The sequence below is a fragment of the Euphorbia lathyris genome, chromosome 5 (genome assembly GCF_963576675.1).
Source record: "Euphorbia lathyris chromosome 5, ddEupLath1.1, whole genome shotgun sequence".
NCBI lineage: Eukaryota > Viridiplantae > Streptophyta > Magnoliopsida > Malpighiales > Euphorbiaceae > Euphorbia > Euphorbia lathyris.
The window spans coordinates 69419759-69491847 of record NC_088914.1 but is presented as its reverse complement, the minus strand read 5'-3'; the positions used below and the strand labels follow the sequence as shown (position 1 = coordinate 69491847).

General features: G+C 37.7%; 2 protein-coding genes and 1 pseudogene across 2 annotated transcripts; 1 reads left to right on the top strand and 2 right to left on the bottom strand.

Moving 5' to 3' along the window:
- Positions 1 to 3178: 3178 nt before the first annotated feature.
- Positions 3179 to 8388, top strand: LOC136229120 (formin-like protein 6). Its single transcript, XM_066017697.1, has 4 exons — positions 3179 to 4880; positions 4994 to 5193; positions 6583 to 6824; positions 6954 to 8388. Exons 1-4 carry the CDS (start codon positions 3364 to 3366, stop codon positions 7755 to 7757), a joined length of 2763 nt encoding a protein of 920 aa, XP_065873769.1. The 5' UTR covers positions 3179 to 3363; the 3' UTR covers positions 7758 to 8388.
- Positions 8389 to 14970: 6582 nt separating this feature from the next.
- LOC136230973 (BTB/POZ and TAZ domain-containing protein 4) lies at positions 14971 to 17717 on the bottom strand. The gene is made up of 6 exons (XM_066020196.1): positions 17428 to 17717; positions 17055 to 17337; positions 16130 to 16260; positions 15736 to 16042; positions 15333 to 15646; positions 14971 to 15249 (listed from the first exon to the last, which is right to left on the bottom strand). The coding sequence occupies exons 2-6, from the start codon at positions 17304 to 17306 to the stop codon at positions 15120 to 15122; spliced, it is 1134 nt and encodes a 377-aa protein (XP_065876268.1). The 5' UTR covers positions 17307 to 17337; positions 17428 to 17717; the 3' UTR covers positions 14971 to 15119.
- Positions 17718 to 38740: 21023 nt separating this feature from the next.
- On the bottom strand, positions 38741 to 58981 carry LOC136231169 (uncharacterized protein At2g23090-like; annotated as a pseudogene).
- Positions 58982 to 72089: the final 13108 nt, after the last annotated feature.

The window sequence follows — 72089 nt, the reverse complement described above, 5'->3', positions numbered from 1 at the left end:
AATTCAACCAAAAAATACACAACACATATCAACACTTTTCTCTCAAATATTTTGGCCTATTCATTCTTTTTCCAGCTTAAATTCGTTCATTTTTCACTCCAAATTCATCCCCAAATTCGATCTTTCAAGCTTACAATTCAATTCCAATCACTAATCCTTTGTTCTTATAATCAATCCTAGTCACAATCCTTCCAATTTCAAGCTTTTGTTCATCATTCCAAATATTATTTTCCAGCAGCCCCTATATTTGAGTTTCATCAGTAAAATCATTCTTCCAAGTTCTTAATTCGATACAAATTGCTCTTTTTCCGATCAAACACAAATCCGACCACTTTTCCTACTCAAATTCACGCCTAAAACTCACTTTCCTAGCCGAAATATCATTTTTGCCACATCAATTTCCGAATTCGCCTACACTCACGTTTAATCAATTAGCTCACTATACACGCATTCACTCAAGTCAAGCATCGGTCTCAGGATAACGACATCAGGCAAACACGACGTTTCAACGAATATTAATTTCAGTTAATTCATTTCAATTTTAATTTCAGTCATTATTGTTTTTGACATTTGTGAATATTAACTTTTCTATTGTCTTAGTTGTAACTATTTCTATTCGGTTGATTGTAACCCAAAACTCTCATTTTAAAGTGAATATAAAAGAAAAAATTCAAAAACTCTTGTGTTTGCTTTACTATTCTCATACTTTTAATCATCGAAAACTATTGGTCCAATTCTAGTTAAAATTGTACTAACGGAAACTAGGAACTCATGGAAACATTTTCACAATCCTTGCTTTTCCCGTACAATTGTTTGATTATTAGTCATTTTCTATTAGATATAGGCGCATATCTATAAAAAACTGTTTTCTTAAACGTAGGTTGAGAACCTAATTCTCTAGCACGCCCGCATTTCCCCACACGAGTCAAGGTTGTAAAGGGAATATTTTTTATTCTCAAAAATATCGCCAACAGTTCTGGTTAATTGAATTAAATTATTCAAAAGTCCAAACGCTTACTTCGTCCATATTACGAGTCTAAATTCAGTTGTCTATACCGGAGACTGTAGATATTGACAACATCACATTAAACAGACCCAGATTCCTGAACCTTAAAGCTAGTTATGACATGTAATAAAGGAATTGTGTACTAAGTACCTTAGAAGGATAAGTCGGTTTAATTGTCTTAAGCTTATGCAACTCAGATTAGGTTACTGATTATATTGTTCATCAGATTGAATTTCATGTTATCATACCACCCAATGTAGGACGAATTACCTCCCATCCGTTCTAGCTACTCCGTCCATTTTATTCTAGGGGTTTATATTGTTGCATTGGATCAATTTAAGAGTAGAATAATTTAGAAACAAAACCCAAATTCAACTTCTATCGCCCAAATAATGACCAAACACTTAATAGTCTGGTACTTGCGGTATAAATCATGTTGATTCGATACATGGACTTTCTAGACTTATTACTTGATAACGATATAGTACACTTATCCTTTAGTGAACCTTTGAGCGTCAGCTCAGGACGCATCAAGCCCTAGTAGAAATCACAACAACCTATAAAAATAGGGTTTTATAGAATTTTTAAGGTATACCAAAAAACTCTAACCTTCATTCTTTTTCTTTATTTCTATCAAGGGGAAACTAACTTAGACATTAAAGTACTTACGTTGGGTAGCTAGAACCTCCATTGTTGTAGGAATCTACTCAAATTGTGTGGAAGATCGAGATTCTTATTATTAGAAAATTTACACAAGTTTATAAAGATTAATAATAATATTAGTGATCATATTACTATTAACAGGCATATTATCATTACTCTTAGTAAACTTAAAACCAAACGAAAACTATGTTTCTCATGACCCTAGTCAACTATATGACATGGTTGTCAGAAAAGCTACACTTAGGTTCTATCTTCTTATTGTTATAGTATCGAGCCTTGGCCAAATTCATAAAAGATTCAACCACTTGATTGCTTGTGTTCTATTTTTGTTGTTCCATATTAAAGAAAAAACAATTGTGATATTTGGTAAAAGTTTCATCATAAAGATTCGCGATCTTGCACAGAAATAATTTTGATTTAAACCTTTAAATCTAATGACAGAATCTTCACATGTAGAAACATTAACCTTATATAACAGTTTAACACATTTACAAACAAGTATAGAGTTATAAACATAAGATGACCTATAATTGACCAACTCTTCCCATGTTGTCATGTTCTTAGTGTAATAGTCCATAAAACTCAAGATCCATGTGTAAAAGAATATAACTCCATTTGCAATTCTAAAATCTTAAATGAATCACCTTGAGTAAAACGTTTTTTTAGATTATGTCTAACATTATAAGAAGTATCAAACTAGTTTATGCATTGACATTGTGCAATAGCAAGGGTAGACCTGGATATCCAGGAAAATATCATAGTTTTCCACTTCTCCCAAGATACTCTATTCTAATCCGTGAGAGAAGTAATTGCCAAAGAACCATCATGAAAAGAAATTTTGTTCTCAACAAATAAAGCTTTCTGAACTATTTAATCGAATGATTTTCGATGAAGACTAACTTGATGATTTTTGCTGAGAATGGAGATTCAATTGATGATTTTATTTAATTCGGAGATATAATTAATGATCTTGATAATTTAAGATTTTAATTGATTTTAAAAATTTTAATTTGATATGGATGGTAGCCCACAAAATACACATTTGAGCTTTTCTAAAAAAAATTAAAGACGTATTTATACTTACCCCTTAAAAATTTAAAGTAAGAGTCTAAAACTGATGAAAATTGTAAAGAATAAAGCATTAAATAATGTCGTTGCGAATAAAAACATAAATGTAAAACTATTACTTAACGGCTCCATTCTCCAATGGGAAGGAAAAGAGGATTATCAGAAATGTGCCTGCTTTCCTCTCCTCGATCCAACCAAATAATTCCAAATGACTAAATTACCCATCCATCATCTCCTTACTTACTTCCAATACCATGACCATTATCGTCCATTTCATCTAAAACAACCTATAGAAGGAACTTGATTCTCACTGCCAACGTGTCATTCCCACCTCACTGTTAAAAGAAATGAATAAATAAATAAATAAATTACAATAAAGTGAAAAAGAGAAAATAAAATAAAATGCGGCTTGCTGATGACGTCAGCAAATAGAGAGCATCCAGATCTTGCAGCCAAAAGAAGGTTCCCATCTTCCACGCATACTGTGTTTTTCTTTCCTTTCCTTCTCTCTCTCTCTCTTTCTTTTCCATAACCCAAACAAAACTCTCACAGGCTCAAGACATGAATTTAGGGAAAGATAAACTACAGAAGAAGAACGGAATAAGATTAATCCACCGAAATTCAGTATGAAAACTCTTAGTATTCATCGACATTTTAATCCGTTTTTGTTTCTGCTACTATTGCTGATTTCATCATCGTCTTCTTCTGTATCTGAGCCTGTAATTCGAATTCAATCTGATCCCCAAATTCAGAGAAGGATTCTTCACCAGCCGCTTTTCCCAACCAATTCAGCCCCGCCGCCGGAACTAGACTCCTCGCCTCCTCCACCTGAGAATCAGGATTTTCCTAATCCGGACCAGCCTTTCTTCCCTGAAGTTCCAGCTGGGCCAAAACCGGATCAAAGTCAACCACCCCCAGCAACATCTGCAAATGGGAGTATACCAATCCCAGCGGCGACACAACCGGAAAAACCAGCGAAGAAAGTGGCGATTGGAATCTCAGTTGGAATTGTTACTCTCGGTATGCTATCTGGCCTTGCATTCTTCTTATACCGACACAGGGTGAAGCATCCAAGTGATTCTCAGAAACTTGTTGGTGGCGATTCTCAAAGATTTGCGGATGAATCTGTGGTTCCTTCGTCGAGTGTTCTTTATATGGGGACTGTGCAACCAAGTAGAACTTCTGGTGAAGTTAATGGTACAATTGCGGAAGCTAATTCTTCACCTTATCGAAAATTGAATTCAATTAAGAGATCTGAGCGATATAGGCCTAGTCCTGATTTGCAGCCTCTTCCACCATTGCCGAGGCCTCCTTCTCAGCGTGAGAATGATAATCAACATTCTCCATCTTCTAATTCTGTTTCCTCGTCGGACGAGGAGAGCCACGGGACTGCTTTTTATACTCCGCAAGGCTCTACTATTAGTGCTGAGGATGGATATTACACACCGGCGGCAGTTTCGGGTTTGCGCCCTGTTAGTAATGGCTCTTGGTCTAAGTCTGCTAATGGTCAATCTGTTCCTCATTCTAAAAGGACCTCTCCTAGGTCAAGATTGTCTTCTGTTTCTTCGCCTGAAATGAAGCATGTTATCATTCCCTCAATAAAGCAGCCACTACCTCCACCTGCGCCACCTCCCCCTCCTCCTCCACATCAAGCTCCGGCGCAACAAGAAAGAGCTGAGAATATTGAGCCGACGAACTCATATTTTCCCAAAAGGACCAAATTCGCTGCGCCTCCACCACCGCCAAATATGGTACTTCTTCGATCAATTAACAATCAGCAATCAAGTAAAATGAGAACTCCACCTCCCGCACCACCGCCTCCTCCTCCGCCATTTCCGCCTCCGGCAATACAAACGCCAGGAAAAACAGGGTCGTCGGGAAATGCTAAAAACAGTGTTTCCTCGACGCCGACCTCCGTGTCGTCGAAGCAACAGGCGGCAACGCCAAGTCCCAGAGCCATTTCCAAGACTGAAACAGAAAGAAGTATTGAAGGAGTCAATGGTGGGGTGAATTCTTCTGAGAAAACTGATGCAGAGGAACAAGACGGAGGAAAAGCCAAGTTAAAGCCTCTGCACTGGGACAAAGTGAGGGCAACTTCTGATCGAGCCACGGTGTGGGACCAACTCAGATCCAGCTCGTTTCAGTACGTTAACTTAGTAGTATTCTGACATGACGAAAATTAATAATTTTACCCATTATAGTAATTTATGAATTTCTTCATCATTTTGATCCATTTTGTCACTTTCTCTTTGGCAGATTGAATGAAGACATGATGGAGAGTCTTTTTGGCTGCAATTCAACAAACCCGGTGCCAAAAGAACCTATACGAAGATCGGTTCTACCTCCTCTTGAGCCGGAAAACAGAGTTCTGGATCCTAAGAAATCACAGAATATAGCTATCTTGTTAAGAGCATTGAATGTGACTAAAGACGAGGTGTCTGAAGCTCTTTTAGATGGTAAGTGATAGACTAATTTCTTTCCATTATCAGCAATTATAATTTTGCAGACTGCAACTTTTATAGATTAATTAAGGGATTAATTTAGAAGTTATCATTACCCTTAATTGAGAAAGATCTAAGCAGTATTAAACTGCTCAAATTCATTGTTTTAGTTTCTTTGAAGATGATTGCTACCACTAAACAATTAATAATTTCTGAAGGACTCCAGAGATATATTTGGGTAAGCCTTAAATTGAATCTGCAAAAAGAAATGGTTGTCCTGGATATAAGAATTTAGTGTAACTCTTTTGTCTTCATTTCTCAAGCTCACTTGCATAAGGTTATTCAATTGAATTATTAGTCTCTCTTAAAGATGTCACATCAGGATGCCAAAAATTTTAGACTTTCAACCAATTTGATTCATTTCTTTGTACTGAAGACATGTCCATCAATTTGACAAAATAGGGATTGGTACAAATCATTAATTAATGCCACATTTGCTTTTGGCATCTAGCTTTTTGTTTGAAAAATACAAACTAATCTTCTAGATCAGTACGGTTGTGGTTTTACTAAATTGATTAACCTTCTCTCAGTTTAATAAATCTATTTATCATTTCACAGTTTCATTTATCCTTTGTGGAGCAAATAGTATTATTGGTCCAATATTTTCCCACTCTAGTACAAGTTTCACTGCTTTCATTCCCCAAGCTGTTTGATGGAATTTGTTCAGGAACCGGATTATACCTGCATTGGGTTCTTTCTTTCAATTTGATGCAGAGAAGGGAAATAAACATTGGGGGGAGAAAGGTGGGAATAGCCAATAAGAATATTTGTTTGTTTATGTGGAAAAAATTGAGAGAAAATAGTGGAAAACATGAAAATATCAATTAAGAAGCTGTAGCCTATGTTTGCTATCCTTCTCTAGAAATATCACCTGTATGTGTATCACAGTTCCTTTCCTTTTCTCCTAATTTTTTTTCAATTTTCGATCAAGCCGTCAAAGCCATTTGATAAAGCAAATTGCTGCACTTCTCTGCTTCCTATCTGTGAAACGCATTATTAACCTAAGCCTCTAACACCTTAGTACCAGTTGGCAACTGATAAGCTATCCAACCCGCCATTTTAGTCTGCCTAAATCATAGCTTTTTCTTCTTATATTTGCACACAGATGCTGCAGCTTATATAAGTTATAGAAGTTATGCCTGTAATTTGATCCCAAGGAACATAATTCAATAATTGAAATGCCACTATCTATGCATATTAGACTTCAACAACTCAATTGCTAACGGCCAAGATCCCAGCAGCAACACATGCATGTTGACTAATATATATATATCTAATTCCCTGTGAGCTGTGTACTTCATTTTTCCTATATAACATGTCATGTCTGTTTGGCTGCAATTACAGGAAATCCAGAAAGCTTGGGTGCTGAGCTTTTGGAAACTCTTGTTAAGATGGCTCCAACAAAAGAGGAAGAAATAAAACTTCGAGAATACAGTGGTGACGCTTCGAAACTAGGGTCTGCAGAACGATTTCTGAAGGCAGTACTTGACATTCCATTTGCATTTAGGAGAGTTGAAGCCATGCTTTACAGAGCCAATTTTGATACAGAAATCAAATATTTGAGAAAATCTTTTCAAACATTAGAGGTAACTTGGCTAGAAGTTTTGCCTGGTTGATTCTGCTTTAAAAAATTACTATACTCTTACTTTTAATGTTAGGATGTCTGCTAACATTGTTTCTGGGAAACTGAAAGTTCAAATCCTAACATCTATCAGGTTGCAAGCGATGAACTTAAGAACAGCCGGTTATTCCTAAAACTACTTGAAGCTGTTCTCAGAACAGGGAATCGAATGAATGTTGGCACCAATCGAGGTGATGCTAGAGCATTTAAACTTGATACACTCTTAAAACTTGTAGATATAAAGGGAACAGATGGGAAGACAACATTGCTCCACTTTGTGGTCCAGGAAATCATTAGATCAGAAGGTCCGAATCCGAATGCTGATCCTACAATCGAGAATTCTCAGGTTACTACGTACCCAAAGTTCAAGGAAGATGATTTCAGAAAGAAAGGATTGCAGGTTGTGTCTGGACTGAGTAGAGATCTCAGTAATGTGAAAAAGGCAGCAGGAATGGATTCTGATGTTTTAAGTAGCTACGTCTCAAAGCTTGAACTAGGCCTTCAGAAAGTCAGATCAGTTCTGCAATACGAAAAACCAGAAACAGAGGGAAATTTTTTTCACTCAATGAAACTGTTTCTAAGAGAGGCTGATGAAGAAATCTCAAGAATCAAGGCTGATGAGAAAAAGGCGTTATTGCTCGTGAAGGAGGTCACAGAGTACTTCCATGGAGATACAGCAAAGGAGGAAGCCCACCCTTTCAGAATCTTCATGATTGTAAGAGATTTCCTTAACGTATTGGATCATGTATGCAAGGAAGTTGGAAATATGCAGGATAAAACCATGGTCGGGGCTGCTAGGTCCTTCCGGATTTCTGCCTCTGCTTCACTTCCAGTTCTCAACAGATACAATGTGCGACAAGATAGCAGCAGTTCAGATGATGATAGTTGTTCTCCATGAAATCATGTCTATACAAAACATACCAAGTTTCTCTACGGAAGTAGTATCATCAGATTCATTTGATCCGTCTTTCTTTTCGTTAAAGCAAGTTGAACAGTGAGAGAATGGAGAAGAAAGAGCAACCCGGGCATCGGACTTTTGTCGTCAAGGAAACTCAGTTCATGTAGAGAGGAGAAGCAATTAATAGTTTACCAGAGAACTACAGAAGGAAGTATACATTTTGTATGAGAATTATTACAATTTAGATGCCATATACTATTGTAAGAAATATAACAAGTAGAAATATTATTGGAAGATTTTATTCGGCAAAGGAAGATTCGTCGGCCTTCAGACCCGAAAATGAGGCACTCAAGATTTTTGTCTGGGCAGCGTAAAGAGGGGGAAGAAATGAAGCATTCTAGTGTCGACTCCAGCTGATATGATATAAGATAAAATAGGATTGTTCATTTTCGGACCAGATTCCATTGAATTACTGCCTTATGCATTTATTTGATATCTATAATAAATAATATGTAGCTGTTTCTCTAAAATAAATTACTGAACACTCATTTGACCATAAAATAGTTTGAAATTTCGTGGGAATTTTCCTCAAAATAATGTATTTGAGGGGAAAATTTATCCGGTTTAATTTTATTTTTTCCAGACATTATGTTGTATGAAACTGGTTTTAAAATACAGATTTCCAATGATCCAAGTATACTGAATCCAATCACTACATCTGAACAAATGAAAATGAGAATATAATGCATTGTTTTAGAATACTAATATCAGCAAGTAAATCAGGTGAGGGTTTGGGCGGAGATAAGGGGGCTTAGGCCGCCCTCTTGCCACTAGAATCACCCTTATTATACATGGCAGTCTTTGTTCCCGAAATATTGGTCGGCCCTCCGTCAGAATCACTCCTACCACCACCACCACGGATGTTTCAGACTCTCTTTGAAACATGGGGGTTGGTGAAGGGCCTACGAGTTCACCAACAGCTCCACCGTTAGTATGATATTGTCCACTTTGTACCAAGCCCGCACGGATTTGTTTTTGGGCTCTTTTCCAAAAGGCCTCATACTAATGTAGTTGGTGAACTTCTTTATAAACCATGTAACTCTCTTGTATCTTTCCGATGTGAGACTTGGGATGTATACCCAACAGTTGGGGTGCAAGATAGAGAAGAATTTTTTATAAATATATAAGTGTAAAATTAGCTACTTCATCAGAGCAGTTCTGTATTCACTCTCATACCTGATACTTGGAGCCTCCAAGTTGGAGGGGGAGCTAACCCGAAAAATATATTTGGACATTGAGAGTCTAAAACCATGAGGTTTTGGCATTGAAAGGGCCAAAAATAATAAAAGCAGCCCAACCAATAATCAAATTATAGTATTAAATTAAAAATCAATTCTCAATCCATCAATCAATTAATATTGTGAATTCAACTCTAATATATCAAACTTTGAATCAATCAAGCAATTAAATTTCCATCAATTAATATTGTAAATTTCAACTCTAATATATCAAACTTTGAATCAATCAATTAATAAAATTGCTAAAAAACTACGAAATAACTTGCTCGATTTGAATAGTTCTGTTTGGTTTCTAGATAGTTAATGGTTAAAACGAACATTCCACAAAATTGTGCACCACAAATAACAACTAATAAATAGACCAGTGATCCCATAGAAAGACATCACGATCCCTTGTGTCGGTTTGAACATTCTTACAACCATGAAAATAAATGACATTTTTATATTTTCAGATGTTAATAACAGGTAGTTAATTATTAACTTTATTTATGGGAGGTTTGGGGATCAGACAAGCCAGGGACAACAATAAGGTGTTGCTAATGAAGCTTCTGTGGAAAATGTGGCAATCCCCGTCTGCTCTTTGGGTGCGCTTATTATGCGAGAAGTATAGAAAGGATAGGATTTTTGGGGGGCCAAAAGAGAGGGTTCTTAATTGTTCTTTCTTATGGAAAGGAGTTAATGCTGTGTTTTCAGAATTTTGCTCTGGGATTGGTTGGTCTATGGGAAATGGCAGATCTATTAGGTTTTGGAATGACGTCTGGCTTAGGAAGAAGCCTTTATTAGAGATTTGTACTTCTCTGCCGCATCTGGAGATTCGTAATTGGAATATTGCAGATGTTGTTGATTCAGAGGGCAATTGGGTTTGGTCAAGATTTGAGGCTTACCTTAGTCTGGAAACGCTCTTAAGAATTCGGGGAGTTAAAGTTAGTAGTAAGGAGGAAAATAAGAATAATCACTGTTGGTCCCTTACCAACAACGGTGCATATTCTTGTAAATCGGCGTTTGAGGCTTTTAATCTGAATTTGAATTCTCCCCCTTCAATTGTCTGGAAGAATATTTGGGCTTTAAAAGTTCCTTTTCGTATGAGAAGCTTCCTGTGGCTTGGCGCTAAGAATAGATTGCTGACAAATGTGGAAAGAAAAAGACGCCATTTAGTGGACTCTGATACTTGTAGCAGATGCAGAGCTCAGGCGGAAACCACCTGACATGTTCTAAGAGATTGTGCTAAAAGTAAAAATGTGTGGAGGCAAGCTCTTCCGGTCCATTTGATTTCAGATTTCTTTGCCCATTCTGACCAAGATTGGTTTGTTGATGGTGTTAGTGGCTTGTTATTACCTGAGCTGGAGCATGGTGCTATCCTCTTTGCCGTCGTCTGTCACCAGCTCTGGCAGTGGAGGAAATCTGAAATCTTTGGAGATGGAGCTATTGTCAGTCCTAATTTACTTGTTTTCTTTTCTAAAAAATCAATTCTATTATTGATAGTTTCAAAGTGGATATTTTATCCACTGCTATCCAAAGAAAGAGTGTTCATCTATTTGGATGGAGTAGACCTGGGGAATGGTTAGTTAAGTTAAATACTGACGGCTCTTGTCTTAGTGATGGCAGAATTGCAGCTGGAGGTGCTTTGAGGGATGCCGGTGGTGCTTGGGTGTCTGGCTTCGCTCAGAACCTGCTGGGTTTGGGATCTTCCTTCACTGCCGAGCTCTGGGGGATCTTCTCTGGACTTAGGATCGCCAGAAATCTAGGCTTGAAAAGACTTTTCGTGGAATCAGACAACCTCGAAGCGGTCAAAATGATCTCTGAGAACAATGCTATAAGTCTTGGGTGCCAAAACTTAGTTAAAAAGATCAAAAGATTGACACCTCTTTCGATATCATCAGCTTTGGCCACATTTTCAGAAAGCAAAATCGTGTGGCAAACCGCCTGGCTGCTAAAGGCCATATGAGGACCTTGGGAGTAACAACTTTCTCTTCTCCTCCGGACTTCGTTTCTTCCTTACTTTCGGATGATCAAGTGGGGGTTAGCTTTCCTAGGCTAATCCCGGACTAGTTTTTGGGGCTTTTGTTTGTTTTTTCTTTCTTTATTCTACGAAAAAAAATAATATTATGAGATATTTAGTTGTAGTTAACATATATTTTTTGTAAGTCTTTTTATTTTATTCCGATCAATTATCCATTGATGATATATTGATGATATATTTGTAGACCATGCCAAAACCAATAAGTTATTTCAGGAAAAAAAAAACACCCAAGGATACAAGCAGTTGCTAGCTACCAATGGAGCTATAAATTGCACCTGTGCCTATTTGGGAGACCGTTTGTGATTCGAACCGATCATAAGAATATCAAGGAGTTGATGCAACAAGTAATTCAAACATGCATTGAATGTAAAATTATTAGAAAAACCCAGTTCTTCATGTCAAATGGAGGACCTCGCATACATATTTTGACACGTGTAATATGGACTCGCACATATTACAAGAGGCTCCACTATTTTAATTATTACGTGGAGTCACAATACACATGTCCAAATGTGAATTGGGGTTCTCCGAGTGACATGGTAGATCTGGTGTTTAATATAAAAACTCCCATGGAATAACTTTATGTGCAGAAGCTTCTCGAATTCGACTTTATCATTGAATACAAGGCGTATGCCCTGTTGTGATTCCACGAAGATGAAGCGGACGACTTGGCTACTTTTATGGCCCTTAATATCCCAATAGCAGGGATGCTCGATGATTTGTGTCAAAAGAATCAGGGGTGGCTCAAGGGGGAGGCCGTATAGGCGGCCGCTAAGGCCTCCCGTCTAGGAGGGTCTCTGATAAAAAAAAGTTTTAATTTTTTTTTTATAAAATTCAAAACGAATTTCAATTATAATACAATAATTAATGAGATTTCAATTGTTGGAAAATTACCTCTGTATAATTATTATATCATGTATGAATTTAATAGTAATCATATATAGAAAAGCAAAAATACACTTCACTAAATGTACTAAAAAATCAACAACAATAACACAAATTGTCTCTTTTTTTTTGTTAGTGATCGTCTCTTAAAAACAATAACAAATTAAGGGGCTTCAAAATTTATTTCACAACTTTTTCTCTTAACAATAATAGGGATGTGTTACAAATTTAGCCATAGGGTTACTGGGGGAAAGCAAATTTAGCATCTACATACAAAATAGTACAATTTTAAGCTTAAGATTCGCCAAATGATAGTATTTCAACGTCATAAACGTTGGATGAGTTCTTTCGGTAACAGAAAAGACTTATTGGGTAATCAGAATGCTAGAGATCGAACGATAGCCAAAACATAAAATTGCAAATGAAACAAAAACTTATTTTTCATTAATGAGGCTTGGAATTGATTTTTTTTTTACACATAAAGGTTAAATCAATTTTCACCCAATAACAGTAGGGGTACATTTATATATAATCTAACAATAATATTTTGATTTTCAATTGTTTCTTTTAAGAATTAATTATATTTTTTATATATTAAATTTTATTTTATGAAAAAATGGAGTATGGAAGCTATTTAGGGCCTCTGAAATATTGGAGCCGCCCCTGGGGAAAATCTGGATTTAGACGAGCTTCGAGAGATCAATGAGAAACTTTTACAAGGGAAGCTAGTCCATGGGTTCCACCAACGTGATGGATTGTTATGCTTCCGAAATTGATATTTTATTGGGGAACAATCTCAATTAAAATAAGTTCTTTCCGGGAATTCCACATTACTCCGGTCATTGCGGTGTGGAGAAGATGATGGTGAGTTTGTTAGCTCTTTTTTATTGCCAGGTCTACGGTTATCTGTCGAGACTTTTGTATAATAATGCTTGGTGTGTCAACAAGCTAAATATTCAACACAAGCTCCAGGCGGATTGTTACAACTATTGTCTACCCCTATGGGAGTTTGAGAGGATTCCACTATGGATTTCATTACGGGTTTACCTCTGAGAAATGGTCATTTTTTAATTTTGGCGGTGGTGGATCGTTTGACAAAATACGCTCATTTTGGTTCCTTTCCTTCACTCTCATTTTGGTTCCCTTCCTCCCACTTACACAGTAGTTAAGGTGGTTGAGTTGTTCGTATAGATTATTGTCAAGCATCAAAGGTTTCCAAAGTTGATAGTGTCAAATCAAGATTCTGTTTTACTCAACAAGTTTTGGAAACAATTAAGTGGGACGCAACTAAAGCAAAATAGTTCATACCATCCACAAATGTACATGAAGTCCGAGCTCGTCAATAGGGGCTTGGAACAGTATATGCAAGCTATGGTCCTTGATCGTACGGAGTATTGGACCTCAGTGTTGGGATGGGTGGCATATTGCTACAATTTTGATTATCACAGTAGTATCAAGATGTCTCCATATTAGGCCCTGTATGGGAAGACGCCTCTTTTGATATTTCACAGGTCTTCCAAAATCGCAGCTGTAACAGAAGTTTTGGAAGAGCATGATGGATTATTGGTACGTTTTAAGGCCACCTTAACTGCGTCTCACAATCAAATGGAAATGATGGAAAATCGAAAAAGAAGGAAAGTGGAATTTGTTGTGGGGGATAAGGCGCTGGTTAAGTTACGATCATATCATCAGATCATTGTGGAATTTTGCTTTGTTGTGGAAATGACTAGCAAATTGAAAGCTAAAGCATAAAGCAAACAGAGAAAACACCAAAATTTAACGAGGTTCGGCCAATATTACCTACGTCACCGGACACTACCGAATAATATTTTAAATGAGCAAATATTACAGTAGAGAAAGAAAGAGAAATCAACTAAATCTTAGAATTAGAAGAGACTTGTTGTGGGATGCTTTAAGCTTAAAGCCCAAAACCTAATATATGGTATTAGAAAAGCTTTACTAAGTTATATTTTTCCGATGCGGGATAACAACATATATACATCTCATTTTCCTCATTTTCCCTCTTGGCTTCCAATGTGGAATTCCTAAAAGAGAACCAATTTTTCTACACGATTTGTCCAATAAGTTAGTCAGGAGATTTTAAGGGCGATTTACAGTCATTGAAATCTAATTAAATTGGTTGGGTATTGGTTATAAATACCAAGTCAAGCCTATGTTCACATTTCACATACTTACACAAAAGTTTGTCTTTCTTTTTCCTCCTTCCAACGGGTTAGGTTTTGTGTTTTTTTTTTGTTATTTTCTTTCTAATCAGTATTCATATATTTTCCGGATCTCTATTTGCCTGAATTGTATCTGCTCCCAATTATTCTTTTATTTATACCTTTTTCGGATTTAGCAAGAACGGAAACGATTTATTTTATACATGGATCAATAAATCTATGTGGTTGCAACAAAAGAAAGGACTCTGATCCGAATATTCGAAAGGGCTTGAATGATGAAGATTGGATTGCAGTTGCTCTTCTACGGATTTGGATTTTCAAGAAATATATGGTTCATTGTTTTTTTTGTGTTTTTTATACCTTTTATGGTTTCTTCTTGCTCTTTGTAGTCGTCTTTGTCTCTTTGTGAATTTTGTAAGGTTTTATTCCTTATCGTTTTCTTATTGTATTTGGACTTTTTTCATCTAATGAATATAAAAGCGTTTAAAAAAAAAAAAAAAATCATCGCATGTCACTTCTTTTGTTTTCAATATCTAAATTCGCATGTCACTTGTTGCATAATCCATAGAGGCTAAATTGCATTAAGATTAGTGTGTACTTTTTGCTTTTACCGAATTAGATGATAATATGGTAATATGTACTCAATAATTCCACCAATTCCTATTATTTGGTCAAACAAAAAATAATTGGAAATGAAAATCACATTTTTTTTTTTTTTTTATAGTGAGAATCAATTATTTATCCTTCTCTCTTTTGTTGTATTTCGTTTTTATTTTCCTTACATGAAACTTTCTTCCATTTCTTATATAACTATTGGATATATGAGATTTAATTAATAAAATCTTTTATCAAATATTACAAGAATTAGTTACTCTGATCTATGTTTGTAATCTCGGGTAGAAAGACACAACAATTTTGCAGACAAAATCGTTCCTATGCAACATATATCATACACATTCGGAACATTTTGTGCATGTTAGCAGCAAATGTCTGATACAAAAAATGGTGACCCTCCTATCCTTTTCGTTCTAACCATCTTCTTCACTAGTATTCTCCACTTAATTTCATCTTTCTTGCTTTGCTTTCTCAACTTGTTCTTGAAATTCCTGCATATTATTACAACATCTTTATAAAACCGTCTAATGTTATCGCTATACCAGCGAATCAAAACAAAGGTAGACGTATGTACCTGCAAAGAGGAACTCTGCACACATTGGAATCGAGGCAAAGACGAGAATGTAGCTCTAATAGCTGCCACATTCTCTTGCAATGGATGCATCCCCCGGGTATTCTGAGTTTGCAACCAGCGAAGTGTCGGACGAGCTGTTCTATTCCTTTACATGCTGCATACGTGCACGGTGTTTCATTTCCACTGAAGTCTCTATCGTATGGTCCAATTGTCTTACATCCGTCTCTACATATATGAACAAGTGCCTCCATTGCTTCGTATAATTGCAAATATATTTTCCCCTCTTTTACCCTTCTCGTCCACTCCTTTTGCCTCTGTAAAATTAATCAAACCCTCAATTTACTAATCATGAAAATTAGTATTAAAATTTACCAATTTGAATATGATCAAACTCTCAACCTACATTGTCTTCATCAAGAATAGATTCCAGAAGTTGTTTTTTAAGCATAGGATGGCTCTCCTTCATGGCTTTCCATCCTTCGGTGACCGAAATATTCTCGAAGTCTCGAAGGATCATCCGGTGACAAATGAAGCTAAGACGAGGTGCATCACATAGTAATGCAAGCTGGAAGATGTCTACTACGTTTTCAGTTGTAAGAAAACCTTGTACTAATCTTTGAACACATAGTTTCTTCAGTTCTACTACCACAAATACATGCGAAAGTACGAGCAATGGCAACACAAATTCTTCTACTTCTTCCTTCTCGTAACTGCTCAAAACAAAACCTTTTCCGTTACCAAAAAATTACTCAAATTTTACAAACTAATGTCAATTATAACAGAGAAAAGAACAGTACCAGGAAGAGTACAAGAATCGAATGAAAACTCGAACAGCGTCATGTGGAACACCACGAATGAAGATCGATCGTCTACCTCGATGTTTCTTGGCTTGCTTTAACATACCTCGCATCACCGGAGAAGCCATGCCCTGTAGATAATCCATAATTAACTTGTAAGCAACTCAACTTTTTTATAATCTAGTCTAATACTGAATTAATCACAAATAATCCACATTTTCATTGCTAAGCATATCTCATTTTCAACTGGAATATCTGTAAGTTTTCTTGCTAAGAAATTGAGCCCCTACCCCCAAAAAATTCAAATAAAAACCATGTGATTTCAGCAATTTTATACTTTAATAATTGTGGAATTTGCTGTGATAATATGGCACTTGTGATTTTTTAATAGCAAAAGAAGGTTTTTTTTTTTTTTTTTTGTAACAATAACATTTTGTTTTAATCACTCTTATTTGTATAAATATTCTATTTCTACGATAATAAGATAAATTAATCACTTCCAATGAATTTTATTTTAGCTATTATCTAAGTTTTAAATTTTGTGAGCTATTTTTTTTTCTAAATGATTTAGAGGTCTTCAACTTCAATAATAATACCAAAAACGTTCACCAACTAAATATCCCCCAATTAATGTGTTATCAATGATTTTTTTTTTTTTTTTTTACTAAAATTGAAAAGCATAAGTAATATTACGTGACAAAAAAAATTCACAATTCTCAAAATATCAAACTGCAAAATGACAAAGTAAGAAAAAAAAAAATCTACCTAAAAACTCTAATTCTTTGTCAATTCATATTGAAACACAGCTTATAGAAATTATTTTAAGTACTATATTACTGTTAAAGCTACTGTAACTCAAATAATGTAAAAGAAAATCAATCTTTTCGAAAATGACAAAAAAAAGAAAAGGGTAGAAAAGTCTTACGAGGATATTAGAATGAGCAAAGATGGATCCGCCATTGTCTGTGTTAATCACAACATCGGCTCTGTATCCTTCATCGAACAATTTTTCCCACATATCTTTTGTAGCCGTAGAAACAGAGCTCTGCCCTCTCGATTCTGACCGCCGTGCACGGTGGCTGTTGATCACCGGACCTGGTAATGGAGGTGGAACCGGCGGCAAGTTCATCGCATGATCTACGCATTTCTTCTCGCATATCTCTTCCAATTTTCCCATAATATATCAATAGATTCCAAATAATCACCCTCTGCAAATCAAAAATCAGAAATGAAAAATCAAAACCTATAGATCAGGGAAAGAAATGATGAAATTGAAGAAAAAGGAGAGAAATGAATGCCTGTGTTGTAAGTTGTAATTGATCTTGATGAAAAGAAAAATTAGGGATTGAGTTGTTCTTATAGGTGATTAAGGAGGTGAAACAAGAATTAGGATAAGGATGATTGGGTGAAATAACAGAAAGAAAAGATAAGAACAGAGAAGCAAATAGAGAAAGGGATCTGTCTTCTCTTCTCACACAAAGAAAAAAAACGGAATTATCTTTGTAGAGAAGAAGATCTCCTTCTCGCTTCCTCTTTCTTCTCTCTCTCTCTATCTGTCTTGGAAAGGAAAGGAAAACGGAATGGGAAATTCTGTTAATGTGTAGTGGTATTTATATATAAAATGAAGTGGCAATAAAATCTGATCATCTTTAGTGACTGTATTATGTTGATCTGACTCAGTGACACATATTTATCGTTCATGTCTTAATCCTCTCCTCTCACGCGCTTTCCCGCTCTTTCTTTTCTTTTTTTTTTTTATATTATTATAAACAACTCTCTAAATATTAGTATAATACGTTCGCACATCACTACAAAACTTTCACACTGTCTTCTTAAATTTGTTAACTCGTATGATTAGAGGTGGCAATTATCGTATTTGTATCGTATCAATTTTGATTTAGTGTCAAAATGAATCAATTCTAAGTTAAAAATTTTCGTATCAATGTCGTGTTAATCAAATCGGGTTAGTGTCGATTTCATATCGTGTTTTTAGGTCACATGTAATTTTTACTATGCACGTCTATTAACAGTGACTTAATAGTGTAGGATGATATGATACTTTTTAAATATTTTATGTTATTGTTGGATTAATATGTTAACCGTTATCATCCAAGATTCCAATACTATCATGTTGGAGATATCATGTAATGTGATTATAACAATATATAGACATGTTCATAGACTGAACCGGACCAGGCCAAACCGGGATCCACATATAACTACCTTGTCCAAGCCCAATCCAGTACACATCATATTCACATCGAGCTCGGGCCGGAATGGGCCAGGCTAAGGGAGCTAATTTCTAAGTCCGGCCCAACCCGTCCAACTAATATATTTATATTTAAAAAATTAAAAACAAACTTAAGCCTTCATTCACTGTAACAAGATAGAATATCTTGTTCAATAACTAATGTTAGCCAGACTGACATTACAATTGAAAAGAAAAAATTAGCATTGGAACGAGATTGCTTGGATAATGATCCCTTGTGTTGTGAGAATAAGTTCCTAATGTGGTGGGGGGGGGGAGGGGTAAAGGAACTATTTGAATTTTTTTTTATAGATTTTGACTTGGTAAATTTTTTTTCTCGCAAGGTTCAATAGCATAGATACTGGGTACGGTCAGAGGCAGCTTTAGTTACTCAATAACTAAAGTGTGTCTGATATTGGTTCAGAAGATAGCACCTAGAAGTCTATTTCTGAACACATCACTTTATCTACCACTCAGCATACTAAGTTAGATAAACACATAGCAAAGATAAAAGCAAGCAAATATAAGAGATAAGGGTTAGAGGATACTACACAGCAGATTTATCCTGGTTCAGCCTCCTACCTACATCCAGTCCCTGGAATTCCTTTTCCGAGCTTTAATTCACTACTGAGCTCTTTCTAGTAGAGCACAAACCCTTACAATAGTTAATGAGCTGTTACAGAGTACCGTCCTCTATATACCTACACTTAGAACTATCAAATTCTGACTGCTGAATACCGAGCAACTCAGAGCCCCCTAACTAACCATATTGATTGATAGAGTTTTCTTCTAAACTAAGAACACTTTGATTGATCTAGTCCATTGTTTACACAGAAGATAAGAGTTTGTGTAATATTGCTTTTCTTTGTTTTTTTGCTGGAACTTCAAGAATGAATTTGCTCAGAGCTTTTGCATGTGAAAATCAAGTTCCAATGAAGCAAATGACAGGCCTTTTATAGTGATACTTCAAGGCATCAGTCATTTCGAAATTTAAAAATAACCGTTGGAGGGAAACGACTCTTCTGTCCCTTTCGTCCTCAACAGCCAGTATCACGGCCAATCACAACGATGTCTTCTCTGTCGTTCTGGTTCTTAGCCAGCAACGCTTTAGTGCTTTATGCAGAAGCTTCATATTGTCTCTCCATTTTTGGCAAAGTCCTCAGATCAACACATCGACAACTTGTCTGTTGCCTCTGAAACTTTCCGCAAATGGATGGCGTTTGTCTGCAAGTTACTAAGTCAACTTTTGCTTATCTGCTTATCTGTTTGGCCTTTGAAAGTCAGCAACTTTATAGTGAAGGCAATGTTCTCTTCTAGATCTTTCTTCTTGCCGGGCTGAGTCAATTCACAAGCCTTGGATCCATTTGACCTTTTTCTTCATTTCCTTGGGCTTTTGACTTTAGCTCTTGGGCTTTGGCTTTAATTTAACTTTCTTTACACTTATAATTTTAATTCAACCAAAAACACTCAACAAACACATTAGTATAACATAAATCAAAGCTTTAAAATGGAATGGGAAATTCTGTTAATGTGTATTGGTATTTATATATAAAACGCAGTGGCAATAAAATCTGATCATCTTTAGTGAGTTAATGGTGACTGTATTATGTTGATCTGACTCAGCGACACATATTTATCGTTCATGTCTTAATCCTCTCCTCTCACGCGCTTTCCCGCTCTTTTTTTATATACAACTCTCTAAACATTACAATATGTTATCAAAACCGTTTAAAATTTAATCTTCATAACTCCAGTGGTTAGGGATGACAATTATTGTATTCGTGTCATGTCAATTTCAGGTTTGTATTAAAATAAGTCAATCCTAAGTCAAAAACTTTCGTGTTAATACTGTGTTATAACCTAATTGGATTAGTGCCGATTTCATATCGTGTTTTTTTAGGCCACGTGTAATTTTATTATACATGTATATTAATATTGACTTAGCTGTGTAGGATGATGTGATACACTTTTAAATATTTTATGTTATTGTTGGATTAATATGTTAACAGTTATCATAAAAAAGATCCACTAATATCATGTTGGTGATATGATGTAATGTGATTATAACAATATATAGACATGTTCATGGGCTGGGTCGAGCTGGATCGGGTTCAGGTCGGACCAAACCGTGTTTGACAATTAACTGCTGAATGCTTCATTGGAGAAGCCTAATAGATTTCTCTAACCTCTAAGGGACGCGTAATGAACTCGGATCTAATCATTAAGTAAAATCAACAGATTTAGACTTACTTCTTGTAGCGCAGATCCGTTGAATATCAGCTGAAGTAATTGATATTGGCTCTGTATCACGGATCTAGGAGGTTAACACACCAAAGAAGTAACTAACCTTGATTCACAAACTAAGAACGAACCTCAAAGACAAAGGGGAGAGAGGGAGAGAGGGGCGCATAGGAGAGAGAGAAAGAAAGAGAGAAAGTCTCTTTTCTATTATGTCGACTTAACTTGTGATAGGATTTTAGCCTCACTAGCTATCTATTTATAGCTAGGTTAAACCCTGATCCTAACCCTAATCCTAATCAAACTAGGTTACAGACGGATCATAAATGGATTAGTAAATGGGCCAAAGACCGTTTACTCCACTTATCCCTATATCTCTCACTCGCATGTAACAAAAACATATTCCATCACTTTGTCTTGTTCATACTCGCAAATAATTCGTGCGACCGACATAGAATCGAGAACTCAAACGTTGTATACTCGTTTGAGATATACAACCTCTCAAATTACGTGTGTAATTAAGAAATAGTATGTTGTATCCTAGACTTTATATCACATCCACTGTAATTATCATTATCTCAATAATTCATCTATATTCACAAGCATGCACATATGCACAACTATCCGGATTTGCGAAATATAAGACTGCTATATGTGAACTTGATAAAGTCTTTCCCTCTTACTACATTCCTTCGATAATAATTCATTTTACTTGCCCATTTGGCCCCTGTCTGAGCTGAATTAGTATCCAAATCTTGAGGGCATCCTTCCAAAGTAGCCAAAATGAATTACACTTCTTGAACTAGTTAAGGGTATCAAGGATACGTTTTGAGAAAAAACTTGTTTTTCACTTAAAGAGTCTCACGCTATGAAAAAGTGAGATTGTACTTTTTCCATCTCTTGGTCACAAAGCACATGTCTATTTTTCGCATGGAAGTCATTTGTTCCCAATTTCCATTCAATGGTGTAACAATGTTTTTTCCCAACAAGCTCTCCAGTACAAAGAGATGTGAAAAACATGTGCTATGGTGTTCTAATCCTTCCATCTGAAGAAAACACATGTCTATGCTCAAAACAACACCATAAGAAGGTTTTAGTTTTGATGTGTCATACCATCTAACTTTAGTCTATCTCATTATAGGACTACCTTCGGCTATCTTAGACAGAAGATTCCATCCAAGCAACTCTAATTGAAATTTGAGATTATAAATAATCTTTTATATACATATGTTATCCACTCATATGTATATTTCTACCCTCCATGCTAATGAACCTAGATCTATTGTTACTACAAGATGACGTTAATTATTGAGCAAGTTCCCGTTTATTGAAAAATTTGCCTCATCCTGATCTTTGTCATGACAATTAACAAAATGAGGGTAAGCGCTCGTGTGAGTGAGCTGCTACTTTGTCTGACATGCTCAATTGCAAACATTAATATATAATAGGGAAAAGTATAAAAATAAAACTCGTGGTTACACCTGTTTTCGAACAACACTCATGTGGCTTAAAAGTTTGCAAAATGGTACCGTGTACTTCATTCCGTTAGCAAACACATACCAAATTGACTAACGGTGTTAAAAGTCAAAGGAAAAAGAGTTAATTTGGTCCTTATATTTATTTATTTTATAAATTAACTTCCTTTATTACCTAATTATCACACAAAAAAATCCAAAATAAAAAATAAAAATCAATTACACCATCTTCTTCATCTCTTTTTTATTTTTTTATTTTTTTTCTACTAAATGATTATTTTTATACTTTATATGAAGCAACCACAATGTTTATTTTTATACTTTATGATTAATTTCTACAATTGATTTAGCTATTTTTGGATAGACATAAATTGAATTGTAATCGCATCTCATTAATAAAATTGACTCTTCATCAAAATCTTTGTGTCAATTTCGTACTTTATGTTTGGTAGCTATTATCGTTCAAGTAAATCTTCTATAGCGGCACTAGGAATCCAAGAGGCAGATTTTTTCAGGCCTTGTATCCATCGTCAGTCGCTTCGTTTAGAAATCAAGTTAGGCGCATATTCATTTCGTAATAATCTAATTTAATTGGGAGTTATCTTCCTGACACGTTCACACTCAAATTCACACGTGACAAAATTGAGAATTAGCCATATTTCAAAAATATCGATAACAGTAATCCATGAATTTAATTCTAAAAATACATAAATAAATGTATAAAAATGCAACCTATGTTTATACTTAGGTGGTGTTTGGTTGCTCATTTTCATGCTCATTTTTGCCTTTTCACTTCAAAAGGAAGAGTTTTAGATGTTTGGTTAGTGACGTCCTGTTTGTCTTTTAGATCTGAAAAACGGCATTAGATGTTTGGTTAGTGATCTCCTGTTTGCCTTTTACACCCGAAAGCAGTCTTTTACAAAAGCAGAGAATCTCTGTTTTTGGAAAAATAGTTTTTTCCAACAGCAAATAACAAACCGTAACAGCAATAGCAAACAGCAACAGTAAACTGTAAAAGGAAACAGCAAACCATAACAGCAAACAATAGATAAAACAAACGGGCAGTTATAGTTTTTCGTTACGTTTTTCTTGTTGAAAATTTTATAAATTATTTCATTGAAAAGTTAATTTAAAAGAAATATATCATTATTAAATCCATAATTAGAAAATCGATTTAGTGAGAATAGACAGTCGAATCATCTGCAAATAATGATTACACGTTTTTCTCTCAAAAAAAAAATATAAAATCATTTCAATATATTATTATATGTTTAATTGAATTATGAAACTTAGGTAGCCTCTAGATCAATTATATTCTGAAATTAATTCATCCCAACTCAATAATCTATTAAATGATTTACAAATACTAGACACTCCATATTTTTACTAAAAGATTTCAACTTAGAAATTGAGTTGAATTAATTATTTTGACAAAAAAAAAAGAAAAAAAAAAAAGAAATCGGAGTGAATTTGACAAAATAGAATGAATTAAATATTGATATAAGATACATGTGAATAATGTCTGATATATATAGTACGTACACGTGGACGTTCGGCTGAAAAGTTTGAAAAAATAAGAATCCAGCTAACTTATAGGCTGTCAATATTTGTCGCACAGTGGGAAATAAATATAGCCATCGCTCATTTCATTTTCTTAATTTTGTTGGTAGGTACATTAAATACATGATTGCATAGTACCATCACGTACTCAATTTCGTCTTTTTGCTGAAGATGATAGGTAAGCCCCCTTATATATCTTTCATATTTATTTTTTAATAAAAATAAAAATGATGTTTGAATTACAAATATATCCTTTTTGTCACCAACCAAATAAAAATCAAACTCCAAATGCTTAGAACGATTATAAAAAATAAAGTTTAGAAATATGTAGCGTGAAGATGATCACACCAAACTGTTGGAGTTCAGGTATTATTAATTCCAATTTCTTTCATAACCATACAAAGCCGTATTATTTCGGAAGTGATAGAGGCCAATGCATGAGATTCGGCTTCAGTAGAGGAGTGAATCATGTGTTGCTTCTTTGGAAGCCAATGTATAAGATTAGGACCAACAACAATAGCATATTCGAAGTTGATTTTATGTCATCGAGATCCCTTCCCAAATCGACATCAGCAAAACCATGAATAACGAAGTTAGAACTACACCAAAATTGAATACCATAAGTAGAAACTGAGTGCAGATAATGAAGAGTGCGTTTCACAGCTGCCCAATGCTTAAAATAGACTCTGATTTTCAAGGTCGAAATGCCATTAGTTTCATGCATAAAATCCTTCACTGGAAGATCTTGAACATACTTATACTAGTGTAAGAGGAGAGAACTATTGGTCCAATAAGCTTGAAGACTAAAAATTAAGGTTGGGCACAGTTCGGGGATTCAAAAATCTCCAGGATTGGATTGAACTTCGGGGATTCCTAAAAATGAATCTCCAGGATTGGATTGAAAATCTCGGTCCGGTCCAATTCGGAGATTCGGGGATTCGGTTCCGATCAGTACAGTTATTTGACGAGTTAAATAATAAAATACATATACTTTTACCAAAAATAAATTAAAAACATAATTTACAAATAATAAATATATAAAATTCTTAATAAAAATAAATAAATAACATGTATTTATAATGCCAAATATTAATTTCAACCTAAATAAAGTAATTGGTGAACCGAATTGCTAAAGAACAAATGAGAACTTAGTTTCAAGATTAACAATTTTAATATCTTAACAAATGCAAAACTTAAGAAATGCACAACTTAAACTAAACAGTAACAAATTAAAGTACAATAGCAGAAAAACTTGACCAGCTTCTAACGAGTTAAAATTCAATAACAGAAATCAAAATTTGACTAAAATCAAACACTACCAAATTAACTGATCTATTTTGATTGTCATATGTACACAAATTTTAGGATTTAACCACCAATTAAAAGAATTATTAGGAGAAACAATACCTGAAATTCAAATTGCAAACAATTAGATTTCACTTTAGAAAGAAAATTGAAGAGATGATGTCAGAACTAGGATTCTGGTGAACTAGAATCTTAGAATAGGAAGAAAAAAGAATGAGAATAGAGAGAATAGAGCGAAGAATATAGAGGAAGAAAAAAAGATTTCATCAACCAATTGTATAATCAATTAGTATCAGCTGATTCTCTTAAATAGGAAACGGGACAAGAAAAGTATAGTTAGCCTAACAAATCATCACCTTAATAATTCTAACATACCTTAAATAAGAATAGGAAATATAACATACCTTAAATCACTCTAATAATTCCAACCTACCTTAAATAAAAATAGGAATTACAACGCTTCATTAAATAGGAAAAAATAAAACTTCACAAAAATATAAATTTAATATGATAAATCTTCAGTTCTTTCAATCCAGTTCGGTCCAGTCCAATCCAATTCAGTTATCGGTCCAGTTTTGGATAATTTCGGTTCAGTTCTGTTCAGTTCTTTCATAAAAAGTCAACAGTCCAGTTTGACCAAGTTCTTTAAAAAAAGTCAATAGTTCTGTCCAATTCTGCATCTTTTTATTCGGATATTCGGTCCAATCCAGTTTCTCCAAGATCCGCATCCAATTCTACTAAAAACTAGTCGAAAACCCGTGCTATGCACGGAGTATGAAACTTTTATATAATTTAGATAAATAAATAAATTGACATATTTACTTTTAAATAATTTTATATCATGCTATGAAAAAAATTTATATTATGTATATTTGAAATTAATATATATTTTTTATTGATAATTCAAATTAAATTAATTTTAAAAATAATTGACTACTTTTTTTTATAGAATTTGAACTAAAGATGAATGATTTATTTATTTTTATAAAATTCAATGATTTGTACTTTTTAGGAATTTTAATACATTTTCATATTCTAAATATTCTGTGAAACAATAATAATAAAATAGCAGATTAATTAAGAAATATATTAGAATATAATAAAAAATAAAAAATTGAATTGAATTAAACTATAATTAAAATTAAATATTATATTTACGATACAAAAGAATTACAATATAGGTTAAACAAAAATTGAATTAAACTACAATTAAAATTAAATATTATATCTACGATACAAAAGAATTACAATCTATGTTAAAATGGAAGCAACATCAATATATTATTCTATAAACTATTACAATCAATACTTTTCTAATGTTGCATATGAAGAAACTTTAGCGTATAAAGAAGAGAGTGAAAAAAAATTTTGCCCATTAATTAAATATTTTATTTTTTCTTAATGAAGTATTAAGTCCATAAATTAATTTTAATTAAATAGAATTAAATCGCAATTGTAACCACTCAGTACAAAAAAAACGTTTTATAATTAATATGTGAAATTAATTATATTAATTAGAATCATTATGCTCAACATTTGAGAATTTGAAGAGATTCAAATAATAATATTTTCTTAATTAATATTTTTCAATAATTTGTCCTATGAACATATTTCATTTTCATCTGTTAAAAACTCTTGAAATACTAACAATTTTGTACGAACCATAATATAATAGTTAAAAATTATATAAGCCAATGTTGCAAAAGCAATTATCTCAATATCCATAATTAATGTACATTTTTAGGATTTTGAGCATCAAAATTTATTTTTATTTACCTTGATTTTGAATTCGTATCTAGCATAATCCACATTCTTCAAGAATAAACATCTTATCAAGCGTATTAGACGCTTACAATCTTCTTGTCTAGAAATTTGGGAAAAAATAACTTCTTGATAATAATAATAATAATAATAATATAACATAATTTATATTTAAATAAACTTCATTGTAAGTATAATATTTCAATATCTCTTTAATATTTTATTTAATATGTCTCAAACTTCAATGAACAACTATCGTGTGAAACTTTATATCTATTTTTACCAAAATGCATAAAAATAAAAAATACAATCCATATCAATTAGTTAAACTCAAACTAAAAAAATGAGTGGATTTCAACATGTTCCGAATTAGAAAAATTGATCTAACTTCAATTAAAACTAAAAATTGAGTTCATAAAAAGCCGAAAATCTAAATTTTAGTTAGAGTTAACAATCAAAACGATAACACCTAGGAACATATACTAAAAAAGAATGCAAATATACAAAATCTTTATTTTAGTCATTTTGAAAAAAAAGACAAATAAAAAAGAAAACATGGATAAGGTAGCGAGAGGTATGGAACCTGGGTAACGACAGAAATGGAATTTCATCTCTGAAAAATGAAACTATAACAACTATTGTTTAATAAAAAGAAAACAACAACACAATTGACAACAAAAATAACTACAACATATGGAAAAAAAAATCGAATAATTACCTTGAGAAACATAAGAATTTCTTGTAATTTTTGACACTTTTGTGTTTTCCGGTTTTAGTTGTTCATGCATCTTCTATTTCTGTCGGATTTCTTCAATTGAAGCTATCAGTTTGGAAAGAAAAAGACAAATAAAAAAGAAAACATGGATAAGATAGCGAGAGGTATAGAACCTGGGTAACAACAGAAATGAATCTGAAAGGTGAAACTATAACAACTATTGTTTAATAAAAATAAAACAACAACATAATTGAGAACAAAATAACTACACCATATGAAAAAAAATCGAATATTTACCTTCAGAAATATAATACTATCTATCGTGACCAATGAATATAATGGTGGAATACTATCTATCATGCTTTATATAGAAGTTTATTTGTGACTTTTGGATTTCTTTTGCTTTGTGTTTTTTCATCTTCCCGTAACTCTTGCTTTCTTTTATTATTTTAATTAATAGGCTAGTAATTATTTTTTTTTTGGTAAGAAGGGAAGAAAAAAACAAACAAACAAAAACCTAACCCGGGATCAGTCTAGGAAGACTGACCCCAATCCTATCCTCAAGAAGAGAAGGTAACAGAAAAGAAGGAGGAACGGAAAGGGTAGAAACACCTAACATCCCCCCATGCCCAGCAGCTGCCAAGCGATCCGCCACGCGATTTTGCTCCCTATAAATATGGGAGAAGGTAAGAGAATCGAAGGCAGGACGAAGCCTCAAGATGACTTTAATGAGATTCTGACTCTTAAGACAAACAACATGTCTATCCGAAATCTGGTTGATAGCCTCCAAATTGTCAGACTCCACCGAAAGTCTTTTAACACCCATGCGAATGGCGAGTTTAATGCCAAACAAGATCCCCCAAAGCTCCGCAGTAATTATTTAATATATTATAAATATAAATTTGTTATTTTTAATTAATTAAATATTTATTTTTAATTAGTTAAATATTTTTAATCTGATTTTTTACTACGTTGACAACTCATCAAAAAGACCTCTAAAACAATTCTTCTCATTTCTCTCTGCTTCCGTAATTATATATAGTATAGATACAAGAAAGGCGTCCAAGATCATCGATAACAAAGCATGACTATAAATAAGCCAGTAGCCTTGAAATAATTTAAGAATTATTTCTGTTAATAAGAATGTCATCAACCTAAAGTAAACAAAAAGATGATTATACTCTTGATCTAAGATAATATAAAGTGAGGAATCAGCCTCTGAGGAATCAAATTTAAATTTCAAAAGTGGATCAGTAAGGAAGCGTTGTTTAATTCCTTTAAGGGACTTGCACAATCGATAAACATGATCAGGATAACTTAGAAGTTCTTCCATATAAACAACTTCATCTAGAGTGTCATGAATAAAGATATTTGACAAGTCTAAATTATTGACAAACTAACCATTTGAAACCGCTAAACTCACATGTAAGTGAATTGCAGTTGGCTTTATGACCGGGCTGTAAGTTTTTTTTTCAAAATCAGGCTAGGAGCCTATAGCAATCAAACATGCTTTATGAGGATCAATATAACTAGGGGTGTGCATCGATTCAAAACCGAACCGAATACCGAAATTATTAAAATAATTCATATCGACACCAAACCGAATAATATATAAAACCGAAATATAACCGAACCGAAATATTCGGCGCGATTCGGTTTTAAACCGAACAAACCGAATTTAATTAAAAAATACAAACAATAAATAAAAATCACTATATTTCATCATTAAATTTACCTCAATAATAAAAAAATTTGAAATACTTTCAAAATATATCTATATTAGTTTATTATCTCAACAACAATAAACAAAACTAAACTTATAAAATTCAAATATATAGGTGTATATATAAAGATAATATAAAATATATGTAATTTGGTGTGGTGCGGTTCGGTTATTTTACAATTTTTTATAAAAGAATAAAAAAACCAAAGTGTTAAAAAACCAAACTGAAAAACCGAATTCAATCGGTTCAGTACGCGGTTTACACCGCAGCAATACACACCCCTAACCTATATATAACCATCCGGATGAAGTTTTATATGAAGCACTGATTTATATCCAATAATATTAGAAGTGAAATAAGGTGGAATCCCAAGTTCCATTTTGAATCAAGGCATTGTATTTGGAATTCATAGCCTCACGCTGGTGATGAGGCAGATCAGGCAGATTAGGTTGTGGATGGGCATTTGATTTCAAAAGTGTTGTTGTGGATGGGTCGTCCAACTGCGGACGAACAGAAGGTTTTGGTCATGGTTTTGTGCATTGGGCGTCTAGTCTTGGACTGAAAGATTGATGGGGTAGCTGTAAGTTTTTACCTTATGAGGAAATATACCAAAATGTGCTGTATCAGGAATTTGAGGATGCAGGCAACAAAATCCCCATCAGTGCAAACTTGAGAAATTCCCATTTTTAGCCATACGACACTCATCTCCAACGTACGACACTCATTCTTCATTGTACAACCATACAAAAATCCAGAAATTCAAATCTCAAAAAGTAACTGGTCTACTACTAACTTACTGAAAGGCACCTAAATGGTAGCTTGACTCGATATAATGGAAAATCATGTGTTAGGCGGCAACCGCATGGGCTTCGACTAAATTATCGTATGATCCTTCCAAGGTAGTCACATTAGATTATACTTTCAAAATAAGTTAAGTGTTGAGGTCGTACCTTTTCCATCTCATGGTCGCTATGCACACATCGCATGAAATTATGTGTTACATGTTATATCATTTCCTTTTGAAAGGAACGCATGTCTCATTTACAACATACATAAGCTTCAATTTAGATGTGCTCAAACATTTAACCTTTGTCCACTCCAGTTAAGGACCATTTCCAGCTATAACGGAAATATTGACTAACGTGTATTATGACATTAATGAACCTCAACTTCCTCTATTTCACTTAAGTTAGGGTTAAAATTGCATAGTTTTACACGTGGAATCTAAATATATTTTTTTTATAATAACTATAGAGCTAATTTTGTATCTTGTTCCTTCTAATATTAAATGTCGAGAGTTAAAATTGAGGCAATGTTATTTATTGATAAAATTTCAGAAATCAGATTAAATTGTGTTGCACATCATTCAAATTAAATGTTAGACATTCCACATTGCTAAATGAGAAAGCTATATGGCTCCTTAAATATGTGAGACAATCCTCAATTTGGGGTGAGTTTGGCCTTTGTTTATATTAAAAAATATATATTTATGAGCATGATAAATTAGAGATAATAAAGATTATTCTTAACTTTAAATAAGTCTAAGTTTTTAATCCAATTGATTAGCTGATTTCATATTTTGCAAGTTGCAGCATACAACGATTCTTAAAGAAAATATATGATAATAATAAATTATTAAATTAAGGTTTTTATATCTAACCTTCCTAGTCTTGGTATGGTAGCTGTGGGAAAATTGGGTGGATGTATTTGCATGGAAATTCAGATGGCTCAGTTAGATGAAATTGATTAATTCATGTGATTAACTGCTTTGACAATTGACCCAACTGTTTAATTTATTTTCTCTCTTTTATAGGCTATTCATTAATTCTACTATCTACATTATATAGATTGTACCTGAATTCACAATACAAACTGAATTTAGTCTAAAACATGATTGATGCGAGAGGATCTTCAGAGTAAGCTTTAGGTTGATCTGTCGGACAGCGGATCGCCTGAGATACAATAGAAAAAATATCAAATGAGAGAGAACCCCACACTTTTGTGACTAAGTTAGCAAAATACTTAGAGGAGAGGAAGGAGAATGTTGAACTTTAGGTTTCATCAACGGTGTACTTTATATGTCCTCTCATCTTATTCTATTTATAAGATCCAAATGAGTAGTTTGGTGACTATTATTAATTTCTATGTCATAGCTAGTATCAGAGAAACATGTAAAGGCGTAGAGAGGAATGTATCTTGTAGCGGGCGCACCAAGATTGGGGCTTTCTAACAGCTAGCCATATGCTACGGTAATGACATCTTTATGAGTTCGCGTACTTCTTCTGTTGGTCCATGTGGTACGTTGTTACAACTTCCTCAAGCACACACCCATTAGTCCACCTGTCTAATACGATAAATTGCATGTTGTGAGATGTGGTCCTTTCCGGTCAGCCCAAGTCCTTTAGGGATTTGTTAAGCTTGAGTTTCGAGCTATTAAAATAAAAATGACTTAATTTGGAGGTTCAGCGTTGGCCGAAGTAAATTTTTTAACCAATGTGGGATGTTGTCATATTTACTGATGTTGGAAGCATCCTTTAGCGCCTAATGTCTACTTTCTTTTTTGGGGTAGTTAAGGGGTTCAGAAATCATATTCTAGGCGTGATGTCTATTGGCAAGGCACGTGATCCTTTTCACGTGTCCTTTTGAAAGACTATCTCCTACTAAAATGATGTCACATGTTAGGAAGTGTGCTGATGTTTATTAAAGGTGGAAGTGGAGAGTTTTGGAGGTTATCGAGCATCCTACCAGTAATGGTGTTTTTTAAAATCACCATTTCATTTCCCTAAGTGAAACATGCTATAAAAAGGGAAGGGCTTTTCGAGTTAACATTTTTATGCTTATGATGAGTTCTCAGTTTTCTTGCTAGACTTTCATCAAAACTTGTCCAACCAGTAAGTTTCTTTCTCTCTTTCCTACTTGTTTTCTTAGTTGTATGAAAGTTCTTCGCAAACTTCAAGCATCCGTACCTACCGAAAGGGACTCCATGTGTCTGGTTGCGACAGTGGATAAAACGGCCATTTCAAATACATTGGAATAAGAAGATAGTAATAAAAACAAAATCATCAAACATAATTCATTAGATTTCATTGCTTCATATTTCATTGATTGACATTTTCGGATTTTGAATATCTCGTGTAATTAAAAGCATCAAGATCATCATCTTAGTTGGGGAAAAGGGTGATGGAATTTATAGATCGAGTAACTCTCTTTACGTGGTTAATTTCCTTAAGCATTGTTCCACAGGGGTTTCTTGGTTGCTTACATTGGAGTGGCTTGTTGGCTTATAAAATTGGGATTTATGACTTTAAAATGCGTCTGCATGTATTAGATTCTCACCTTACTTATAAGCCTCAATCACTCTCTCTCCATTTCCGATGTGTGATTCAGTTTATTCTTACCCCATTGTCATCCCTTAGAGTCGCTCCTTGCTCAGCCTTCTACCCCGGTGCCACCCATTCTGAATCGGGTTGTTACAGGCAACCAACTTTCGCCTGGTTTGTCCCCGAACCACACATTATATTTGGAGAATCTGTTGAAACACCTTTTCACATGATTTTGATTTGACAAAATTATTTAAGTTAATCCCAGGATTAAGACAATTAAATTTAAATGCTTTGGTTTAATTGTACTAATGTGTTTGTTCAATGTTGAGTATATTAACTAACGAGAAAATGAACTTAAAGTAAGACAGAACGAAGTCAGCATAAGCCACAAAAGCTGGGTGAAATACAAACTCAGCATTATAAAAGAAAAGTCTTCTACAGAATAATGCTTGAAGGCGAAGCCGACCAAAGAAGCTGAGTAGAACGTATCTCAGCCGCGTCAAAGGAAATCTTAAAGGGAAAGCCGAACAATCAAGCTGAGTGTTCGTCAGGACAGCGCCAATGATCCGTTAACTAAAAGACAAGGCCCGATAAAGGTCTGCACCAATTCAGAAGCTCGGAATTACACCAAGAGACCTTTTCGAGACGCATGGACCGTCTGGCGTTTGGCAAGAAGACAAACCTGGCGCTAGAAGACGAAACCTGACGCTAGAAGATGAAACTGGAAAGCCTAACGCCTGCTAAATTCAGACGACAGGATTGGCCTGCGATTCTGAATGCTGACCAATGAATGACGTAAGAAGACCGTTTGAATTCAACGGATATGTCCGAATTCAAATCATTGAAGCTTCAGACTTTGCTATAAAAGGACAAGTTCATCACTTGGATCGTTTGCCGAATTACAAAAGAGAAAAGACAAGCAAGATCTTCACTAAGTTAAAAGATCCAAAAGAGAAGCTGTATGATTAGAAAAAGCAAGTTCTTACACCCAAATCCAATCTCAGTATAAAGTTGTTGCCGCCCGTTTGCATAGTAAAATTGAGTCATAATTTAGTCCATTTTGTTGTTTTTGTTATCACTTTGGTGTCATTTTGTGTTAATTTCACTTTATTTCGTAATTTCACGCACCATCGCGTAATTTTAATTTAATTCACGAGTTTTCAATTAATTTCTTACACCCTCACACACCCTCATGAGATTGACAATTTACCCAAATAAGTTACAGGGCAAGAACGAGGGAACGTGACAAGAAAAGGCAACAAAATGGTGGTTTTTGGTCAGTCAGGGCCTAACGCAACAGATTCGCGAAACAAGCGTTGCAACAGGCTGAGGTAGGGAGCTGTGCCCTGCTCGAAGGCATGTCTCGGCGAGACACACCTATGTCTCGGCGAGACCTCCTGAAATTGGCCTAAAAGGCCAATTTCAGGGGCATGTCTCGACGAGACACTCCCCTGTCTCGGCGAGACCTGCCACAGCCCGCAACTTGCACCGGGCGGCTCCTCCTTTCAATGCAAGCCCATATCCTTCAACCATTTGACTTCTAAAGGCCATTAAATGTATTATTTCAGTAATTTGGAGGCTTTCAATCATCAAAATCAGAATCATACCTTGATTGGAGCAAGATTTGGCCTATAAATAGAAGAGATTTGAAGAAGAAAGTTACACCTTTTTGCATCCTTGAGCTTAGAAACTCCATTGTTGTTGTAGCCAAGCTTTGGGCATTTGTCATTTCTCTTGTTTTAGTTACCTTTTGTAGTTCTTAAGTACAATTTCTTATTTCAAAGCCATTTCCTTTTAGTTTTGTAAGTTGATTTCACATTTTAATCAAAGTTTGTTCATCTTTCATTTCTTTATCTTCTACTTTCAATGAGTTTCACTTCATTTCACTTTATTTCAAGTTTTGTTTCCCCAATGACCATGAACTAATTCTTCCCTACTAGGGATGAGGGGAATCTTTCTAATGTTTTGAGTCAAGTTAGAAGTCAATTAGATAAACACCCGAAAGGAATTCGATTTCAAAGAACTAAGAACGTAAGCTTAATCCACATTTCAGTTAATCGCTTTTTACTCACCATAGTAACAAGAGGTTAATGGAAAACTACATTCTTAGACTCGATAGCAAGTCGATGTGGTTTCTAGCATTACATTGCTAGGATTTCTCATTGAGCTTAACGCTTTCTTGTCGTATTTAAGTAACCATTGGCCCGGTTAAGTGAATATGAGTGAAGAAATAGAACGAGGTGGTCTAAGGTCTTAGCACCGAGTTTCTTTTAGAAATCACCATCTTTAAAATCACGAACTTCTCCTCGGTTTCTTATTTCAATTGATTTCATTGGCTCAAACTTAGGAAGTGAACCCGATTCCCTAGTGTTTTACCTCATTGCTTTAACAACAAAAGTTTTTTTTCGTAGTTATAAACAACTCAAATCTCTTTATTTCAATCGTTTAGACTTCATAAACTTGTGGACAACTAATGATTGTGCGGAATCCCTGTGGGATCGATCTTTATACATGAGTATACTGTATTACTTGGTACGATAGAGTGCACATGCTCTTAAAAAAGCACGTATACGTTTTATACGCATCAAAAGTCTAGAGTGAATTTGTATTCATCTAAAGTGTTCTTCGTTTAGAGAGAACAATCTTGTATAAATTGTAAAGGTTGAGAGAGTGAAGCTGAGTACTCGGTTTTAGTACTCAGTGGTAGAGAAAATCTGAGTGTTCGGTTATAGCGCTAAGTAGGATTGAGTAGACGAATAGAGGACGGTACTCTTGCATACTCAATTGCTTTGTAAACGGTTTGTGCTCTACCTTTAAAGAGCTCAGTAGTGGATTGAAAAAGCCCGAAAGGATTCTGGGGACTGGACGTAGGCGGTGAGACCGAACCAGGATAAGACTGCTGAGTAATCTCTAACCCTTTCTCTTGATATATATATGTATGTGTTGCTTGCTTAAATTACTCAGTATATAATTTGTATAAGCCGACGCTGAGTAATCAGAGTGCTGAGTTGGAAGCTGACCTAAAGTGTTATTTCCCAACTTGCAAATTGAAACAGCTCTAGTCAGTGTCTGATTAAAGCTGTCTCACACATCACTCAGCCTTGCTGGCCTAAAGCCGAGTTCGATTATCAAACATTTAATTAAGTCAGCATTATTAAGTGAAAAAGTTATATTAGTTCCTAACCCCCCCTTGGAACTAATCATATTACGTTACATGGGACCAACAAGTGGTATCAGAGCTCAATAGCTCACTATTCAAGAGAAAACTATCTTGAGCTGATCCCTGTAAATGGCTGAGAATAGCACTCATTTCCTCCCAGGAAATCAAACAACACAGATACTCCCTGAGGGATTGTCTATTAGTCGGCCTCCCTTGTTCTTCGGGTCAAATTATACATTTTGGAAGAACATGATGAAAAACTTCATTCAGGCAACAAACATGACTGCATGGTTGGCAATAGTCCAAGGCCCGTTTGTTCCCTATGAAATTATTGATGGAGTAAAGTCTGTCAAGAGTGAGTCTAAGTGGTCAGAGGATGACCTTAAAAAATTGCAAAATTATGCTTCGGCTATCAATATGCTTCACTGTGCGTTAGATTCTACAGAGTACAACAAAATTTCAGGTTGTGAGTCAGCACGGGAAATCTGGAAGAAGCTGGAGGTGACCTATGAAGGAACAAGCAAGGTCAAGGAGTCCAAGGTGAATCAACACATGAGACTATACGAGTTGTTTGAGATGAACGAAAATGAAGACATCTCTGAGATGAACTCAAGGTTCACCAATATCATAAATGAGCTTAAGAGACTCGGCAAGAACTTCATAGAAGAAGAACAAGTGAAGAAAATCTTAAGAAGTCTTCCCAAAAGCTGGCAAGCTAAGAAGACAGTTGTGGAAGAAGCTCAGGACCTAACCACATATAAATATGATGAGTTGATTGGATCTCTGCTGATCCACGAGATCTCCATGAAGAATTTTGAAGCTAAAGAAAAGTATGAGGACAATAAACAAAAATCTCTTGTCATGAAAGCTGACTCAACGGAAGCTGACTCATCAGATGATGAGGAGATGGCCATGTTCACCAGAAAGATGAAGAAGCTGTTTAGAAAGAATGACAAGAACAACAAAAGGCCATTCAAAAGAAGCGATAAATACAAAGCTAAGTCCAGCGACAAAAGATACAAGAAGGACAGCTCGAAGCCTGTCACTTGCTTTGAATGCCATCAAACTGGGCACATTAAATCAAGCCGTCCCACTCTGAAGAAAGAAAAGAAAGGTAGAAGAAAAGCAATGGTGGCATCATGCACTAGTACAGAAATGACCTATGGCCACGGTCGTTTACCGTCATTAGCCACGGTTGTCGACCGTGACCAAAGGAGGCGTGGCAAATGCTTGGCGTCTTTAGCCACGATTGTTCGACCGTGGTCGAAGGGGCATTAGAGTCTGTTTTTACGTATAACCGACTCTAATGCCCTATGTTTTGGCCACAGTTGTTACAAAAAATCGTGACTAAAAGAGTCTTTAGTCACGGTCTTTTGTAACAACCGACTCTAATGCTATGATCATTAGAGTCAGTTGTACAAGAACCGTGATTAATGATAAGAGCATTGGAGTCGGTTGTTGTAACAACCGACTCCAATGCTCTAATCATTAGAGTCGGTTGTTCTGCAATCGTAGCTAATGTCAATTATATTAATTATACAATTTTACATCAGCATGTTCAAATTAAACCTCCTTTTTTTTGTAATACTGTAACTAACGGTAAACAATATTTTTTTTATCCTCAATCGTTTACCATAATCGAAATTGATCCTGATGTATTACTGAAATTAAATGCAAAATCAATAAAAATGTACACAAATACAAAGTAATTAATTAACTTATTATATATATACAATCTTTGGTTCAATATTTACAAATTCACATTTAACCAGCTATATATTACTGCGGATACAAAAAAACCCTGAGATATACTGATTATTACTCCATCATACTACTCTCTACAACACGATGTTAAACGTAACTAGGCCTAATCAAAATAAATTTCTATGAGCTTCAAAAGTTGATCAATAATCAAAATCCTACCAGAACACCTTATGAAGATGATAAGGGACACGAGCCATTTCCAGAATAGCTAGTCCTGAGAAAAAGAGCATTCCTACTGAGAAAAGCATCATAGTTAGTGGAAGTGAATTAGCACATCCTAACCATATGCAGAATACTCCTCCCAATGTTTGAAGCGTCCATAGAACCCAAAGTCTTCATCTCATTCCAAAGTGCGGTCGAGCTAGAAGGTTTGCCATTCCAAATGTTGCTACTATCATTCCTGCTATCTGTAGCTTCATGTTAAACCTGCACATTCATTTCATGAACACCTTGTTATTTATATGTCTTAATTAATCTTATATATTTAATCATCAAACTAAGTGCTAATTATAAAGTACTTGTCAAAGAAATATTCTGCAATCACATTATCTATGGATAGCTCAACAACCTTAGTATTTTGATTGATCATTATCATAATTGAAGACCATTATGACATGAAGAGAACCAGGGATGAAAAAAGCAATCCTCCAAGCAGTAAAAGGAGTAGCACCAGCTCTCTGAATCAAGTCATACACAAATGGCCTTATCAGCTGAGTTGCACCTCCACCCATCCGGCTGTCGTTCCGTTAACAAATCCTATAGTTTGAGTATTAAACATAGTACTCATCCAGTACTGGCATGATAAAAATGTTGCAAGTGAAATTCCAATCATAAGGGAAAAGCAATTCAAATAGTAATACATTGCCAAGACCAAAGCGAGCGCAACAATATCATATGCAATTTAAGAATGTAAAAATCAAATGAACATATAATAACATCACCTGCAGCTACTCTGATCGAAAACACCAGCTACCTACTGCCACCATAAGCATATAATTATTTTCACTACACTGTATATTATTAATACTATAGCACCAAGAAGGAAGTACATTCGAGAAAAATCAACTGCTGAAAAACACACAATTTCAGACTTCAATCATGTGATGATGAGAAGAACTATAACTCTCTGTAAGGAATGATAAGTTGCGAATGATTATCAGATTTGGCTAATTTAAAGAGCAAGACAAAACGATAAAAAGAAATCCCATCTGCAAATAATGCTAAAGTAACTCAAAAGGTTCGCACATATATCCTGATTCAGACCAGGAATCTTTATATTAGTAATATAAGAAAGGGAAATTGATATGAACACATCCCACAACACATATAACAGGCCAGGAACCCATTGGACAGATACTCCACACCACTGCTAGCTAGCTATTTCATTTTTTGAGGTGGGGGAAACATGTCAACACGTCGGATTTTGGGTGTTTTGCTTCCGCATGCTCTCTGCACTTCACCTCTGTAGTGGTGCATATGAATGTTTGCATACACACTTTGCACTGCACCCATCACAAAATTCCCAATTCATACACTAAAAACCAAAACCCATACATGTAATTAAAAACCTTTCAGACCAATAGGCACAATAAATATGAATTTCCCTTCACTTACTCTCTTTACTTTATACTTGTTTCGATAAATTACACTCATAACCACTTAATTTTAGGGGCTAATTACAAATCTAGCCCAATTAAAAGGGTGCATTTACATATCTAACCCACTTTGCTTCAATATCACCAAATTAGACACTTTCATCCACTTTGGACAAGAATACCCATATTTCTATTTGATCCATTCTTCTTCTTCTATCGATTCTTCTTCTTCTTTCTTCTTCGATCGAATCTTCTTCTTCGTTCGATTCTTCTTCTTCTTCTTCTTCTTCTTCTTCTTCTTCTTCTTCTTCTTCTTCTTCTTCTCTTCTTCTTCTTCTTCTTCGGTTCATGTTCTTCAATTTCTGATACCAATCGTTAGTGATTATTGAAGTATTATGTTCAATTTCTCGTAGAAATGGTATGTTTTTAGCTTATATACATGTTTTTCTTGCTAGTCTTGCCTCTTTCTTCATCTGTAATGGTATTGTTTCAATTTCCTCTATTTTCCACCATTTTCCGTCAATTTCCTCCATTGTTGTCGCATTTATGACGAACTTGTCGCATTCCGTCACAAATGCGACACCACTTCACTAATGCAACAATCGCTGTCGCATTTTGTCGCAAATATGACAACTGTTGTCGCATTTCGTCGCAAATGCAACAACAGCTGTCGCATTTCGTCGCAAATGCGACAACTTGCTGTCGCATTGCGTCGCAAATGCGACAACCGTTATCGCACATGCGACAAATCTTGTCGCATTTGTGACGAATTCATCAAATGCGACATCACAGCAGTTCAATTGTTAGATTTTTTTTCTTTCTTATTTTTTAAGATTTCCTTCCTAATCCTCTTCCGCAGACACTAGTTCTTCAAAGGTTGAACGAAACAAAATCTCTTCTCTCTATAAACCACCGTCTTTTCGCCCGTTTGAGATGACGAGAAAGACGTTCAGAATCTGAGAAAGAAGATGAATTGAAATAAGGGTATTCTTGTCCAAAGTGGATGAAAGTGTCTAATTTGGTGATATTGAAGCAAAGTGGGTTAGATATGTAAATGGACCCTTTTAATTGGGCTAGATTTGTAATTAGCCCTAATTTTAGCCTTACTAACATGATGATAACTAGAAATTTACTTTTATGCCTTACTAACATGATGATAACTAGAAATTTAGTTTTAGTAATATAAAAGTCCTTTCTCTTATGAAAATAAAGGATCTCAAAATGACTCAATAGAAAAGTCCAACAATTAAAATTGTTTAAAACGGTTTGTATTTCACATCTAATTGTGTTTTATCTTTCAAATTAACATTTTTGGATATTTCTATCTAACAAGAATTTTCTCTCTTAATCAAAGAAGACCTAAATGACCTTTAAAACCAAAAAATTCAAGAACTAAAGTTACATAGATTATAACTTTATCAACTCTACAATGGAGGATTAACCATTATACAAATGCTAAAAGGTTAAGCAACTTTTATATTAGTAAAAGAATGGTAAAACGTTGTTTGAGTGATCATGGTGTTAGTAAGATTAGTAAGGATAAACTTGAGCGATATGGCGAAACCGAGGGCGACTGGCGAAGGGAGGTCGACGTTGATGGGTAGAGGTGGTGCGGGCGGCCGTTCGGAGCAAGGTTGGGTGGATCGGACGGCGGAGAGAGGGCTGGACTTGGATCCAGGGTCGGTCGGGCTGGGGGAGGATGGTGAGGAGAGATCGGCGGATGGGGTAGGGAGATCCGTGGTTTCGCCGCGGGTCAGGCGAGGGAGTGGTGAACGTGTGAGGGAAAGATCCAGGAAGCGCGATCAGCCGGATCGGGATCGGGAAGGGGGTATTGTGCCGGATCCGGCGGAGAAAGTGAGTGGCGGAAGGGAGGTTGGGGCGGATCGGGGCCGGGAGAGGAACGTCTGTGCTTCTGCATTCGGTCCAGGGGGAGGAGGCCAGGCAGACATTGGGAGTGGTGGTGCGTCGGCTTTCGCTGCGGGGGTGCAGGTTGGGGGCTCCGATAATTTTATGAGGGAGGTGCAGCCTCTAGGCCTTGACTCGCAGGCCTTGCCTGTGTCACAGGAAGCGCTGGCGGTGCAGGTTACGCGGGCCGCGAAGGCCGAGCTGGCTACGCAAGCCACGCTTGTTGTGCAGTTCACACAGGCTGCGTTTTTTGCTCAAGCCGCGTGTGCCGCGCGAGAAGCTCTAAAAACTATTTCAGCTGGGGGTTTTGCATCTAATTCGGCTTTATTAAATGTTGACATTCCTAGCCATGGAGAAGGTGAGGGGATTAGGGACAATAACAATTCCTTGTCTAATGCTATCCCAAAAATTGGAAATCCGGTGAATTCTGTTGTTAATTCCACTTTGGTGAACTGTCACGGGAGTTCTTCTTGGAGAGATAAGGTATTGGGGGTGAATGAGGAGGATCCCACGATGGAAGTTGACAGTAGCGAGGATAGTTCTGAGGAGGACTGGTCGGACTCTGATGTGGAGGAGGATGGGGTGCAGGATGACCCTTTGTGCCCGGCGATCCGTCTTATTTCTGATGACAAACGGTTCTTTAGATCAAAATGGAAATTATCCTTAATTGTTACTGTTCTTGGAAAAAGAATAAGCTTTAAATATTTTGCTCAGAGGATCCAAGCTCAATGGGCTAATAAAGGGAAGGTTACCATTACGGACCTGGAAAATGACTATTATGTCATCAAATTTACTAGGGCTGAGGATTTTAACAAAGTTGTCAATAGGGGTCCTTACATTATTTCCAATCATGTGTTGGCGTTGAGACCTTGGGTCCCAAATTTTGACCCTTATGATTGTTCTGTGAACCGGATCCTCACTTGGGTGAGATTCCCAGGTCTTCCTATTGAACTCTATAACGAAAGATTCCTAAATAAAATTGGTGGTCTGGTTGGGAAAGTCCACCATGTTGATAAAACTACTATTGAGGCAGCGAGGGGTAAGTTCGCCAGGGTTTGTATAGACATTGATCTTGCCAAACCTCTTTTCTCCAAATTCAGTATTAAAAATAAAGTGTTTCATATTGAATATGAAGGGATTCACAATATTTGCTTTGAATGTGGTATGTTTGGTCATACTGTTGAGGGTTGTCCCAAGAGAAGGAAGGAAGTGGAAGAGGTGCCAGTGCCTATTATAGGAAGAGCTGAGGCTAGTCTAAGGGATGGGGAGAACTTTGGTCCTTGGATGCTGGCCAAAAGATCAGTCAAACGGAGGCCTCATGTTGTTGCTTCCAGGGATCATTATTCTGATATCAATAAGGAGGTGCAGTCTTTGAAGATTAATCCTGAAATTAAGGTCAGGCCCCCTGATATTAAGAAGGATGCTAAGGGTGTGTCATCTTCCGGGTCAGGGTCGAGATTTGGTGTCCTGTCTCTTGAGGTTGGGCAGGATCCAGACTCTACTATCGAGCAGATGGAGTTAAGCAGGCCAGGCCTGGAACTGGCTGAGCCTGCTTCTATCCTGGGTGATTCTATTAACCCGCTTTTCGATTCTAATGCTGTTGCTAATAAGAACCCCTAGGTTGCTGGCACAACAAGCAGAAGGATGACCAGTGTGAATAAAGATCAAGGGGGTTCCCTGGATCTGGCATCCCGAAGGATGAAGGAGTCAAATGAGGTTAGTATTCCTTCTCTTAGTGGAAATCCTGGGGTGGGGAATTCTATGGGGATTATTAAACCTAATTTAAAAAAGCCTAAGAGTAAACAAAAAAGTATCCTGAATCCTTTGGCTCGTTCTGACAAAAGGGGACCTTCTGGTACCTCCTCTAGGCTCTCCGGAGCCCCGAATAAATACCTGATCTATGGTATGGGCTTGTGTCAGTAGTTTTCCCTTCTGATGGACTTCTTTGTTTGGAATGTTAGAGGTGCGGCGAGCAAGGCAACCCGCATCCATGTTAATGACCTCATTAAGCAATTTAACCCATCTTGCTTTGTTCTTCTGGAGACCAAGGTTAGCGGTTCTAAAGAAGATGAGGTGGTTAGAAAGTTTAAGAGTTGGAATTGTGTCAGATCGGAGGCTACGGGCCGGGCTGGGGGGATTTGGCTCTTTTGGAAGCCAGGTCGAGTCAATATTGATATTGTTACTATGGACAGTCAATTCATCCATAGTAAGGTGTGTTTCCCTGGTAATAAACCGTTCTTTGTTACCTTTGTTTATGCCGATCCTGTTTTGACTAACCGAAGAAGGCTGTGGGAGATTCTTCATTCTATTAGTTCTAATATGGTGGAGGCGTGGTTGGTTGTCGGGGATTTTAATGACATTGCCACTTTGAGGGATCAGAGAGGCGGGGGTAATCATTACATTAACCGGTGTCTCAACCATAAACATAGTATGGATCTTTGTGGTCTGTTGGACCTGGGAGCTGCCGGGCACAGGTTTACCTGGAAGAGGAATAGTGTGTTTGTTCGGTTGGATAAGGTGTATGCTAATGTTACTGCTATCTGTAGGTTTCCTGAGGTCAATGTGCTTAATCTTCCTTTCCGTCACTCTGACCATTGCCCTATCCTTATTAGGATGGTCAAAGGTAACCGGCTGAAAGGTAACAGACCTTTTAGGTATCTTGTGGCTTGGGATTCTCATCCCGAGTTTAAGAATTTTGTTAAAAACAATTGGCATCCTCACTCTAATGTCATTCTCGCTGCTGAGGAGTTCAGGAGGAATGTGGCTGGATGGAATAAAAACATATTTGGCCACATTATCAGAAGGAAAAACAAGCTTTTGAGAAGGATGGAAGGCATCCAACGTTGCTTAGAGGTCCGCTTCGACCATAGCCTGAATGGTCAGCTTAGATCTCTCCAGAACGAGTTGGAAGCAGTGCTTAGACAGGAAGAGCTCCTTTGGTTCCAGAAGTCTAGGAAGACTTGGATTCAAGACGGGGACCGAAACACCAGGTTTTTCCACCTCTCCACGATCATTAGAAGACAGAGGAATAGAATCGACGCTATCAAGGACGCCAATGGTGTTTGGATTTTTGAGGAGGAGGATATTCGGCGTCTTGCCCTTGATTTCTACAAGGACCTGTTCAGAGAAGAAGCGGTGTACTTGGAGAGTGCCTACTCTGATACTTCTTTTCCTCGGTTAGGGGAGGATGCTATTAAGGATGCTTTCCATCCTATTGACCTCAAGGAAATTGATCTGGCCTTCTCCAGCATTGGTTCCACTAAGGCTCCTGGGATTGATGGTATCCCCGCTAGCTTCTATCATAAACACTGGGATACTGTGAAAGAGGGCATTTACAGCTTTGTGTTAGGTGTTTTTGGTGGTTCTAACGATATCAGGTTGGTTAATAAGACCCTCCTTGTTCTGATTCCTAAGGTTGATAAGCCCTCTTCCTTTCTTCAGATGAGACCTATCAGCCTTTGTAATGTTTTGTACAAAGCTATCACCAAGATTATGGCTAATAGAATCCGGAAGATCCTGCCGGATATTATTAGCCAGAATCAAGGGAGCTTTGTTCCTGGTAGACAGATGATGGATAACGTTGTTATCGCCCAAGAGGTTGTCCATTCCATGAAAATTAAAAAAGGTAAGAAAGGGATTGTGGCTCTTAAACTGGATCTGGAGAAAGCCTATGATAGACTTAACTGGAGCTTTCTTCTGGACAGTTTAGCCAAAGCTGGTATCCCGGAAAACTGGAGGAATCTGATTGAGAAATGCATCTCTTCTCCTGTGTTCCAGGTTATGATTAATGGGGACATGTCAGATGAGTTCTCCCCCTCCAGGGGTATTCGTCAAGGGGATCCTATGAGCCATTTCCTTTTTGTTATTGCAATGGAAAGACTGTCTCACCTGATCCAAAAGGCGGTGAGCAAGGGGACTCTCCACCCTGTTTCCATCAGCAGACATTGCCCCCCTATTACCCATTTGTTCTTTGCTGATGATGTGATGCTTTTCGTGGAGGGTAATGTGGAGCAAATCAAGGTGGTGATGGATATCCTTAATTGCTTTTGTGATGCTTCTGGCCAGAAGATTAACATCCAAAAGTCCCGTATGCTTTGTTCTAAGAACATGGACAACGGCTTATGCAGAAGACTTAGTGAGCTCTCTGGTATCCCCCTGACTCAATTGTTGGGGAAGTATCTTGGGGTCCCTCTTCACAGTGACAGAGTCTCCAAAGCCTCCTTTAAAGACATTCTGGATAAAACTAATAATTTGTGTGCTAGCTGGAAGGCTATGTCTCTTTCCCTTGCAGGTCGCCTTACCTTAATCCAATCTGTCAACTGCGCGGCTCCGAATAACATCATGCAAGCATGTAAACTCCCTGAGCCGGTCCTTAACGATCTTGATAAGATTAATCGGCGTTTCCTTTGGGGTGAGTCTGGTGAGGGGAGGAAGGTTCACCTGGTCCCTTGGAAGGAAGCCTGCCAGCCTAAAAGCAGGGGGGGTCTGGGTATAAGGCAAGCTAAGGACAACAATAAAGTCCTTTTGATGAAGCTTCTTTGGAGAATGTGGCAAAGCCCCTCATCTCTTTGGGTTCGTCTTCTGTGCGGCAAGTATCGGAAAGATAGAGTTTTTGGTGGCCCAAAGGAGAGGGTTGTTAGCTGCTCCTTCCTCTGGAAAGGGCTTAGCGCAGTTTTTGCTGAGTTTTGTACGGGGATTGGCCTGGAGGTGGGTAATGGTAAATCCATTAGTTTTTGGGATGACACCTGGATTGGTGATAAACCGCTGATTGAAGTTTGTAGCTCCCCTCCGCCTAATGATATCCGTCCCTGGAAAGTTGCTGATGTGGTGGACTCAGAGGGAGACTGGATCTGGTCTAAGTTCGAATCCTTCCTTAGCCTGGAGATCCTCCTTAAGATTAGAGGTGTTAAGATTAGCAATCAGGAGGAGGATAAAGACAGACACTGCTGGGCCTTGACTAATAATGGCATGTATTCTTGTAAATCGGCCTATGAAGCTTTTTCCCCTAATAGGGCTGATCTGTTGAAACACCTTTCCACAAGATTTTGATTTGACAAAATCATCCATGATTAAGAGGCAATTAAATTTAAATGCTTTGATTTAATTGTACTAATGAGTTTGTTCAATATTGAGTGCAAATATATATATATATATATAAAGTAAGACAGGTTAAAAGTCAGCATAAAGCCAAAGCTGAGTGAAATGGAACTCAGCATGGGAGAACAAAGAAGCTGAGTAGAGTAGAACATGCATCATAAGCTTCCTTCTAAATCACCCGAACAAAGCTGACCAAAGCAGAAGACTCCTTCTTGAGAAAACATACAGAACGGAGCTGACTAAGAAATACCTCAGCATGAAACTTGTACATTCGACAGAAACGAACGAAGCTGAGTTACAGTCAGAATAAGAATGAAGGATTCGTTGACAAGAAGACAAAATCTGCCGATCCTCTGCACCAATAATTGAAACCTCGAAAATATAGAAGTCTAATTCCAAGAATCATGGGTCTATGGATTATTGGTAAAAGACAACTGACACAAAAGACAAGTCTGATGCAAGAAGACAAAGATCTGACGCCTGAAGCAAACAGAGAAAGGAAATGGCGGAACAGACTGAAGATGACCAGAAGATGTCTGCTAAAAGAGTCGTTTTGGACTTAACGGCTAAATCACCTCAAATGATTTCAATCACCAGAAATTCATCTATAAAAGGACAATGGTGGTTCTTGGATAAAATACAACTACAGAAGCAACAAAAAGAAAAATCCAAGAGAGAAAGATATTCAAAGCACTCAAAAACAAGAAAGATCTTACACCAACTTTTCTATTCTTTGTGTAAATGCTAGATTGATTGTCTGTAATCATCTAAAGTGTTCTTTACCTGAAAAAGAACAAGTGTGTAATCAATAGTAATATTGAGAGGTATGTACTGAGTGTTTGGTTGTACGCATTCAGTGGTAGAAAAATCTAAGTACTGGGTTGTAGTGCTTAGTAGGAGTTGAGTAGACGAATAGAGGATGTACTCTTGCATACTCACTGCCTTGTAAAGGGTTTTGTGCTCTACCTTGAAAGAGCTCAGTATTGGATTGAAAATCCCAAGAGGAACTGGGGACTGGACGTAGGCAGAGAGGCCGAACCAGGATAAGTCGTGCTGAGTAACTTCTGAACTCTCTCTCAATATATATATATATGTATGTGCATGTATTGTTAGTTATATTTACTCAGCTTATAAATTGTTAAAACTGAAACTGAGTAAATCTGAGTGCTGAGCTGGAAGCTGACCACAACAGTGTCAATTCCCAACTCACAAGTAAAGCAGTCTTAGTCAGCATCGTACTAAAACTGCCTTATTATACAATCAGCCGTGCTGACCAAAAGCTGAGCTGACTAACTCCTAAAATAACTTCAGGTCAGCATAATCAAAACGCAAAAAAGTTATATTAGTTCCTAACCCCCCCTTGGAACTAATTACTAGGGACCAACAAGTGGTATCAGAGCCAAAAGCTCACTATTCAAAGATCTAACAATCTTGAGCTGATCCCTAAATGGCTGAAAATAGCACTCGTTTCCTTCCAGGAAATCAAACAACACAGATACTCCCTGAGGGGTTATCATTCACTCGACCTCCCCTATTCTTTGGATCTAATTATACATTCTGGAAGAATAGGATGAAGAACTTTATTCAAGCTACAAATATGAGTGCATGGCTTGCAATAGTTCAAGGTCCACATATACCTTATAAAACTGTTGATAACGAGAAAGTTATCAAGAGTGAAACTGAGTGGACAGAGGAAGACCTCAGAAAATTACAAAATAATGCTTCGGCTATAAATATGCTTCACTGTGCTTTAGATGCTGCAGAATACAATAAGATTTCAGGTTGTGAGTCAGCACAGGAGATCTGGAAAAAGCTTGAAATAACTTATGAAGGCACCAACAAGGTCAAGGAGTCAAAAGTAAACCAACACATGCGACTGTATGAGCTGTTTGAAATGACCGACAATGAGGACATCTCAGCAATGAATGCCAGGTTCACTAACATAATAAATGAGCTTAAAAGACTCGGCAAGATCTTCACTGAAGAAGAGCAAGTGAAGAAGATCTTACGAAGTCTTCCTAAAAGCTGGCAAGCAAAGAAAACAGCCGTAGAAGAAGCTCAGGACCTGACCACATATAAATATGATGAGCTAATCGGATCCTTGCTGACTCATGAAATTTCAATGAAAAGCTTTGAAGCTAAAGAAAAATCTGAGGATAAGAAACAAAAATCACTAGTGATGAAAGCTGACTCCACTGAAGGAGAATCAACTGATGATGAGAAAATGGCCATGTTTACTAGAAAAATGAAAAAGCTATTCAGAAGAAATGAAAGAAATGGTAAGCGGCCATACAAGAGAGGAGACAGATACAAAGCTGAGTCTAGTGACACCAGATACAAAAAGGATAGCTCCAAGCCTGTTACATGTTATGAATGCCATCAAACTGGGCATATTAAGTCAAGCTGTCCCAGTCTGAAGAAAGACAAGAATGGAAGCAAAAAGGCAATGATGGCCACTTGGAGTGACAGCGATGAGTCAACATCAACCGAAGCTGAGCAAAACGAAACAGCCAACATATGTTTCATGGCAGACGATGGAGCTGACCGATCTCAGTCTGAGCAAATCAACCTATCTGAAGATTCTGAGCAGGAAGAAAACAACAATGAGGTAACATCCCTATTCCTGCTTAGAAATGAAATGATAAATGCTCTGAGTGACTTATATACACTAATTAAAAAGTGTAACAAAAGAAGTAAGGCACTCAGCAGGCGATGTGACGAGATTGAGGAGGTCAAACTAAGTGATCTCCGATATCTCCTCCAGGACAACTCAGACTTACATACAAATATGCAAATCTTACATAAGTCTGTCGTGGAGGTTCAAACTGAGTCTAGGAAACTTAGAAAGGATGTGACAATCCTACAAAACCAAATAAACAGGTCAACTAAGAATAAATCCCATGCTGAGTACTCTGGTACTGGTCAGCATAAACAGTTTACCCAGTGTAGCTGTTGTGGGAAGAGAGGACACACAAAAGCTGTGTGCTGGCATAATAAAACTGTCAAATGCGACCTCTGTGGTAAGAAAGGTCACACAACTAAAATATGCTGGCATGCTCAGCATAACAATGCTGACCACACTCAATATCACCCTCAAAAGGTAACCATGTGTGGCTTTTGTGGAAAAAATGGTCATACCACAAATGTGTGTCGTCACAAGTTAAAATATGATTTTGCACCTGTTTACACTAACATGAAAGGACCCAAAAAGGATTGGGTACCTAAAAATGAATAGTCTAAAATGCAGGTAAGCTTGACATGCGTGGAGAAATCAAAACTTTGGTATATAGACAGCGCATGCTCAAGGCACATGACAGGTGATGAAACTCAGTTCATCACACTAGAGCCTAAACGAGGAGGTAGTGTAAGCTTTGGAGACAACAAAAAGGGCAAGATAGTCGGCTCAGGAACTGTCGGAGGTAACCCTAAAATTGAGTCAGTCTCCTTAGTTAAAGGTCTCAAGTATAATCTTCTAAGCGTAGCTCAGCTTTGCAAGAGTGGAAGGAAGGTTATATTTGATGATACTAAGTGCCAAATACTCGAGGGAAAAACAAATGATTTGATTTTAACAGCCCCTCGTGTAGAAAATGTTTACATGTTAAACTTGGAAAAGGAATTTTCAAAGAGTATATGCTTAGTATCAAAAGAGGATAACTCCTGGCTATGACATAGGAGACTTGGGCATGTCAGCATGGACCTTCTTGCCAAAATAGCTAGAAAGCAATTAGTTGAGGGATTACCAAAATTAAAGTATGAGAAAGATCAACTCTGCAATGCTTATCAGCAAGGCAAACAAATCAAAAAATCATTCCATAGCAAAAAGGTTGTCTCAACCAAAAGACCATTGGAATTACTACATTTGGATCTTTTCGGACCTATCCAGCCACTCAGCTTGGGAGGTAAGAAATTTTCCTTAGTTATTGTAGATGATTTCTCTAGGTACACTTGGGTTATCCTGCTAAGTAGCAAGGATGAGACATTTGAAGTATTTACCACATTAGTCAAAAAGGTTGAAAATGAAAAAGACCTAAGAGTAGCTCACATTAGAAGTGACAATGGTGGAGAATTCAAAAACCAATTGTTTGATGAATTCTGTGAAACCAATGGCATTGACCACAATTTCTCTGCACCTAGAACTCCTCAACAGAATGGAGTGGTTGAAAGGAAGAATAGGACAATAGTAGAAATTGCTAGAACAATGCTGAGTGAAAACAGGCTTCCAAAGTACTTTTGGGGAGAAGCAGTCAATACAGCCTGCTATATATTAAATAGAGCATTAGTAAGACCTATACTAAAGAAAACCCCTTATGAACTTTGGAAAGGACGAAAGCCCAATATTGGATACTTTCGTGCCTTTGGGTGTAAGTGTTTCATACTCAACACCAAAGATAATCTGGCAAAATTTGATGCCAAAGCTGACGAAGCGATCTTTCTAGGATACTCAACAAACAGTAAAGCATATAGAATTTATAATAAAAGAACCCAAGTTGTGGAAGAGTCAGTCCATGTAGATTTCGATGAAACTGACCCTGCAGGAAGAATAACTCAACATACAGAGGAAGAACCCAACTCAGTGTCTGCTGATCAAAATGTGTATACTGAGCCATCAGTTCAAGGATTGAGCCAAGGTAAAATTGAAACTGAAATTACCTTTGCTGACCAATCTGTCCCTGCAGAGATTGTAGAAACACTTGTTCCAAACAACTCAACACTACCCAAGGAGATAAAAATTCCAAGAGGACATTCAGAGAAGTCCATCCTTGACGATGCAAATAACAAAGTAATGACTAGAGATCAGCTTAGAAAATTTCTTTGCAACGTTGCCTTCGTATCAATTCATGAACCAAAGAATTTTGCTGATGCTGAGCATGATGAGTATTGGATCAACGCTATGCAGGAAGAGCTTGATCAATTCACAAGAAATGAGGTATGGGATTTAGTACCGAAACCTAGGAATCAAAAATCCATAGGAACTAAGTGGGTTTTTAGAAACAAACTAGATGAACATGGAAATGTAATTAGGAACAAAGCTCGACTAGTAGCTCAAGGCTATAGTCAGCAAGAAGGGATAGACTATGGTGAAACGTTTGCACCTGTTGCTAGGTTGGAAGCAATACGCATATTATGTGCATATGCTAGTTTCATGAACTTTAAATTATATCAAATGGATGTCAAAAGCGCATTCCTTAATGGTTTTATAAACGAAGAGGTTTATGTTAATCAACCTCCCGGTTTTGAAGATCCAAAATTTCCAAACCACGTTTATAAACTTAAAAAGGCCTTGTATGGCCTGAAGCAAGCTCCAAGAGCTTGGTATGAAAGGTTGACCAACTTCCTACTAACCAGGAATTATGTCAGAGGAAAAGCTGACACAACCTTGTTTATTAAGAAAAAGGGGAAACATACCTTACTTGCACAAATATATGTGGATGATATAATATTTGGTGCTACTGACGAATCTTTATGCCAAGAGTTTAGCAAACAGATGCAAACTGAGTTCGAAATGTCTATGATAGGTGAACTCAGCTTCTTCCTTGGACTTCAAATAAAGCAAGGTAAGAATGGCATATTTATTAGTCAGTCTAGATACGCTAAGGAAATGTTAAAGAAGTTCAGCATGGAAGAATGCAAACAAATATCAACCCCCATGGGTACTGATACTGTCCTATGCAAGGATGAAAAGAGTAAGTCAGTTGATAGCAAACTCTATAGAGAGCTCAGTTGATGCAGGTTTATGGTATCCAGCCTCAAATGACTTCACACTCATTGGATACACTGATGCTGACTATGGACGAGACAAGCTAGAACGCAAAAGTACATCAGGAGGATGTCATTTTCTTGGAAGTTGTCTAGTATCATGGTTTAGCAAGAAGCAAGCATCAGTTGCCCTGTCTACAACTGAAGCTGAGTACGTTGCTGCTGGAAGCTGTGTTGCTCAAGTCCTATGGATAAAGCAACAGCTCGAGGATTATGGAGTAACAACGAAGACAATAGAGATCAAATGTGATAATAAGAGTGCCATTGATCTATCAAAGAATCCTATCCAACACAGCAGGATGAAGCATGTCAGCATAAGGCATCACTTCATCAGAGATCACGTACTAAAGGATGAGATCAAGCTGACCTATGTGCCAACAAATGAACAGCTTGCAGATATCTTCACTAAACCTTTGGCTCGTGAACAATTCAATACACTAAGGGAAGCCATTGGTATGTCTAATCCTCTTCAATAATCTAAAGTAGTTGAATAAATGTTGAGTAATTGTCATGCTGACCAACTACTAGATATTGAGCCTAATAGTCTATGCTGAGTTAATACAAATGCCTAGAAAAGATTCTGTGCTGAGTAGATAGATATATTGAGGAATCATCCTATGCTGAGTGAATATACATATGTTGTGAATACTGAGTCACTTAGAGATAGGAAATCCATCATCATAGAATTGAATACTCAGAATAACAAACGGTTCGAATTATGGCAAACCGGGCAAATATCCACTTGCACCAATACACCATAACACGTGTAACAAATCATACCTAGGAAAATGCGAGTAATGATGAAAACCCATGCGCCGAACCTGTCATAAATGACAGAATCCTTGTCGATTAGAGTCCCAAGATAAGAACGGCCAGTACATTAATGACTGATGTGTCTATAAATGGCGAAAAGAGTCCCCATTCATTGTTTTTACGCTTACAAATCGCCAGAAATCGAAATCTTCCCCTTCTCCCTAAATCTTAAAAACCCCTCTCGATAACAATGGCTTCCGGCAAGAACGAAATCCCTAACCTCACCACTCAGACTGGCCAAACATCTGGCAAACCCACTCAAGCTGACATAGCTGGGTCTTCAAAGCAAATCGAAAGGAATATGATCAAAGTGCACAAAAGGGTTGGAAATCTGGAAGTATTGAAGTGCAGATGGTTTTCTCAAAGTTTCATCGCCTCTGAGAAACCCTTCTGCGAATGGATTAAGCAAAACAAATGGACCGGCCTCTTCTCTCTCGCCGGAAAGGTATATCCCAGACTGGTCAGAGAATTTTACTCCAACTTGTGCGTCGATGAGGATGATGCTGACTACCTGGAGACCACAATAAAAGGCCAGAAAATCACCATAACCCCTGCCTACCTCGCTACATTGCTAAACCTGCCAAACGAGGGCATAGAGTTCAGAACAACAAAGGAGAAAGTCCCCAAAGAAACCCTTGACAAAATCCAAGGATTCTGCAAGCCCAAGGATCACAAAGGGGAGATACCAAGCACATGTATGGGGCAAGATCAAAAGATGGCTCACTATATACTGACCAACTTCATCCTCCCTAAGCTCGCCTCAGCCTCATCTGCCTCCAACTTCGAACAGTGCTTCATATGGCACATGTTGACCTATACTCCACTCAACATGCCCGTCTTTTTAGTGGGGGCCTTTCAACGCAGCGCAAAGAAACTCAGGCTGGGCTCCTTGGTCACCAAGATCATCGAAGACAAACAGGTTGAAACAATAGGAGAATCTGACTCCTTAGGGACTGAAATCACAGCAGCTCTGTTGATTGGATTAACATACAATCAACCACTGAAAGGATATGAAGAAGATGCTAATGATGATGCTGAGTTAAACGTTGAGCCTGAAAATGAGCCTGAAACAGAAGTGGAAGTTCCTGCTGAGCAACCTAAAGAGAAGAAGATGAAGAAGAGAAAGGCCAGTGAAACCTGTGCCAAAGACATCCATGATGTCCCAAGGAAGGTAAGATTGATGTCTAAAGAAAAGGTCAAAACTGACAAAGCAAAAGAAGGAGCTGAGTCAGCAGAGAAGAAGAAAAGGCATGAAGAAGAAGAAGAAGAAACTCCTGAATCTCCTTTGAAGAAGAGGAAGAGAATTGAGTCCATAAGAACAGTTGAAGCTGATCCCGTAGATTGGGTTGTATCAACCCAAGATCATGAAAAAGACAAGGAAGCCGCTGCTGAGCAAGAGACTCATGCTGAGTATGAAGAAAATGCTGATATGGAGCAGCCTCAGGAAGGAATAGAGCAAGAAACTGAACATGTGGAAGTCGAGGATCATGCTGAGCCTCATGAGGAGACAGCTGACACTGATCTGGGAAATGATGCTGACCCCTCTCCTTCGAAGCAACAGAAACTCAAACGACTCAAAAAGAAAGCTCATAAAGCTCAGATCATTGATCTTCTTGCAGACTCAACCCCGCATGAACAACTCTTCGGTCTGTCTGAATTACAATTCTCCTATTTTGCAAATGCTCCTGAGTCCACTCAAAAGGAAAAACAAGCCTCTGTTACTCAGGATGAGGAACAAGCCAAGTCCTTTGAAAATCCAAATCCAACTGTTCAAGAAGGAGAAACAGAAACTGCCTCCATTTCACCCGCTCAGGATCCACAGATCAACATGCCTCCACCTCCATCTCCACATGTTGATAACACTGTTCCTACCAGCACTTTGCCGCAGAGTCCGGTCCCCAATCAAGATAATCAAGCTGGCCAACATCAAACTCCTCCACCACCAGGGCAAATTCCATCCACCGACCCAAACACGACCAAGTTTGACTACTTGAACGCTACTGAGTCAGGCAGACGAATCATTGCCTCTGCTCAATCTCTGCTTCAAGAGTTGAACCCTACTCAAGCTGAAACTGCAAATTCCAATCCTGAATCTTCCCAACTGCCCACAGTCACTCAGCTTCTGAATGAAATAAAAGGGCTGAAGGACCTGATCAGCATAATGACCTCCATTCAAACTCAGCAACCACGACAAGATCACATCACAAAGCTGTCTGAATTGGTTCTTACAATGGTCAATTATTTGAACTCCCTTGAAGGTAAAGTTCAACACTTATCTGAAATAAATTCAGGACATGCTACTTCTACTGACCTCCAAGGGCTCTTCACCAAGCTCACTCATGAATTAGCCAAGTCCAGTTCATCTACCAATGCTGAGTTAGTCACCAATGCTGAGCTTCAAGATTGCTTTACCAAGCTTCATGCTGAGCTGACCCACACACGTGACTTAGTATCTTCCTCCTCACAATGTACCATCGATCAACTGAGTGAAGCTGTTCGTCTGCTCAACCTTCACAAAACACCAATGGAAGTTGACCCAGTCTCCAACAGCGAACTCTTAAGTTTTTCAAAGGCCATCATGAAGGAGATGAGAATCAATAACGCCCAGCACATATTCTACGACTCTGCCTTGCTTAAAATGTATCACCAATCCTTTGGTCAACTTACAAGTTCCCTCACCTGGCTGAGCAAATCTCATGAATGTCTGCTCAGCATGATCAGCAGTTCCCTTCGGGTTCCTCCACGTGTCCAGTGTGACAGTGTTCCTATCATTGACGGTCTGCGTGAAAGTACTTCGAGACTCCAGCGCTACGCAACTCATCTTTCCGCTCATGCTCGCACTGACACATTTGTGTATAAACCTGATGATGGAAAAACGGGGGAGACAAGTAGAACTCAGCCTGCAGATTATGCCTCAATGAGCAAAGATAAAGGCAAAGGAATAGCTAAAGCTGATCAAAAGAAGAAGAAGTAGATAAAGTCCACTAGATGTGTAGAACTTAGCATAGCAATTTTCAGAAATGTGCTTATCCTTTTTTATCTATACTAAGTCCTATTCTTCTCAATATAAGTTGATTAAACTAAAATTGAAAAAACAAGAAGTAAGGCATACTCAGTATATATGAGGAAATAGACTGAGTAACATATTTTTGAAAACTGACTTACATTCCCACAAAGTAAAATATCTTAAGAGTAAACGATTCAGAATTAAGACAAGATGTGCAAATCTTACGGGGGAGTCATGTCAAAAATATCAATCATGGGGTAACTTATAACTGAGTTCCATAACTATGTATTTTGCCAACATCAAAATGGGGGAGTTTGTTGAAACACCTTTCCACAAGATTTTGATTTGACAAAATCATCCATGATTAAGAGGCAATTAAATTTAAATGCTTTGATTTAATTGTACTAATGAGTTTGTTCAATATTGAGTGCAAATATATATATATATATATAAAGTAAGACAGGTTAAAAGTCAGCATAAAGCCAAAGCTGAGTGAAATGGAACTCAGCATGGGAGAACAAAGAAGCTGAGTAGAGTAGAACATGCATCATAAGCTTCCTTCTAAATCACCCGAACAAAGCTGACCAAAGCAGAAGACTCCTTCTTGAGAAAACATACAGAACGGAGCTGACTAAGAAATACCTCAGCATGAAACTTGTACATTCGACAGAAACGAACGAAGCTAAGTTACAGTCAGAATAAGAATGAAGGATTCGTTGACAAGAAGACAAAATCTGCCGATCCTCTGCACCAATAATTGAAACCTCGAAAATATAGAAGTCTAATTCCAAGAATCATGGGTCTATGGATTATTGGTAAAAGACAACTGACACAAAAGACAAGTCTGATGCAAGAAGACAAAGATCTGACGCCTGAAGCAAACAGAGAAAGGAAATGGCGGAACAGACTGAAGATGACCAGAAGATGTCTGCTAAAAGAGTCGTTTTGGACTTAACGGCTAAATCACCTCAAATGATTTCAATCACCAGAAATTCATCTATAAAAGGACAATGGTGGTTCTTGGATAAAATACAACTACAGAAGCAACAAAAAGAAAAATCCAAGAGAGAAAGATATTCAAAGCACTCAAAAACAAGAAAGATCTTACACCAACTTTTCTATTCTTTGTGTAAATGCTAGATTGATTGTCTGTAATCATCTAAAGTGTTCTTTACCTGAAAAAGAACAAGTGTGTAATCAATAGTAATATTGAGAGGTATGTACTGAGTGCTTGGTTGTACGCATTCAGTGGTAGAAAAATCTAAGTACTGGGTTGTAGTGCTTAGTAGGAGTTGAGTAGACGAATAGAGGATGTACTCTTGCATACTCACTGCCTTGTAAAGGGTTTTGTGCTCTACCTTGAAAGAGCTCAGTATTGGATTGAAAATCCCAGGAGAAACTGGGGACTGGACGTAGGCAGAGAGGCCGAACCAGGATAAGTCGTGCTGAGTAACTTCTGAACTCTCTCTCAATATATATATATATGTATGTGCATGTATTGTTAGTTATATTTACTCAGCTTATAAATTGTTAAAACTGAAACTGAGTAAATCTGAGTGCTGCGCTGGAAGCTGACCACAACAGTGTCAATTCCCAACTCACAAGTAAAGCAGTCTTAGTCAGCATCGTACTAAAACTGCCTTATTATACAATCAGCCGTGCTGACCAAAAGCCGAGCTGACTAACTCCTAAAATAACTTCAGGTCAGCATAATCAAAACGCAAAAAAGTTATATTAGTTCCTAACCCCCCCTTGGAACTAATTACTAGGGACCAACATGATCCTCCCTTGGAGATTTGGAAAACCATTTGGGCCCTTAAAATCCCTTATCGCATTAGAAGTTTCCTGTGGCTGGGAGTCAAGGACAGGCTGCTCACTAATGCGGACAGGCACAGAAGGCACTTGGCTGAGTCAGGAGCCTGTAGTAGGTGCAGAGGTCATGTGGAAACCTTGTGCCATGCTCTGAGGGATTGCCCTAATAGTAGAAAGATTTGGGAAGGGATCCTTCCTCACCACACTCTTCCTTCTTTCATGGCTTATTCTGTAGTTGACTGGTTCTCTGATGGTGCCAGTGGGAAGTTATTGGCCAACATGGAGCACGGTGACATTCTATTCGCTATTATCTGTCACCAAATTTGGAAATGGAGGAACGAAGAGTTATTTGCTAAGAAGTCTATCTTTATCCCTGACTTACTTGACTTTTTCTCAAAAAAGCTCTCTGTTATTATAAAGAGCTTTGAAGGGGAGACCCTTGCGAGACATTCCCCGGATAAAGTGGTCCATTTAGTTGGTTGGAGTAAGCCTAGAGAAGGGGTTGTGAAGCTGAATACGGATGGCTCCTGCCTTAGCAATGGCAGAATTGCTGCCGGAGGTGTTCTTCGAGATGCTGGTGGCGCTTGGCTGGCTGGGTTTACCCATAACTTGGGGATGGGCTCGTCTTTCTCTGCGGAGCTCTAGGGTATTCTTTCAGGTATTAAACTTGCCATTCGCATGGGTGTAAAGAGGCTTTCGGTGGAGTCTGACAATTTGGAGGCAATCAACAAGATTTCTGATAGCCAGGCCTTTTGTCTTAATAGGCAGAATCTGATCAAGGCTATTTTGAGGCTTCGTCCTGCCTTTGAGGCTCTTAGTTTCTCCCATATTTATAGGGAGCAAAACCGCGTGGCGGATCGCTTGGCACCTGCTGGGCATGGGGGGTTGTTAGATGTTTCTACCCTTTCTATTCCTCCCTCTTTTCTTTTACCTACTCTTCTTGAGGATAGGGTTGGGGTCAGCCTTCCTAGACTGATGCCGGGGTAGGCTTCTTGTTCGTTTGTTTTCTTTTCCTTTTCCTACAAAAAAAAAAAAAAAAAAAGTAAGGATAAACTTGAGTGCCTAATTTACCCAGAAAACAAGTTAGTTGTGAGCGAAACATAGCAGAATCGAAACTGGAAGCCAAAATTATGCTGATAATAGCTTCAGAATATGATTGAAGAGAATACAAAAAAGAAAAAAAAAATGGAAGCGAAGCGAAGCCAAGAACAATACCTGGATAGTCATAGCTTTCTTGTTTGTTTCAAGCTGACTTCCTGTACACAGATCGGATCATATTGGAGTGAATAAAAGACAGATAAGAGATACATCTCGATGAAGAATAGCAGAATTAACTACATATTCAAATAGATTTACAGATCTTTAGCCAATAAAAGAAAGAAATTATGTGAATTCTGACTTGTTTCCGTCAAATAACATAATCCGATCAGCTATCAAACTCAAATAATTTGAGTGTACATCCAACAAAAAGAAAAATAAGCTAAATTTGGGGGTTAAGTGTAGGAAGTAGGCAGAGAGTACCCTTAGCAGCTTTTTGCTTCTCCAAGTTCCTCTCGCAAGCCATCCTGCCTTCTGCCCATTGCCTCCTCCCATTCTTTTCCCCTTTCCGTTCTTCTGAAGAGTCAGTATCGATCCCAACGAGCCTACTGTCCGCCTTCATATCTAATTAAGCATTATATCCATAAGGGGAAAACATAACATTCTCCAGAGATCTATGGCTATTAAGACCTGTTTATAACTCAAACTATTTGGATGATAATGAACCCCCCAATGACAAGGAAATGAAGGGCACGAGTTTAAACAAATGAAAAAGAAAAAGTGCATAAGTTCAATGTAATAATGGTTGGTGGTTTATCACTTGCAACTATGATTCCCCGTGAAACTATGTTGGTCAAAAACCCTATTAACTAGTGAATTTCTAGTGTTCTATTAACATAGTATGAGCATAAACTATCTTAAAATCACCCTACCCTATTGTAAGAATAATAACAAGGTAGAACAGAGTAAATACTGCTCTTACTGTGGACGTACAGTAAAACCTCCATAAATTAATACTCGATAAATTAATAAACTCTTTAAAATAATAATTTCTTCTGGTCCCGACTTGGGCCAGTTCAAAAAATGATGAATTTTAATAAATTAATAAGATAATAATTTTCTGGAATAACCCTTTACAAATACATTGTATTATTACCTCTATAAATTAATAATTTCTCAAATATATATGTAAAATATATATATATAGATATACATACTTGGGATAATTTAGCAAAATATGAATCTATAGTATTTTGTTTTTTTCTTGAAATTTAAATCTAGTTGAATTTCATCTCTAACTATTCTCAGTGCATTCAAAAGTTCCGGTGTATCCTTGTCAAATTGTAACAAAAAATTGTAAAGAGTGGATGATGCTATAATTGTTTCATTTCTTGTGATTGGTTTTAAAGGTACCGAATCATCCTCAGCTTCATCCTCAATTTCTTCTAAACTTTGGACTTGTGAGCATTCATTGTTTTCACCTGGATAATCCAATATTTGATTGGCATTCATTTGATTGCGATAACCAAGCTGACCAATCATTCTCTCAAGTTCATTTTTCAGTGATTGCTTCCTCTAAATTCGCTGTGACAGAATCATCCCATTAACGAATTTTGCAATGTTTGAAACAATTAGTAATTTAAAATTTATTTTAAAAAAATTTAAAATCTATTTAAAAAAAAATTTTAAATCACTCTATAAATTAATAATTATTAATTTATCGATTAATTAATATCTCTATAAATTAATAAAATTCCATGGTCCCAACATTATTAATTTATAGAGGTTTTACTTCGTTTAATGGGTTTTCTTGTACTAATGAACACATTTAACAGTATTAACTTTGAAAAATGTTTATCCATTCTATAGTAATATTTTCATGTATGTCCCAATTGAAAACTTGTTTGAGGGGTAAAATTGCTCAATATCAACATTACATGTATTAGATTGCATCGACTCAAGGAACAACTTATACTTCAAACAGACAATTAAAAGTCTATCTTCTACTTCAAACGAGTGTGTATCTTCTACTTCAAACAGACAATTAGAAATCTATCTTACACGAGTTAGTTAATTTTATATTGTAACATATTTAATCAACAATTAACATAGATTCAACAATTATAACCCAGAACGAACGAAACCCAGAACAAACCCAAAACGAACAAAACCAGAACAAAACCTAAAAACCTAGAACAGAAACAAAGGAACGAAACCCAGAATGAACGAAATATTAGAGTATATTATTTGCACTTATCTGTAAATTCAATACACAACTAAACTCCTTAGTTATAGCCAGCCTAGAATATAGGATGAGTATTTCACTATAATGTAATCACATACTCTGTATATATTGGTTTTACACATGAACAACAATCACGGAGCTATTCACATTGTTACTATTATTTGCACTTATCTGTATATTCAATACACAACTAAACTCCTTAGTTATAGCCTAGAATATAGGATGAGTATTTCACTACAATGTAATCACATACTCTGTATATATTGGTTTTACACATGAATAACAATCACGGAGATATTCACATTGTTACATGGTATCAGAGACCAAACCCTAACCTACCTCTCTCTCCTTCCTCTCTATCTTCCCAAAACCGAAACCCTAAAGCTCATCCCCCCCCCCCCCCTCGGACGCCGCCGCCGCCGCCGATCACCCCTCCTCCTCTCGGCCGTAGTCGCTGATTTCATCTCCTCCCCACCGAAAATCATGACAAACACTTCCGCGAGCTCGAACAATGAAACTCCTCAAACTCACAATTCCGAAACCATAAACACAAATCCAGATAAATCAAACAACACTCACCCATCCCTCACAGTTTCTAATATATCAACCTTCATCAAAATTACCTTAGACAATGAAAAAGGACCTTACCTAACCTGGGCTGCTCTGTTTAAGCTTCATGCCAAAGCTTTCCAGGTCCTGGACCACATCATCCCTCTTGCTTCCGCCGACCCTATGATAACCACAAACCCTGATCTCTGGTCTCGAATTGACGTTGTTGTCCTACAATGGATATACAGCACTATCTCACTTGACTTGCTTCACACCATCATCGAACCTGACTCCACTGCCGCTAGAGCCTGGACCCGCCTACAGGATATCTTCTCTGACAACAAACATTCCCGCGCCCTGTTCCTTCAACAAGAGTTCTCCAAAATCAAATTCGATGATTTTTCTGACATCTCATCTTATTGTCAACACATCAAATCTATTTCTGATCAATTATCCAACGTCGACAGCCCTGTCACCAATGATCAGATGGTTCTGCAACTCATCTCTGGACTGACCGAAGCTTATGATACTGTTGGAACACAGATCCGACACGGAGACCCCCTTCCGACATTTCCCAAAGCCCGTTCAATGCTGATTCTCGAAGAAATAGCCCGTGCCCGAAAATCCATCACCCCTACGGATTCTGTTGCACTGGTTGCCGCCACCTCAGCGCCACCGCCGTCTTCCTATTCTCCTACACGGCCGCCGCACCACCGTCCACCCTATTATTCGTGCGGCAACAGAAACGGAGGGCGGTACAATCGCGATAGACATGGCAGACGACACCAATCCCGCTCCGCCGGATCCCACCCGCGGTACCCATACAGTCAACCATGGGCTCCATATTCCCCCTGGCCACCACAACAACCATGGGCCACCCCGCCATGCCCATACCCTACAAACACATGGGCTAACCCGATGCCCTCTGGCAGTCCATCTCAACCAGGGATACTTGGTCCTCGGCCTAATATGCACCAAGCACATCTTAATGTAGCCAATCAGGCTTATGTTCCAACTGATATTGCCGCTGCCATGCATACTATGTCAATCACACCACCTCCTGATCAGTGGCACATGGACACAGGAGCCACGACTCACATGACGGCTCACAAAGGTACGCTCATTTCTTATTTTGATTCGAGCCTCAATGATAAAATAATTATCGGTAATGGTCATTGTATTCCTATTTGTGGTTCTGGTAATGCATCCTTAAACACTAAATCTCACCCATTAAAGTTGAACAATATTTTGCATGCACCCAAACTCATTAAGAACCTTATTTCAGTCCGTCAATTTACTGTTGATAACCAAGTTTCTGTGGAATTTGATCCGTTGGGTTTTTCTATGAAGGATTTACAAACGGGGACTTTTATCATGAGATGTAATAGTACCGGGGACCTCTATCCAGTCGTGTCTACCTCCTCCACCTTACCGTCCTTTCATTCAGCTTTTCCTGCTTTAACTTCTGATATTTGGCACAATCGTTTGGGACATCCTGGACCACCAATTTTGCATAACTTGTTGAATAAAAATTTGATTTCTTGTAATAGGATCAAGAATGTTTCTGTTTGCTCGTCTTGTGTTAATGGAAAACAGGTTAAATTACCATTTCAGTCCTCGTATAATTCTGCTTGTATGCCCTTTGATTTAATTCACAGTGATATCTGGACATCTCATGTTTTAAGCTCTAGTGGTCACCGGTATTATGTGATATTCCTAGATAATTATGCTAATTTTCTATGGACATTTCCTTTAGCTCAAAAATCACAAGTATTTTCCGTATTTCTTCACTTTCGGTCATTTTTCCGCACACAATTTGAGCGTGACATTAAAACATTTCAGTGCGATAATGGGGGTGAATTCAACAATAATTCATTTCGTCAGTTCTGTCAAACCAATGGAATCCAATTTCGTTTCTCATGTCCATATACTTCACCTCAAAATGGGAAATCAGAACGCACAATTAGAATCATCAATAATGTAATTCGCACTATAATGAAACATGCTTCTGTTCCGCTTCATTTATGGCAACATGGTGTAGAAATCGCCACCTATCTACTTAATATTTACCCTCACTGAAGCCTAGGTTACCATTCTCCCACCAAAATACTATACCAAAGGGACCCTTCATACTCACATTTAAGGACATCTGGCTGTTTGTGCTTCCCTCTCATTCCTACTCAATCTCGTCATAAATTAGAGGCTCGTTCCTACCCCTGTGTCTTTCTTGGTTATCCAGCAAATCGTAAAGGTTACAAATGTCTCGATTTATCTAAAAATAAAATCATTGTATCTCGTCACGTCGTGTTCGACGAAACGCGATTTCCCTTTCTCCCGCAACTAGAAAATACCCATCAGGCGCCTATCACCTCATCCCAATTTGACGGCCTACTACCGTCCCTAGCGTCGCCCATCCACTCGCTCTCCCGGTCGTCCACACCTGTTCTTCCCTCTATTTCATACCCGGCGTCCTCCTCGTCTGTCCAATCTCCCCGTCCGTCCGAGTCGCCCATCCTTATCCAATCCCCCCGTCCGTCTGCGTCGACCAGTCCGGTCTCGTCTCCTCCCTCGTCCACGTCTAAACAGAATTCCTCCACAAATTCGTCCCATCAATCGATCGGTTCCTTGTCTGATTTAGTATCTCCTGCCATCACTTCCACCACATCTCCACAATTATCCGCATCCAGCATTCCCGATTTATCCTCTCCCACTCGCACAGCAAGTACTGTCGAGTCCTCCAACCCCATCATTCCCAATCCACATACTCATTACATGGTAACACGCGCACAACACGGCATCCATAAACCACGCCGTATGCTTAATTTGTCAACTTCTGTGTCACCCGCTATTTCTCCAATTCCCAAAACACCAGCCCTTGCATTGCATGACCCTAATTGGATACAAGCCATAACTGATGAGTTTGAGGCTCTTATTGAAAATAAGACGTGGGTACTCGTACCCCGTCCTAAAAATGCTAATGTTATTCGTAGTTGGTGGATTTTCAGGCAAAAAACCAAGTCTGATGGATCATTTGAACGATACAAAGCACGGCTAGTGGGAAATGGATCAGGACAATTGGCTGGAGTAGACTGTGGTGAAACTTTTAGCCCTGTGGTCAAGCCGGCAACCATTCGAGCTGTTTTGAGTATTGCTGTCTCTCGCAATTGGAACCTTCGCCAGTTGGACGTCAAAAATGCGTTCCTACATGGCAACCTTAATGAAACAGTCTATATGCATCAGCCGCTGGGGTTTCGAGATTCGAAGCATCCTGATCATGTCTGCCTCCTCCAAAAATCACTTTACGGCCTTAAACAAGCTCCGAGGGCCTGGTATCAACGGTTTTCCACATTTGTAATTTCAATGGGCTTCACAAACAGTATCTCAGATCACTCACTCTTTGTCTATCACCATGGCACCGACACAGCTTATATTCTCTTATATGTTGATGACATTGTTCTGGTTACCTCTTCTGACAAGCTTCAAACCTCTATCTTCTCCAAATTACAATCAGAATTTGCAATGAAAGACTTGGGTCAGCTCCACTACTTCTTGGGAATCTCTGTTACTCACTCACCTGGTTCCTTATTTCTGTCACAACGAAAGTATGCTTCTGAAATAATTGCTAAAGCCGGTCTTGAATCATGCAATCCAGCGATCACGCCTGTCGACACTAAACAGAAGCTTAGCATTTCTTCCGGTTCAGCCTACCATGACCCCACAGAGTACCGAAAATTGGCAGGGGCTTTGCAATATCTGACACTCACCCGGCCGAATATCTCCTATGCCGTTCAGCAGATCTGTTTGTTCATGCATGATCCTAAGACCTCTCACATGGCTACCCTTAAACAAATACTTCGGTATATTCAAGGTACAATTGACCTCGGTCTTACTTTGATTGCATCCTCCCCTAGTCAATTGACATCCTAAACTAATGCGGATTGGGCGGGCTGCCCTGACACACGTCGTTCGACATCAGGCTACTGTGTTTTTCTTGGGGACAATCTTATCTCATGGTCTGCCAAACGACAGCCTCCTCTATCCAGATCAAGCGCAGAGGCTGAATATCGTGGGGTTGCCAATGTGGTGTCTGAAACGTGTTGGATCCGCAACCTTCTACTTGAGCTTCGCTGCCCTATTCTCAAATCCACTGTCGTTTATTGTGATAATGTCATCGCCGTGTATCTCACAGGCAATCCTGTTCAACACCAAAGAACCAAACATGTCGAGATGGACATTCATTTTGTCCGCGAACGCATTGCCAAAGGAGAAGTTCGCGTCCTCCATGTCCCCTCTCGGTATCAAATCGCTGACATCTTTACCAAGGGACTCCCTCAACCTCTATTTGAAGATTTTAGAGATAGTCTTAACATTCATCCTCCGAACCTTAAGACTAAGGGGGAGTATTAGAGTATATTATTTGCACTTATCTGTATATTCAATACACAACTAAACTCCTTAGTTATAGCCTAGAATATAGAATGAGTATTTCACTACAATGTAATCACATACTCTGTATATATTGGTTTTACACATGAATAACAATCACGGAGCTATTCACATTGTTACAAGAAACCCAGAACGAACGATCGATTGAAACCAATAATAGGAACGAAACAAACAAAACCCACAATCTTTCAAACGAAACCCAAAACACGAACCAACGAAATCTACCACAATCTTTCAAACAAAACCCAACAAACAGAGCATCGGATCGCATTGCAGAAACGATTTTACAAATGAAACCTAAACTCAAACGATTTTACGAATGCAGAAAACCCATATTAATCACTTACCTCTTTTTTGGTGCCTCTTTTAGACTCGAAACACGAACGAAATGCACCCTCAGCACACAGACGAACTTCAAACTCGAACTCAAAGCATGGAAATAGGTATAGAAGAAAGGAGATATGTGTTCGCGCAAAGGAGAAGAAAAAAGAAAGACTAAATTCGTCTTTCTTATATCAGGTCATTAGAGTCGGTTATAATAACTGACTCTAAAGGGTCATTGGCATCAGTTGCGACTAAACCGACCCTAATAACCTTAATTGGTGTCAGTTTAGTTAAAAACTGACACTATTGTTTGGGTCATTTGCGTTTGTTTTTTACAAAAACCGACGCCAGTCATCATAAAGAAACACGCGCCTTCCAAAAATTTGACATTTAGAGTCGGTTTTAACAATTAACAGATGCTAATAAAGCCTTATTGGAGTCGGTTATTTAAATAACCGACTCTAATGACCTTTAGCTACGGTTTTTATTACAATTGTAGCTAATAAGGCATAGCTATAGGGCATTTCTGTACTAGTGATGGAGTGGTAGTGATGAGTCAACCTCATCAAAAGCTGATACCACTGAGTCAGCAAACATATGTTTCATGGCTGACGAATCTGCTAACCACTGCCGATCTGAGCAAGCTGACCTCTCAGATGGATCTGACCAAGAGGAACATTCCAATGAGGTAACATCTCTTCTTTTGCTCAGAAATGAAATGGTTAATGCCCTGAGTGATCTCTATACACTGACCAAAAAGTGTAATAAGAAAATACGAGCACTCAGCAGGCGTTGTGATGAGATTGAAGAGGTCAAACTAAGTGAGCTCCAACATCTGCTCCAAGACAATACCAGGCAAGATGAAAATCTAAAAATTATGCATCGGTTTGTCTCGGAAGTCCAATCAGACTCTAAAAAGCTGAGAAAGGACATCACATCTATACAGAACCAGCTGAGTACATCGACTAAGAAAAGGTTCTATCCAAATGCTGAGTATCAAGGTACTGGTCATCATAGATAATACACTCAGCAGAACAGTCAGTGTGACTGTTGTGGAAAGAGAGGACACACTATAAAGGTGTGTTGGTATGCTCAGCATCATCGTGCTGACCAAAAGAGTAAATACCCCCAAAGGGTAGTTTTTTATGACTATTGTGGTAAATATGGCCACACTATAAATGTATGCCGTCACAAAATAAAATATATGCTTCACCTGTTCACGCTAACCAACGAGGACCCAAAAAGAATTGGGTACCTAAAGATGACTAGTTTAAATTGTAGGTGAGCCTGAGGTACGCGGAGAAGTCAAAGCTATGGTACATTGACAGCGCATGCTCGAGGTATATGACTGGTGATGAAACTCAGTTCATCACACTTGTGCATAAACGAGGTGGAAATGTAAGTTTTGGAGACAACAAAAAGGGTAAGATAGTAGGATCAGGTACTATAAGAGGAAATCCTACTATTGAGTCAGTCTCCCTAGTCAGGGGTCTCAAATATAACCTATTGAGCATTGCTCAGCTGTGTGACAGTGGTAGAAAGGTTGTATTTGATGCCACTGAGTGTCGGATACTCTAGGGAAAAACAAATGATTTGATTTTAACTGCCCCTCGTGTTGATAATGTCTTCATGCTGAGTTTAGAAAAGAAGTTTTCGAAAAATATATGTTTAGTGTCAAAGGAAGATAATTCCTGGCTATGGCATAGGAGACTTGGTCATGTAAGCATGGACCTCCTTGCCAAATTAGCAAGAAAGCAATTAGTTGAGGGTTTGCCCAAACTTAGATTTGAGAAGGATCAATTATGCAACGCTTGTCAGCAAGGTAAACAAACCAAAAAGTCTTTTCAAAGTAAAAATGTTGCCTCAACCAAATGTCCATTGGAATTACTACACTTGGATCTTTTCGGACCAGTCCAGCCACTGAGCTTGGGTGGTAAGAAATTTTCCTTGGTCATTATAGATGATTTCTCTCGGTACACTTGGGTCATCTTGCTGAATAGCAAGGATGAAGCTTTTGAGATGTTCTCAACACTGATTAGAAAACTTGAAATTGACAAAGACCTAAAACTAGCTCACATCCGAAGTTATAATGGCAGAGAATTCAAAAACCAACAGTTTGATGAATTCTGTGAAGTCAGCGGCATTGACCATAAATTTTCTGCTCCTAGAACGTGTCAACAGAATGGGGTTGTTGAGAGGAAGAACAGAACCTTAGTCGAAATAGCTAGGACAATGCTAAGTGAGAATAGGCTTCCAAAGTATTTCTGGGGTGAAGCTGTCAATACAGCTTGCTATATACTCAATAGGGCTTTAGTTAGACCTATACTTAAGAAAAACCCCTATGAACTTTGGAAAGGATGAAAACCCAACATTGGATATTTTCGTGCCTTTGGTTGTAAATGTTTTATACTCAATACGAAAGACAACCTTGCTAAGTTTGACTCTAAAGCTGACGAAGCGATCTTTCGAGGGTACTCAACTAACAGTAAAGCATATATGGTGTTCAATATACGAACTCAGGTCGTAGAAGAGTCTGTACATATTGAGTTCGATGAAACTAACCCTGCAGGGAAGTTAGGTCAGACTACCGAAGATGACCCATGCTCAGCTTCAGCTGACCAAAATGGAGCCGCTGAGTCACTACCACAAGGGCTGACCAAAGGTAAAAACGAACCTGAGATTACATTTGCTGACCAATCTAAAACTGCAGAGATTGTTGAAACACCTGTTCCCGAAAACTCAACACTGCCCAAAGAGATCAAAATTCCAAGAGGACACTCAGAAAAGTCCATTCTTGATGCTGCTGAGAACAACCTGATGACCAAAAATCAACTCAGGAGATATCTCAGTAATGTTGCGTTCGTCTCAGTCCATGAACCAAAGAACTTCACCGAAGCTGAGCACGATGAATTCTGGATCAATGCTATGCAGGAAGAGCTTGATCAATTCAAGAGAAATGAGGTATGGGATTTAGTGCCAAAACCTAGGAATCAAAAGACCATAGGAACTAAGTGGGTGTTCCGAAATAAGCTAGATAAACAAGGAAACTTAGTCAGAAACAAAGCCAGACTTGTAGCCCAAGGTTACAGTCAGCAGGAAGGCATTGACTATGGTGAAACCTTTGCACCCATAGCTAGATTAGAAGCAATTAGAATATTATGTGCATATGCTAGCTTTATAAACTTTAAACTGTTCCAAATGGATGTCAAAAGTGCATTTCTTAATGGAGTTATAAATGAAGAGGTCTATGTTAGTCAGCCTCCAGGGTTTGAAGATCCAAAATTTCCAAACCACGTTTATAAACTAAAAAAGACTCTGTACGGCTTGAAGCAAGCACCACGTGCTTGGTATGAAAGGCTGATCAGTTTCCTGCTGACCAAGAACTATGTCAGAGGTAAAGCTGACACAACCTTATTCATTAAGAAAAAGGGTAAAGATACCCTGTTGGCACAAAGATACGTAGATGATATTATCTTTGGTTCTACTAATGAATCTATGTGCAAGGAATTTAGCAAACAGATGCAAACTGAGTTTGAGATGTCAATGATGGGAGAACTCAACTTCTTCCTTGGACTTCAAATTAAACAGGGAAAAAATGTCATCTTCATTAGTCAGACTAAGTATGCCAAAGAAATATTGAAGAAATTTGATATGGAAGAATGTAAGCCCATATCTACCCCAATAGGTACTGACACTGTGCTTCGTGCTGATGAGAAAGGTAAGTCAGTAGACAGCAAGTTATATCGAGGTATGATTGGCTCTCTACTTTACCTAACTGCTAGTAGCCCAGACATTCAGTACTCAGTATGTTACTGTGCGAGATATCAAGTTGACCCCAGGGAATCTCACTATATAGCTGTGAAAAGAATATTTAGATATTTGCAGAGCTCAGTTAATGCAGGTTTATGGTATCCAAACACAAATGACTTCACACTTACTGGATACACTGACGCTGACTATGGACGAGACAAGCTGGAGCATAAAAGCACCTCAGGAGGATGTCACTTCCTTGGAAGCTGTCTAGTGTCTTGGTTCAGTAAGAAGCAATCGTCAGTGGCCCTGTCAACAACTGAAGATGAGTACATTGCTCCTGGAAGCTGTGTGGCACAAGTCCTATGGATTAAGCAATAGCTAGAGGATCATGGAGTGCAAACAAAAACAATCGAAGTCAAATGTGACAACAAGAGTGCCACTGACTTATCCAAAAATCCAATCCAACACAGCAGGATGAAGCATGTCAGCATTAGGCATCATTTCATCAGAGACCATGTACTCAAGGGTGAGATCAAGCTGACCTATGTTCCAACAGATGAACAGCTTGCGGATATCTTCATGAAGCCCTTGGCTCATGAGCAGTTTAACATACTAAGGGAAGCTATCGGTATGTCTAATCCTCTTCAATAAGTTTTATGCGCTAAATGAATGTTGAGTGATTATAATATGCTGAGTGATTACTGCTTAATGAGTAACTATCATATGCCGAGCTAACATGAAATCACCCTATGCTGAGAAGACATACATATTGAGTGATTAGTATATGCTGAGTTACTAAGCATGCTAAAATCCCTTCTACACAAAACTGAGCACTCAGAACTTCAAAACGTTTAGTATTCCAGACACTGAGTAAAGCCACTTGCACAATTAATGCTACCACGCGCATTTAAGTAGCCACCTAGGATGACGTAAGCATAATAATTAGAAAATCATACGCCAAATGTGTCATTAATGCCAGAGATAACGGTCGATTGATCAACTCGAGGTGAAACCGCCATTCCGACCTATCAGATCAAGTCAAAATGACTATAAATAGTGGACGATTTCCCACTAACTTCTCTTTACTCTTGAAATCTTTGGCATTCGATTTCTCTCTCTCTCAAATCCCAAATCTTCTACACTTCTCAAATTCTTAAGAACACCATGTCTAGCGATTCCCAGAACAACTCCGGCCAAGAATACGACGACAATCGCTCCGATCTGAACCCTCCTTCTCCTGCTGAGCAGGAATATCAAGAGACTTCCACTGAGTCTCAAGAACGTGGTTAGCATGACCAATCTACTCCCAAGGTCAGCGTGCCTCGCAAAAACCCCCAAGCTGACCAAGCAACTCCATCAAGAAAGAAGAAGGAGAAAACTAAGGAAAGGACATTCTCCCCAATTTTCAAGAACATCAAAAAGCTTAAAGTCTTCCGTTCCCGCTGGTTCTCCAAAGGGTTCGTTGAAGCTGAGAAACCCTTTTGTGAGTGGATTTCGAAAAATGGTTGGACCAAACTCTTTTCTCTCCCTAGAACCACTTACCCACAGCTGGTCAGAGAATTTTACGCAAATCTAAGGGTTGCCAACGATGATGTTGACCATTTAGTCACCAAGGTCAAAAACAAGGACATCACCATCACTCTGTCCTATCTTGCAAAATTGCTAAAGTTAAAGGCAGAAGGATCAGAACTCAGATGCACGAACGACTACCTGCGAATTGATTACCCTGTTGAGTTCTATAAACCAAAGAACCATAAAGGAGAAATCGCCAGCACCTGCATGGGTCAGCCTCAGAAAATGGCACACTATATACTGACCAACTTCCTGTTCCCCAAGATCAACGCCTCCTCCTTAGCTTCCAATTTTGAGCAGTGTTTTATCTGGCACATGTTGAACTACAAGCCGCTCAACATGCCCGTCTTTCTCATCGGTGCTTTCCTATGCAATATCGGGAGCCTCAGGATGGGTTCTCTCATCATAAAGATACTTCAGGATCACCAGGTCAGTCTAGTAGAAGAGATTGAAGTATCTTTGTGATGAGAGAACCCATCCCGAGAAACAGAAAAGGCAAGATGAGCCTGAGGAAGAAAGTGAGGAAACACCTGATCAGCCTCTGAAGAGGAAAAAAACCTCTGGGTTGAAGCCGCTCGATGCTAAGCCACTTGACTTTGTGATCACCAATGAATCACACTTCGCACGAAGTCAAGAAATTGATCTGGAAAAGCCTTCATGTGATTAGGAGGAAGAACTGGGTGATACTGAGGGTCAGCCTCAAGCTGAGAAGATAGGCTCTGCTGAGCCAAGTGAGAAAGTTGCTGCTGAGCAAACTGAGAACCAAGCTGAGCC

What these genes read in the sequence shown, in the direction of transcription:
- LOC136229120 (XM_066017697.1), top strand. Translation starts at nt 3,364, where the DNA reads ATGAAAACTCTTAGTATTCATCGACATTTTAATCCGTTTTTGTTTCTG. An exon ending in GTCTGAAGCTCTTTTAGATG is followed by an intron (nt 5,194 to 6,582) that starts GTAAGTGATAGA and finishes CTGCAATTACAG; the next exon opens with GAAATCCAGAAAGCTTGGGT. An exon ending in AATCTTTTCAAACATTAGAG is followed by an intron (nt 6,825 to 6,953) that starts GTAACTTGGCTA and finishes AACATCTATCAG; the next exon opens with GTTGCAAGCGATGAACTTAA.
- LOC136230973 (XM_066020196.1), bottom strand. Translation starts at nt 17,306, where the DNA reads ATGGGAAAATTGGAAGAGATATGCGAGAAGAAATGCGTAGATCATGCG. An exon ending in TTGCTCATTCTAATATCCTC is followed by an intron (nt 16,261 to 17,054) that starts GTAAGACTTTTC and finishes GATTATCTACAG; the next exon opens with GGCATGGCTTCTCCGGTGAT. An exon ending in CGATTCTTGTACTCTTCCTG is followed by an intron (nt 16,043 to 16,129) that starts GTACTGTTCTTT and finishes TGTTTTGAGCAG; the next exon opens with TTACGAGAAGGAAGAAGTAG.